The sequence below is a fragment of the Oxyura jamaicensis genome, chromosome 3 (genome assembly GCF_011077185.1).
Source record: "Oxyura jamaicensis isolate SHBP4307 breed ruddy duck chromosome 3, BPBGC_Ojam_1.0, whole genome shotgun sequence".
NCBI lineage: Eukaryota > Metazoa > Chordata > Aves > Anseriformes > Anatidae > Oxyura > Oxyura jamaicensis.
In genome coordinates, this window is record NC_048895.1 from 102,950,685 (window position 1) to 103,019,260 (window position 68,576).

The following is a 68,576-nucleotide window of genomic DNA, read 5'->3' on the forward strand; positions in this document are numbered from 1 at the left end:
TTTTTTTTTTTCGGGGGGGGGCGGGGGGGGGGGGGGGTGGGTGGTGGTGGTGTTTGATTTCAGTAAAGCTTATCTTTTGTCTTGCAAGATAAGCCTCCCATTCCTTGGATCACTTTAGGATATCTTTCCTGCTTTTTTCCAATTTACGAATGAGTTTATTCAAATAAAAAGAACCTGGAGTTCCAACAACAGTGTTTTTTAGCTGGCTTGTTATCCTAGGGAAACGAAGGCTTATGTGGTCATGTTGTGTGTGCTGATCTGTCATCAAAACATCTTTCCCTCTGTCCATCAGCCTCAGGAAAGTATGAAAGCTTGTCATTCTCACTTGCATTTGATGGAGTTTAGAAATCTCGAAGTTGTTCCTGTTGGGCTTCTGAAAGGGTAGGCAGGGAGAAGAGGGAGACCCCATAAAATGCGCTCACTAAGAGGAAGAAACACTTTGATGTGATTTTTTTTCTGAAACCATGAATTATATTTTTTCTGAGTATTTCACTAGTAGTGGAAAAAGGTGGTGTGTCTTTTATTATTATTTTATTTCCAGTTGAAATCTACGCTATGAAAAGCATAACCTTAAATCCATATGTGCACGAAGCCAGGCTTCCTTAATTCTGGCACACAAGAAACTACTCAATAAATCTTATCCAGTCCGAGTGATAGCATCTGGCCAGGTAAATACAGTGAAAGGCATCCTGGCATATGTGTTCTGTAAGAGCAATAGTATTGGCAGTATGAAATGGATTTTACTGGCTTTACCTGGGAAATGCTTTTGGAAGTCCCTCCCACTGTTATCATTAGGTATGAAGAACACGGCATTGCAAATCGTCTTTCAAAACCTTTTTCTAAAGCATATGGCAGAGTTGAATTTTAAATGCAACGGAGGAGAGAACAGAGTGCTAAGCTTTCTCAGTATTCCTTGTAGATTTTTTTTTTTTTAAAAAAAAAAAGGTACAAATAGCCCTATTTTATTCCTTTGTAAATCACCTCTGAAGGGTACCCCAACACTTAATACTTTTGCCTTTTTTTTCCTTGTTTCTATTTGTACAGAGATGGTTGTGAACTTGCAGAATCAGTTCGGCAAGCTGTCTGGTTCAGTGCGACCTGCTGAAAGGCCAAATCCTTCAAGTTTTCAGTTAAGTTGGTCTGAGGAAAACACAGATGGAACTTGTTTTCATGGGCATAGCCTGAAGGGAATTTTGCAAGAAAAGAACGGTTTACTTACAGCCATCAACCCTGACTATTGGCTGTGCACAATTAGACTATGTCGCGAAAAGTAAGTATTCAAATTTTCCTTAAATACCTTTTGGAAAAATCTCCTGAAAGTAAAGTACCGTGTGTATGTACATGTATCTGTATTTTTTCTTTCCAAATGTCAAATATGGGGTGTGTATACAACTATGTCTTCACAGATATTTAAAATCATTTGTAGAAAGGGGTGTGTACGGAAGGGTTAGTCTTGGACTGGGAGCAGACATTGTAATATGAAGAGTGATCAAAGAGCTTTTGAGAAGAGAGGAGATGAGACAAAATCAACAAGTAGAGTCACATGGCAAGAGCAGCAGCTAGATAGAAATATTCACTACACTTCCGTCTTTGTAGTATTTTAGAAACTATTGCACCATCACTCTTAAGAGAATGGGAAAGCTTCCGTTCCTCTCTCACCTGAGCCCCAGAAAGCATGGAAAATGTTGTTTCTAAATCACTGCCTTGCCTTTTTTTTTTTTGGTAGACTTAATCAAAGTTTAATGTTAGAATTCGCACTCAGAGTTCAAATAAGTAGCTAGTTAATGCCTTCAAAATATATCTAAACATAAAATGACTGGGAATGAAAAGGACTCAGTCACTACTTCCTCTAAGGTGTTTTTGCAAGCAGATTGGAAAAGTAAAGTAAGAAATCTGGGAAAAGGAAACATCTTGTGCTTATTATTAAAAATGTTTAATGTTTGTCTTTCCTGACTTAACAAATTAAAGGGAATTGTTTTATTTAATTGTTCAACTAAAGGTATATCAGAACAATGATGCTATTTGTTAGTAGAGTCATTTACTTTAAAGGACCTAAAGAGCAAAGGAGAATTATAGCCCAGCTTAGGCAGCCTTGTGCAAGGTGATATAAATGTTTCAGTGTCTGCCTGGTTTGTGTCACACTTCTCACTCATCCTTTAATACCTTCCATTTGTGTCAAATTCTGCAAAGACTGGGAGGGGGGTTCTACTTGGTGGGTACGGGCACAGAGTCACGGCCAGGGCAGGCCAGGTATAGAAAGAAAAAGACCTGCCAAGGGAGTGCAAGAGTTTATAGCATTACTCCAAGGAGTAGGAAATATCTAAAATAGTGTTTCTCGTGAGCTCCCTTGATGACGTAGATACAAGGCTTATGGTTTGTGTGCCAGTTTTTTGGTTCTGCCCTTGGTCGTACCATGAAATCCTAATCCAGAAGACATTGTGGATATTGTGGATATCACTAGGGAAGAAGAAAAAAGAACTTCGCAGATGGATTCTCCTGAATTTCTCATGTGTGCAATGTGGGGCTTTGGTTTTTTGGAAAGGAGATCGGGTACATTAATGTGAAATGAGTTTTCATTTGTGTGTTGTTCAATGTGTGTTGGACGACATCTTAAATCTTTATCTGATATACACTTCCAAATGTCACGCTAAAGAGAGCAATGGGCCCTACAACATCTTAGCGATACATTCCTGATTTTTAAAATGTTAAATATTCCCCTTGAAAATAACTGGCTTTTACCTGTATGCCGTCTTTTCTTTTAGCGGATTTATTTGCTTATCTTTATTTTCCTTTTCACATTGCCTTTCACATATCCACTGTGACAGAAATGGGTTGGAATAATGTAAACACAGTGTTATATTACAAGAGCTTTGGTTGTATGGATTCATTCTTTTGTATGAATAAGAAGCTTTTTTTTTGGCCTTTTTTTTTTTTTTTTAAGGGAGGAGAGGTAATAATCCTTTTTACCACAAATTTGCGTAAATCTTATATACACACGGAATGAGTGGATATTTCGGTGTGTGTTTGCGTGAATAATCTTTTCATGCAAAGTCTGTTTTTAAGCCTGCATTTTCATATGTAATGTATTAAAATGTTAATGGCAAACAGTCATAGCCTTCATAAAGCAAGATTTGAATTTAAATTCTTACCGGTTAAATTTCCCATTATATCATTTGCAATGCAAGTAGTTAATTATACACCTGACACTTCGTTAACTTTGGAAAATAACATCTACTCCCTCAGATATGGTATCCTATGCAAGTGTGTGTATGTATAAGATAATGAAAAACAAAGATACGAATTCTCTAAAAATCAGCGTGGTCTAACTGGGACTACTGGAATGCTTTAGTTGTAGGACTAAAGTGCGATTCGAGCATGGGCAAAGCTGAGCGTAGTAAACTGATTGGTAAAATGTTCTGTTCATTTTCTGATATGTTAGAGCTTTAATTTTTAAGCGGAATTCTAAATTAATTGGATATATGACTATTTTGAGATGGTGTATGATCAAGTATTACATGTGAGAAGTGCTGAGAAAAATAGATGGGCTTTTCCCGTATTACATATAAATTTAAAGTCCCTTGGAAATTTTTTAGCTCTTTAGAGATGCTCTTAGTGTAAATAGCACAGAAAGAGCACAAAATGGAGCAAAAGTGTGTGTGTGCATGTCTGTTGTGTTTAGAGACTCTTGTGAAAAGCATAACTCCAGTTAGCAGAACAGGTGCTTTACAGTATTGATGGATTCTCAGGCACGTTTTGCCTAAGAATATACAGCATCATTCCCCTTCACCCCCACTAGATACTGAGCTCTGACAACTAAATTGCCCTAAGAGTTGTAAGTGCCGAAACTCGGGGTTGAGATGAAGGTGACACAAAATGTTTAAATTTATATTAGCCAAAAAATGCAGATTTGGTTCAACCAACAACACTTATAAGTGAAGCTTGAACTTAACAAAGCTTTGGGTGGGGTTGTGGAGTCAGCTCGCTCCTTCTGACACTGCTGAAAGGAGAAGTTTAAAACCAGTTTTTGTAAGAGGTCGCTGGCAGCTTTTGGGCAGCATGAGGACAGAAGCTGTCGGGCAGACCATGGGACCCGCAGTGTGAGAGACTTAGTTTCAGATTTCCAATCTGCCAAGCTTCAGGAGGGTTTAAACAAAGACTTTGCTCCCCAAAGTGTGACTTTCATTGTACACCAGGACAGATCTATCTGTTCCTCTAGTTTGAGGTAAAATGTAAATATTTCTTGGGCCAGAGGGAGTGAGCAAATGACTCTATAGTCTAGTAATTAGCACACTTGCCCATAAAAATTGGGACAGACAGGTTCCAGTCCTTGTTCTGGTGAATATTTAAGACCGCTGCTCTGAATCAGACAGAGGGGAAATTTAAACTGGGCTTCTCCACATCCCAGGGCAACACGTAGTAAACCAGAGGCTGCATAGGATTTATACAGTGAATTGCACCTGAATCCTCGTGTGAATGTAAATTGTTGGTTTTTTTTTTAATTGAAGCAGCTGGATTTTATGCTACTTTAAACTCTCTGTTCTTAATAAAAGCAAATCTGGGCTTAACAGGTTATTTTTCCAGCCTGAATTGCTGAGCCAAGCAATAGTGCTGCACTTGAGCTACGTACGCTGCGCGCCCTCCGTCATCTTTGCTTGGGTGTGTTTGGTGCTTCTTACTGGCGAGTCCAGTCTGCTGTTTTCATTACACACTTCAGCAGTGAAACTCCTCATTTCCCTTAAAATTGTTGCCACAACGGCTGCAAAATAATTAAGCAGAAGGCTGCTATAGCACTAATTACTTTTTGTCAACACGGCCAACAGATGCTCCAGTGCTTCCTATATTACTCCAGTGACGTGAGCTTCACTTTCCTCTCATGTTTTTAGGCAGGTATTCCATGTTTAGCACACAAAGGCAGCGGACAAGAACGGGGTAGGTTACCATGGCATGGCACAGTGGCAGCAAGAGGAGGGGGGACCTTAGGGAGATCGGTGCAAATAGGAAGAGAAAAAAAGAGCCTGGGGTTTCTGCACTGGATGGTCTTGGCAGTTTTAAAACTAGGTAAGGTAGCCCAGTTCACACTTGGCTACGTGTGCTGAATGCTGGTAAAAAGAGCACTGGTTCAATGTCGTGCTGAAAGGCAAAAAACACATTTCTCATCTGGTGCAGGATGATCCTAACTCATAGGGCAAGAAGCTGTGTGTGGTTTTAGTTCTTAATACATCTGTACCATCTCTGACATGTCTCGGGCCAGTCCTCTAAATTTCTTCTGGACAGAACTGACATTGTAGACAGGAATTGTGACTTGGGCAGTTGATGAGATGTTGGAGTTTTCCTTTAAGTAGAATTTGACATACTTCCTTTCTTTCTTTTCAGATTGTGTGGTCATCTGGCTCACTACAAAGAAGTGGACTTTCCCCAGAGTTACCATTTTGTGCTAAGGCTATTCTCCTTTCTTCTGAGGATACAGCCCTCTTATATCCATGAAGAGGTGTGTGTGATAGAACACAAACTTTTTAATAAAAATCTCTCTAAAAAAACAAAATACAACACCAGCCTAAGGAAGTAAAGAGACCTAAATATAATAGTATTAAAGCTGTGTGAATCGGTTCGATCCCGAACCGGGGTATCACATCTACTCTGCCAGTGTTCCTGTTTCCTGCATAGAAACCTTCTGTTAAGGTCGTAGTGCTGAGCTCTGCCACTGCACTGCAGCTGTAGTGTCACTTCATCCGTAATTTAAGGCAGTCACTGGTTTCCAACTGGGAGAGTTACCAAGGAAGCTGTTTACCAAGATTTATTTCCTCGCTTTGCAACAGAGCCGACAGGAAGCTATGAAATTGCCATTTTTTCCACATGATTTTACATACTTCAAGCGTACTGGACAGCACGTTGGCATCTAATTGCATTGTAAGATTTTTGCAATTAAAATGCTGCTTTTTTTTTTTACCGACTTGTATGAGAGCAAATATATTTCTAGAAAGTAATGTTTACTTTGTTTTGAAATAGTGTGTTAACAAATAAAAGGAGCAGGTGGTTGATGTTTTCACTGCAGTGAGTTGTTTAGTCTTTGTTCATAAATGGTCTGTTCTGAAGCGGTTCTGGCACTGCTTTCAACATTTCTTTGCATCCTGAGTATCTCCCAATCTCTTGTGCCTGAGCCTCTCATTCAAGCTAATGCCTTTTGGGTCCGTGTTCCACTCCAGGCTTCACAGCTTTTGCAGCTGCCTTTATGCCTGGAACTCCCCATCCTTTTTCTTGTACAGCAGTAGCTGCCAGGTCCTCCCATCATTCTTCTTTTGCAATGCTACTCTCTTTTGAGCTGCACTTCATTTCTTCTGATCACTTCATAATGCAGCAGCTTGCGCCTCAGCCATGCTACCCGTTTCTCATGCTCAATCTTATTTATGCACTGTGTTTTCCAACTATCCCAGACAATGTGTAAATGAAGTTGGGTGCTACGACTACATTAAAGACACCATAACATATACATATGTTGAGCAGAGATATGTTGAGTAGGTGCACAGCTGAATAATGCTGCCTTCAGTTGAATGAAATAAAATTCCCTAACTCCATCTGTCAGCACGAAGTACAGAAGTTGCCAAATACACTTGATCAATCACAAAATCACCGGCTGTTCCCAAGCGGTGTTGTGGACAAGAAAAATGCTGTCTGCAGACTTTTTTTATTTTATTTTATTTTAGTAATAGCTTCCTTCCTGAGCAAGGCTTGGGCTTAAGTGAGATGTAATCTGAGAAGGTAATCAGCTCAGTGAGTGGCCTGAGTATGATGGAAGGGTTTCAAATTTGTTGCTGTTCAATCTGTGAAACTGTTGTCTAAAAATCGGGAGCAGGTGAATGAATGAATGATAGGAGAGGAGACGTGCTGCCCTACCCACCTGAAGCAAAGTGATAAAGCAGTATTTCAAGCACGGGTAGAGCAGACAGGAATGTGTGGAAGGGAGGGCGGGCAGGCTATTAAAAGTAAGTTGTAAGAGTTATTTGGAAATGCTGGCAAGCCACGAAAACTTCACTGGCTCAGTGGAGTAGAACATGGTGTCCTGATTTGAGATGACAGAAAAGATACCATTTAGGTGAAAGTTTTTACTTTTTTAGACATTTTAAGCAGTTCTTGTAGAACAGGGATTTAGAGCAGTGGTCCCATAAAGTGACTGTGACGTGCAGATGAGGAAGTATGCTTTTAGCAACACAAAGCTAAACAGTCTTTGGTGGGGGAAAGAGTACAGACTGAGTTGTTATTTGTTGTTTGTGTTAAGTATTTCCTAAGTGTTACGGCTTAGTGTGCATTGCCATGTTGTGCTAGCTACCTCAAGACTTTGGATGTCTCTTGAACTGGTAACTACATTATAGAGTCAGAACGTACCAATTTGAATCAGATCTCATGTTTGTATTTTAAAATTAGCTGTTATTTATTATGCCTAACCTCACCTGAGTGAATTACTGAAGTTTGTAAATATTTAGAAAAAAATATCCTTTGTTCTTGTTCTGGGTAAGTGTTTGTGTCAGTTCAAAACCAACGGAAATGTGGAAGCATTAACACCGTGTATTAACAGTGTTTCCTCAAACTCCTGAAAGTATCCCATTCGTTTTGCTATAGTATTTGCTAAAGTTCTGAATTAACTATCTGAAAGACACTTTATAGACACAAAGACTTAATTTAATTCAGAAGTCTTCATGTGAAAGACTTGTGCACTTCTTAATTATAGGTACAGCTTTCTTTTAAAACTACTGTAGTAGTAAAATCTCAGCTTCATAAATTAAAAATACCGTACTCATTGTTACATTGTTACAAATGTAACAAAGCTCCCTTAGATGTTAGAATAAATTAAAGTTGTACTTTAATAAACTGGAATAAAGCTTGCAATTAATCATCAACAGCCATGTGCCTTCTGGACACATAGGTGAAGAGGCAGATTTAAAAGAAAGGGGTGTGCCTCTGAAATGCTTAATGGTAGTTCAATCCAGTTTAATCAATCGGCACTTACGCTCGAGTAGTGATGTTTAAGAAGCTGACGAGCCACGAGAGTGCCTTATCTTCAGTGGAGTGTAGCCGAGCTCTCCGGGGACAGCTGCTTGGAGTCCAGTTAATATGAGCCCGAGGTGGAGCTGTGCTGGCGGAGCTGACGGCTGCTGGCAGATGGCTGAAGGGCAGGGTGTCTGCCGCCGCCCAGCAGTCCCCACCACCTCTTCTATCTGCTTTTATGTTGCTGCAGCTCCTTTCGGTGACTGCTGAAAGCAGCCAAGGAAAGCCCAGCTTTCTGATACGGGCCTGTTTGTACTTCTTCCAGGGGAAATTCAAGTCTCCAAGCTAGGTTAAAACCAAATGTTTTTTGTTTTTTTTTAGATTGAAATTTTAAAACATACATTGAGAAGATCTAGAATAGTTGAGTAATTGCTAACTTCGGCAATAGCGTATCAGTTGTTCTGAGACCTTGATGTGCCTTCTAAAGGGAATTTGTTTTTCACAGTTTGCGTATTATACTTTAACATACTGGTTTTTCTATCAAGAGTACAAATGTAAACTATGAATTTTCTTCATTAATGCAACCTTTCTATTGATTCCTAGGAGAAATATGACAGGCATCTTAATTTTCTTTGAAAGTTAGCCTCCAACAGAATTGGAATTTTACTCTTTTCACTGCCTCAGTCCGTTTGTATTCTCAACTTATGTATATCAACTTATTCTGCCACATACCTGTTTTCTTTTCAATTTTATCATTTTCCAGACCTGAAGGAGAGATGTTTGACTTTCTCCTTAACCCCTTACGCTGTGCAAGGGCCCCGAGCCTGATTTAACAAGAGAAATGAGAATCAGCAAGGTTATATGCCTGTAAGCAATGCTAGTTCAGTATATTGTCAATAGTGTGTTGTACGGGCTTCACAGGAATTACATCTTTCCTAGCGTATTATTTACATGTCCCCTGGAACAATGGTGTTAAGGAGGTTTGGAAGGCTTCGTGCAGCATTGCAGGCAACGCAGTAAAAACTCACTGCTCGTAACTTCCTGGGAAGCTCAGAAGTCTCTTCTCCTGACTGCTTAATGCTGGCTTTTCTCCCTTTGTGGATGACCAAGATTTGCTGATGGTCCTGAAAACTCATTTTAGGGTGCTTATGGAAAGTTGTCAAGAGGATGTTTCTTCAGGGCCAGCTGGGAGCAAAAGGGCTGGGATCCACAGGCCTTCTGGGAACGTCGTAAAGATGTGAAGTCCCTGGATAGCTGTCTGCACCGTGGCTAATCCGTCCCTTCCCTGTGTCAGGCTGACTAAGTCTTATGCTGCTTCAGAAGCACAGAAGAGTCAGGGTAGCTTTGTTCAAGGAGTCTCATATTTTGATGCAAAGTGAAATGGGTTTCCCAGTACATGTGGTCATATGTTTCCTAGCTGAGCATGATAGCACGCGGGTTGGCCAAAGCAGAGTGGGTGCTTTGTCCACACTAAAATCACAGTGCTTGCTTTCCAGCATTTCCTCCGCAGTCATTGGTCTCATTGCTCTGTGCGTGTGAAGCTCCTTTGCTCCTGGCCAGATGACACGAGGGGGAGCACGAAGGGAATGCCAAGATGTGGGAACTGGCAGAGATGAAAGCTTTCCTCAGTGCCGCATGCGCTGAACGAGAGACTGTGTAAGGACTGGCAGAACACGGGATGACGAATGCTGGTGTCCTCACGTGAGGTTGTAGCTGCCCTTGTACAACTGCTCGTGGCGGCGTTTTGAGAGCCAGAACGCTCCTCCCCGCTTGCCGGCATCTACAGCCTGCCTCTGGCAGTAAACCAGGCAGTTTTAAAAGAAAATACAAGCCAACTCCTCTGATGATCTCACGTGGCTGCTCTGTACTGGAGAAGTACTTTGTATCTGATCCAAGACCTCCTTGTTGTCCTAGCAGTGGCTTTGCTCATCCAAAACTATATCCCAGTGCCACAGCAGCCAGGGCTGGCATGTGAGGCTGCCGAGGTGGTGAGTTCCTGGTGAAGAGGGAACTCCGCAAAGCCTGCGCTCGGGCTGGTTCCTGCGCTTCTCAGCAGGACTTGGAGCATGGTCCCGGGAGGCAGCGCTGGCGACCAGCCCTCTCCCAGCTGTGGGCAGCCTGCTCTGTTAGGCTGCGAGGGACGCTCATCAGCGCAGTGAGGTGTGCTACTTCAGCACAAGACTGTGACAAAACATCTTGTTGACTGAAGGGAGGCTCATCTCTGAGCTCCGCGGTGTTCCTAGCTCCTGGCTGGGCAGCTGAGTGCTGGCTGCGCTGTGGAGCAAAGCGGATTAGGCAGAGAACAGTATGCAGGCACAGAGCTGCACACGCTGTTCTCTTGCTACATCGCTCTCACCCCGTGTAGTAGGGTGTATGTACAAAGGAGTTAAATCCAAAGGAAGTGCTTTATAGGGATGAGGAACGTTCAGTGAGATGGGCTAGGCAAAGGTTTTATTGTCGCTATAAAATTCTAACTTTCAGGTTGACTTCTTTTTGTATGTAGGCTTCTGCAAATTTGGTTCATTTGTGTGGTAGGCATGTTAGAGTGGAGCTGCATCTCCTGGCCCTGAACAGTCTGCTTTCTGCGAACAGCTGCTATGTTATCTTTAAGGCTAAATACAGAATTAAAGGGGAAATCTGTTTTTTAAGGAATGCTGGCGAGATTGCATACAGGGATATGACTGAAAAGCCAACTTTTGCTTTCACTTTCCTCTTCTGTATTTCACGCTTTGAGCTTTCATTTATTTGACTTCTTTTTCCCCAGCTTTTTCCACCTTCCTTTTCCACGGCCACTTGTCTGCCTCTTCCTTTCCTTTGCGTCTGCTTTACCTCACTTCCCAGTGAGCTCACAAACTTTCTGCCTGGGCTTTTCTCTTTCTTTTCATCCCTTTGACTCCTCTGGGTTAATTTTGCAGAGTCGGTGGTTAGCTGTGGGCTTACATTTCCAGCTGTATCGTCAGTGACCACGTGGCCTAATGCAGAGAAGAAGAGCTTGCCGGGTGGGCTATGCAGTGAAGTACAGAAGATTGAGTGCTTACAGGCAGCTCTGCAGCTTGGCTCCAACATCTCAGGGGTTCAGATGAAGTAGAATGCATCTTGTCTTGACTGCCTGCTGTGTTTTGCGAAATCAAAAATACTGTTACAAATTTGATGCAACTTGTTTGTTACACAGGTGTGAATGGCCGGTGCACCAAGATGATAATTATCACGTACGAACTTACAGAGCCTTATTTGTTAGGTAAGTCATAACAGTGGGAGATCCTCGTCCAGAACAATTCCTGATTTCTCTCGAGAGTGATGTCAAAAGACAATAGGAAAACGGATGAGCACGCTGAGAGAGCGCTCAGCCAGACGGTTGCAAATGGTGCGTGGGTTCTGTGGGGTTCTTTAGGTGTTTTGAGTGGGAATTCACTTAATAGGAAATGAATGCACGAGGGAGGGAAGGAGAGCACTGAAGGCAGGACTGAGGAAGAGGAAAAGGTAAAGGGGAGGGCATAAGAGGTGGAGGAGGGCAGTGACACGGAGGTGAAAGGGCTGAGTGAGGGAAGCAGTTGGAGCGAACGCCAGTCAGCACAGGGCAAGGGAAGTCCTGCCAGAGCGCTGCCACATCAGGCTGGGATGGCTCCGTGCCCAAACCAAAGCCCTCCTCAATCCCTTTGTTCTTCTTGCCTGATTTTATCCAGTGATGATGCAATCGGGTTAGTGACATCACAGAAATACACCTACCAGTGGTGTTACAGAGTCTAGATTGTGACCGGCAGATTAGTCAGTGGTGTCACAATCCGGTGTTTGTATCATTGTCTCCTGAATGTGGAAGTGATTGCCATGCCGATAACTAAATTTTCATCCGTGAATCAGGCTGTTAAGAAAAGCAGACTCTTTTGCAGAGGCACCAGCTTTGATTTGTTTGGAATAAAGCCTCAGCAAAATTTAGCTAAGTGGAAATGCCAAGCACGGCATATTACTAAGATTTCAGCAATTGGGGTGCAATGTAAGCAGGTGACTGAACTTCAAGGCACACTGCATCTGGGTCACTGAGAGCTACAGGGTAGGACCGTATTTTAGTGTCAATGAAAAGTGTGCACGTGTGCCAAAAAGTGGTGATCGCGCGGGCACATCCCCGAGCTCTAAGAACAGAGAGCGTTATGGACAAACAACAGCTGAGAAAGTTAGCAGCCCTTTCCAATACTTCTAATTCTGAGCTGGTTGTGTAATTTGTGTTGGAAACAAAGCAAGTTTTACTTGTTTGGAAAAATGTGATTTCCTGACATCTTAATTGATGATAGCACTTTTTCATAAGTGCAGGCGGGTAAGAAATTACATCTTCTGTGTAATCGAGAACTAGATTTTAAAATGGGTTAAAAATACAGGATAGCTTTTATTGCATGTAATAAAGAACAATTCAAGTCAGTTCATTTCGCTTTGTAGAGCGAGATCCTACGCAGATAGCAATATTTATCTTTTGCCAACCTGGTGGCAATGTTTGCAGACCCAAACAAAGCATTTTGTTTCTAGAACGCTAGTTGTAATCCAGTCGGAGGATATTAAGCAACTTCCAGAATTAGACCTTTAGTGAAAGTTTGTTCCCTTTAGTTTCGTATTTCCCTCGGTTGGCTGCTTGAATTGTCCTTCTGTAATTTTGCATTGGAGTATGTCCTGTACAAACAGGGAAGAGATTTTGACCTAGAAGAGAGACCTCTTATTAGTATGCACGCTTTTAAATTACAGCAGTTATCTGAAGCATCTTGACATGTGATAGATAGCGTGGCTGCTGCATGGGGTTTGATTCAGCTTGTTACTTCAACAGGCAGCCTCCCACCCTTATTTCTCAAGGAGAAACTCAAGATTTGCCGAGTTATGCTGGTGTGTCCCCGCTGGACGTACCCATGTACTCGTACCCGCTGTCACCCCGAGGCTTCAGCGGCATTAACTCCGTCCTCCGCCGCCCCTTCCCTCTTTCCCTTCGCCCAGCTCGAGGGCTGCGGCATCCTGGGGGTCCCCCGTAGCGGGGCAGTGGCGATTTTATCCCGTCTTTAAGGACTTGTCCTGAAAAAGGGGTTTTAGTGCGGAAAGTCACCGGGGCGCGGGGCGGGAGGGAGGAGGGAAACCGCTGCTGGCGCCCGAGGGGGGCGGTGGGGCTGAGCCGCCGGGGGCAGCGCGGGGAAAGGCGCTTTTTAGCTCAGGAACGGTTTCTTTTTTAGTTATTTACCTCAGGAACGGCCCTTTAAAACTCAGGAACGGCTTATTTATTTATTTTCCTCAGGAACGGACTCTTTACTTCAGGAACGGCCTTTTTTATTATTATTTTTACCTCAGGAACGGCTTTTTATTTATTTATTTACCTCGGGAAAGGCCCTTTAAACCTCAGGAACGGCTTATTTATCTGTTTTCCTCAGGAACGAACTTTTTAACCTCAGGAACTGCCTTTTTATTTATTTATTTTCCTCGGGAACAGACTTTTTACCTCTCGAACGGCCCTTTTATTTATTTATTTTTACCTGAGGAACAGCCTTTTTAAGCTCAAGAACGGCTTTTTATTTATTTATTTATTTACCTCAGGAACGGACTTTTTTAACCTCAGGAACGGCTTATTTATTTATTTATTTTCCTCGGGAACTGACTTTTAACCTCAGGAACGGCATTTTTTACCTCAGGAACGACTTTCTATTTATTTATTTTCCTCGAGAACTGACTTTTTACTTCAGGAACGGCCTTTTTTTACCTCAGGAACAGACATTTTTTCTTTTTCTTTTTTTTTTTTTTTTTAACCTCAGGAACTTTTTTTCTTTTTAAACCTCAGGAGCAGCCCTGTCAGCGCGAAGACGGCCACCCCGCGCCGTTTCACCCATCCCTCCCCGTCCTCTCAGCACCGAGCCCCTCTCGGCTACCCCAGCGCCGCCGCCGCCGCCCGTCCCCTCCGCACCATCTCCGCGGTCCCGCCCCCTCCCTCCCCGCCGCCCAATGGGCGGCCGCCGGCTCCTCCCCGCCGTCCCCGGCGCCCAATGGGAGGCGCCGCGCGGCTCCCGTCCACCTGCGGCCGGCGGCGCCACCTGAGCGGGCGAGAAAAGCCGACAAAACCCGTCGGTGCGGCGGGCTGCGCGCTGCTCCCTCCGCTCGCCCCCGCGCCCTCCCGTCCCGTCCCGCTCCGACCCGACCCGTCCCGACCCGCCGGGCCAGTTCTGCCGCCCGCTGCCTCCTCCAGACATGACCCAGGACTACGACAAGTGAGTGCTGGAAGTCCCTGTGGGGCGGGGAGTGGGGTGGGGTGGGGTGGGGGGGGGAGAAGCCCCTCAGGGGGCGCCCCCCCTCCATCTTAGGGCAGCGACCTGAGGCGGGGCGGCGCGAAATGGCGGAAGGGAGCCCCCGGGTGCGGGCTGTGTGTGTGAGGGGATGAGGGGAGGGGGGGACACCCCTGCGGCCGTCCCGCCCCGCCTGCCCAAGCCGCCGCCCCCCTCCTCCTTAAATGCCGGGCGGCGGCCGGCGGGGCCGCGCTGCCGGGAGCGGGCTCCGCCGCGTGTGGTGTGTGCTCCCCTCTCACACAGCCCCCAATGCCCGGCTGGGGGCTGTGAGCGGGCCCCATGGACTTCTACGAGGCGCACCCCGGCGGGAAGGTGGATTTCGGCAGGTAACGGGGCGGCCCCGTGCTTCATCCCCTCGGTTTCCCTAGGGTCGGGGGGATTTGGGGCACCTCGGGTGCTGTAAAGGTCCCCTTCGCTGTCAGGGAGCGAGGAGAAGCTTTGAGCTTAGCTCCCCTTTCCTTAACACCCTCTCGTTTTCCTCCGAGCAGCCGCGGCTGTGTGCAGGGGCTGCCTGACGGCCAGCTCCGCAGCGATTTCCCCTGCACCGTGCCCGTGGGGCAGCGTGTGCTGCTCCTCGCTGTGGCCCCGCCGAGGAAATGGCAGAGAAACGGGCAGCTTTGGCGTCGTGCGGGGTTTCTTCGTGGCTGTCTTAGCTGCCGGTGCCCCTGCTTCTCCTCCCGTGGGAGCGCAGCCGTGCAGGAGGGGAGCAGCTCGGTGGGCTGGCGGTCCTGCGGCTCCTGGCATAGCAAGGATGGGTAAAAAGCATCGCCCAGCGGTTATTTCACCTTTTTCTCGCAAGAGACTTGACTTGAGGATTTGCCCACTTGCTGTGGATATTCCAGGCTCCTTTAATCACGCTGTATAAGAACAGGAGGATCCTTACGCATCCCTTAAGAGAATTCAGCTTTGTCTTTCGCTGTGCTGTCTTTGCTATTGTATCGGGGGTGTCCATCTTCTACCAATCTGTAATTTGGCATACGCGTCCCAGTCCATACATAAATCCCTACAAAGACCTAGAAAAGAGTTTGGTGAAGAGCTCGTCTTTTTTGTTGTTTGCTTTTTCCCCCAGCTGTACAATGCTGTTTTATAGGTACAAAGTGCTCTTATAAATCCTGGAAACTCCCACTTAAAGTGCCTGAAACTCAGCCGAGCTGTCCCACTGAAGCTGTGGGACTGCTTGTGTAACCGATAAAGGATCGAACGCATCATTTACAAAGTGCTTTGCAATCTTTTTGGTGGTGATAAATGCAGGATAGTGCTAAGCTGATTAGAGCGTTTCACAACTTTGTATTTCACAACTTTTTGTATTTGTAGTGTACTTCAATCTCTGAATGCATCTGGGTAAATAACAGATGAAAAGAATCCTTATCTTCCGGGGAAGGGGTATAATGGTGGTGAGGATGCGTTTTGGTGTTTGTTTTTTTTGTTTGCCTTTTTTTTTTAAACAAACTGTTATCGATCTATTAAAGATGCCCGGTCTTGGATTATTTGAGGAAATACAAATATCCCCTGTTCCACCCAATCCAGCAAACTAATGTGGCACTTGCCCTGGAAGAAAAACTGAGCTTGTCTTAAAAGTCAGATCTTAAAAATGTTTTCTTGAACTGACTCTAAAGATGAAGCATGTGTTTTACCAACAGGACCCAAATTTGTCAAGATGCCTAAGCTGGTAGGGCAGCATGCTCTGCAGTTGTCCTGCTTTCAGTTACGTGCTGAAGGTCCAAGTCTTGGACCTTTCTCCTTTGCAGCAAGAGCAGAATGTTCAGAGTAGTTTCTCAACGTCCTACATCATCAAGGAAATAACCAAGGTTTTGTCTCTTTCCCAGTTACAACTTGTCTTTGACTCAAGCGAGGCTCGCGTCTCTTCAGCAGTAACTAGACAGCAAGTCTTTTGGCTTCCGTTGTCAGAAAAATTCACTTCTGTGTTGATTTTGAGGAGACTGTCCAGTTTTTCCTGTGTAGTCTGTAACTAATCATCAGTTCTAGGTGGTATTTTAATGTGGACTCGGAGAGGGCAGACACCTTCTGAAGGCTCTGGGAGAAAGATGTTTTGTTAGTTCACACTTTCGAGTTCCGCATGGAAACTAGAGCAGGTTACGGCTCGCTACCATTACGTAGGATGTGCTGGAGGTTTTGTAGGTGGTAGGCCAGTAAGCACGTATAACTTCTGGGCTGGATTCAGAGCGTTAGCAGGTCTGTTGTGCTCTGAAACGGCTCTGTGATTGTATATGGGCTGGGGTAATCCAGCTGAGTTTGTTCACATTAATCCTGATTTACACTGAGCACGGGTGAGATCAGAATTAGGTTTCTGGGCTTTTTGTGTTGACTAATCCTTGCAGTGCACTGAATCAGAATTTGAACCCTGTGAAACTGGGGCAGCTAACTTTAAAGAACTTCAGGAATGTTTTTCATGACTTCTAACAGGTGTTGTTTCTTTTTCTTTTTTTCTTTCTTTTTTTTTTTTTTATGATTCAAGTAAAAGACCCGTGCTGGTTCTTCAGAATGACTCTCTCTACTCCCAGAGACGTCCGTACACCAGCGAAGATGAAGCCTGGAAATCCTTTCTTGAAAATCCCCTTACAGCAGCTACCAAAGCTATGATGAGCATCAACGGCGATGAAGACAGCGCAGCTGCCCTCGGACTGCTGTACGATTACTACAAGGTAGATTGCCGTGGGTGTGCTTTTGGCAGCCACTGGAGCTTTTATTCCACCGGTGGAAAAAGCATCATTTGCTTGATGACAAAGAGTCATTGCATGGATTTTGCTGAAGCCATGAATATATCAGGAGGACTTAAAATTAGATGGCTTTAAATTTTTTTTTTTTAAAAAAAAGAAATTTCAAGAGAAATGAGTTTATTTTAGCTCAGTAAAATAAGATCGTCTGGATCTTGTTATAATGGTCAAAAGCTTCAGTAGCACTTTGACTCTAGGTTCTGCAGGAGGCAGAGTATTAAGTAGTCTTGATGGATGAAACTTTGGAGCATGTCCATGTCTGAATGTAAATATGCATTTCCTTTTGCTCATGTGATCCCTGTTCTGGTGGGGCCGCTGGCTTTTGCGCTGCCGTGAAGCTACGGAGACAGAATTTTTGGTTGTGGGTGGGAGAAGGTCAGTCAGAATGAGTTGCTGCCTGCATCCTTCAGTGAGCTGTTAGTCTGTTTATGCTTTTAGAGCTGTGGTTGTGTCCCCTTAGCATTCAAGGTCTTCTCAGAGACATTTACCTTGCTAGATACCCACGGGTGAGTTGAACCCAAGCAGATAACCTTCTGATCTGCATGGAGAACATTTCATTGAGCTTTCTTTAAATATGGGAAGCCCAAGCCAGGGTGGCTTTCTTCACCCCAGTGCTGAAGACAGTGGAGGCCCACAGACACTTGCAGGCAGGGAGGTGTCGTGCTTCTGTTCGAGTGCCCTGGCTCCCCAGGCGGAGCTGCCTGGTTTGTCTTTGCTGAGCAGGCAGGGAGGCCAGAGGGCTGACTTGGCTCTGGGGCCTGACGTTTTGGTTAATGTCTTTCAACAGCAGTGAGTGCAATTGCTAGCCTCAGTATGTTCCTCAAACCCTAGCAGAGGTTGCATTGGGCATACAAAATCTTTGCCTGTCTTTTTTTGATTTGAACACGTTTTATGTATCAAAATATTCTTGTAATGCTTTATATGGAGCTTAGCGCTCCACACATGCAACAAAATGCCCCAAACTCACTGGTGTGAGTGTTACTCGTCTAGTTTGGTGAGAGCATTGCCTTTCTGCTTTGCAACTGTACTTGCTGTGCTTTTGGGTAGGGGAGGGAGAAAAATACCTTCTCCAGAACAATTTTAATCCACAGAATCAATTTTGATTTTAAATGTGTAGATTACAAAGAGAACGGCCATGTCGATCCTTCATGCTTGGCAAAGCAGAAGGGATTTGCTGTATGTTAACGTCTAATTCGGGGCTTCCTCATGTTTGGTATCAGTAGGTGTGTAGAAAATTCGGTGGAAAAACAGGTATTCAGCACACTTGTGTGAGGCAGGACGGTTAGGGCTGAAAGATTTATTGGAGGCTGCGATGAAGTAATGTCAGAGGGACAGCGTCTAGGCATTCGCAATACGCCCCCTCTCCCTCTGCAATATTAAAAGAAGCGATGAGATCACCTTTGAATGTTTTATATTAAAAAAAAAAACACTTGAAGACTCTTCTGTTTGATTAATGGGCTACCCTGATCCTTCGACTGTTGCTTGCAGGGCCTTTCAGAAGTTCAATTTTTGGTCAAAACTTGGATTCTGCAGCTGTGTTGGGCTTTGGGCCACAGGCAGTTTGGAAGCACCTTGTTCTTCGGTGAATAGTTGTGGTCAAGCTCTTAGTGGTCTCCATATAGAGGTTTTCAGAGTTCTGAAATCCAGTTCTGGGGTTGTTGGAGTTCTCGTGTTACGTGGAACAGACAGGCTTTAGTCAGGGGCTATTAAGAGAAATATGCTTTTCATGCAGCTACGTCGGCAGCATCAGAGCTAATTAGCAGCAGAGCGGTGATTCTTCACCTTGCACCTGAGCTGGCAAACGCGGGCAGTGTCTGAGTGTGCTCGTGGAGGAAAGGGAAGTGCTGGGAGTTGACTCCTCCTTGTGCAGGAAAACGTTTGCTTTAATCCTTCAGGTGGCACGCTGGGTCCAAGTGCCGGGGCACCGTTTGAGCCTGGTGCCCCCAGTCCTCTGGTCTTTGAGGAGAAAGTAAAGCCTTGAGTGGCTTTGGAGAACGTTGAGGCTGTCCCTCAGGTCCAGCTGAGGTGCTCCTGCGAGGGCTGCTTTTTCCTTCTGGCTTTAGCATGGTTTGACACTGGCAGGAGTGCAGGGCTTACGGGTGTCCAGGTTGGTGGCAACAGGATCCTCCGAGCAGCACGTGGGACATGTCTGGCGTCCCAGAGCTGCACGGATGTTAGCAGCAGTCAGGCTGTAATGCTAATAATGACTGGTATCGGAGAGCGATGCTTTCTTAATTTGACCAAAGAGGGGGAAGAGCTGTAATGGCTGTGTTGGAAGGACCAATTTTTTGTGTGTGTATGGGAGGAGGAATGCAATTACAGCGTGTGTTGTGTTTCCCAGGTGCCAAGGGAGAGGAGATCTTCAACAGCTAAGCCAGAGGTAGAACATCCTGACCAAGATCATAGCAAAAGGTATTAGTTTTTATTATTGCGTTTGCTTGTCTTCCTTCACTCTTAGACCACCAAAGCTGCTGAAAGTGAACTTGCCCCAGGAACAGGACAGGGACTGGACTGTGATGTGGAGAGTTGAGGCCCATACTGCTTCTTATTGCCATCCGTTCTGCTTTCTGTCTGCTTGTGTCATACAGTCAGCTTGGCAGAAGCTGCTTCCTTCAATGTTAAGTGAAGGCTTCCCTTCCCAAGGCTTGCAGAGGTCTTTTTTCTTTTCTTTTTTGCATGCAGTTATCTCAGTTCTTCACTGCCGATTTTTGGTCTCAGGCACCAGCAGCATTGTCCCCTCACACGTGGGCTGAGAGGGAGGGACTTCAGAGTGTTTGTGAGTTAGTTTTTCTTACTGTTTGTGGCCTTCTTTTGTATCCTCTAGAACTTCTTTTGTTCTTCTTCCGCTTCCTGCCCTCCCTCTCTTGTGCCCCCTCCCCGAAGCAGACAAAGATACCGATTAAATAAATATTAAGAGTGTGAGGTTCATTCAAGACAGGCTTCCACTCCCGCCATCCTCTTCCTTTGGCCTGATTAGAAGATTAAAATGTCTTAAGGACCTGAGGTGAGGTTTTGTGGTCTGCTCGAATGACTTCTGGTTGAGAAGAGCAGCCTGGCTCCCAGCCACATGTTCCCACTGCTCCCCTGGCACCAGCTGTGGTCTTCCGCTGACCCAAAACCTAGCAGGACAAAAAGTGATTAGTTTTCTGCCAGCGGAACAAGCTGAACTGGCTCACCAAGGGGATAGTGGTGCAGAGCAGAGGGCAGGACCACGTTGTTGGGAGGGAGAAAGGGAGGGAGGGAAGGCTGGCTCTTAGTGGCTGCTAGCTGTGAGGTCAGCTCGGCCGCAGGTGTCAGTGTCATCCTGACAGAAATGAGTATGGCGGGGTGGAGAGTGTGCAGCTATGCAAACCACCCTGGGGAGTCTCGGTGGGGATTTTCTTGGGGGATGTGCACAAATGAGGGCGGTAATTTCCCTGGGAGCTCTTCTTGGGTGGCAAACTTGCAGGGCAGAGGAACGGCGACCTTGTTCTCGGCCCCCCTCCAACCACCAAACAGCAGTTTCATGCAGCCTGGCGTGAGCCTGCACGTGGTGAGAGGAGCGTCACAGCGCTTGGTTTTGGATCGCTGTTTTCCAGGCAGTGAGAATCGGGGCTGTGAACCCTCACCCTTTGCTCCAGGGTAACTCATCTCCAAGGTGGAGTTATTAGCACTGGGTGAGTGGTTTTTCTTTTTTCTTCTCAGCTTTTCAGGTTAGGGTAGAGGTGTTCCTCACAGACAGAGTTGGTATCAGCTGTCATTGTTCTAAAGGCTGAAAAGCAGTTCTTGTTTAATGAGAAAATTAAAAGTGTACTTACTTTTTTCCTTGCCGTTTGAAGGAACAGCATCCCGAATGTGACGGAACAGTCACTTATTTCTGCTGGAGAAAACAGAGTCCAGGTCCTGAAGAATGTGCCTTTCAATATCGTCCTTCCGCACACGCCCCAGATGGGCATGGACAAGAGGGGCCACCTCACGACCCCTGACACGACCGTCACCGTCTCCATCGCGACGATGCCCACCCACTCCATCAAAACGGAGACACAGCCCCACAGCTTCGCAGTGGGCATCCCTCCGAGCGTCTACCACCCCGAGCCCCCCGAGCGGGTGGTGGTGTTTGACAGGAACCTCAATCCCGACCAGTTCAACTCCAACACCCAGCCTCAGAACTCCCAGAGGCGGACGCCGGACTCGACCTTCTCCGAGACCTTCAAGGAAGGCGTGCAAGAGGTACAAAAAAAGGCACTCTGTGAGTGTGTCTTTAATGGTATCGACTGAAAACAACAGTAACCAGTCACTCATCAAGGAACGGTGTAGCTGCTCCCTTTCTTTGAGATTTGGGGAAGCTTTAAAATGTTGCCATAAGTTGACTCAGAAGGCTTGTGAGATGTTGTGCTTAGTTGACACCCAAAAGTTTTGGATTAAAAACCTGCTCCAGTGTCCTGTGTGTACAGACCAAAAATCAACTTTATCTGATGGCCAATTTGCCTGCCAGAAGTTCTGTGGTAACACGTATCTGTTTAATCTTGACTTTTCTTGTTGCTGCTGTGTTAATTGTTGTGTTTTGTTTTTTGTGTCTGCACCAGGTTTTCTTTCCTGCTGAATTGAACCTCCGGATGACCAACATGAACTCAGAAGATTATGTTTTTGACAGTATTTCTGGGTAATGCTTTAACACTCCCCTTGGCCTTTACTCTCTTCTCTTAGATTTGGGTTTTATGTGAGTAAGCAGTGCAGCTCGCTCCCTTCTGCAGCGAGTCTGTCAGGCTCTGGGGGCTGTGGATGTCAAAAGCACCAACAGTACCTGCTCATTGGAATTGAATAGTTGAAAACTATTCAATTCTTATGTACATCTTCAAGGAAAGCGACCTGTAGGGTTGGAAATATCACCCTGTTTCAGCTGCTGTCCTTGCAGCAACTCCCTGTCCATAAGAAGGTGCGGCGGCTGTCAGCAGTCATCTCTCGGAGCTGGCTTCTGGCCTCTTGTGTCTCTGCTGGAAAGCCACAGCAGAAATGGGAAGCACGAAACTCATATGAACTCCGAGGGAGGGGAATGAGGTAGTTGTGTTGGCTGCAGTTGACCAAGAGGGAAGAGCAGACCGTGGCCACTGAATAACTTATTAGCTTGTGAATTTAATTGCTAATAGCTAATGGATAGTTTTCTGTTCCATGAGAGCAGCTTGCTGCTCTGAGACGGAATAGAGAGCTTCCAGACCGGCCTGCTGTTGTGACTTGGAACTTAGCTTGCCACGAACTTCTCTGAAATCTTCGTTCATGAAGGAAATAGTTTAAAAAGGGGCTCGTCCTGTTTTCCAACTTCCTCGCCTGTTGATGGCTTAGTGAGTCAACTAACGACTTTGGAATTTCTCCAAATTAAATGTAAAACATTTAATCAGCTTTCCAGGAAAATGCCTTAGCAATCGCTGTCCTCTTTGCTTCGCAGGAATAATTTTGAGTACACCCTGGAAGCCTCCAAGTCTCTCCGGCAGAAGCCAGGGGACAGCACGATGACTTACCTAAACAAAGGCCAATTCTACCCGATCACGCTGAAAGAAGTGAGCAGCAGCGAAGGAATCCATCACCCCATCAGCAAAGTCCGAGTAAGTGGCAGCTCTTGTGGTTTCTTGGGAAAGAGGGTGTGTGTTGGTAGTCTTAAACTCTCCCAAAGCACGCTAATCCCAACCGGAGCACTGGCACGCCGGGCAGCTTACCGCTCTGTTACGTCAGCGCTCATTCCTCTGCCGTCCACCTCCTTCCCGACCAACCCCTCCTGGCGCAGCCTGCTAAGAAGCAGTGTCAGCACTTGTGTGAAGGTGATGCAACACCTGCAACGAGGTTCTTGGACTCCAGTTAGGAGGGCAGCTCTGCTCAGCTCTTTGTGACCCAGAAAGTGCTGCTGTGTGCCCTCCTGCTGGGCAGCACGTGGGCCAGCTGTGCTTCTGCTTTGCAAAGTGCAACACGGAAAACCTGACACCAAGGAGAACTTCCAAGACAAATGTACTCTGCGGCCTTTTCTTTCACATGTTTGCATTTTATTTTCTTTTAATCTTCTGCCCTCCCCCTCTCCTTTCAGAGTGTCATCATGGTGGTGTTTGCTGAAGACAAAACAAGAGAAGATCAGCTCAGGCACTGGAAATACTGGCACTCGAGACAGCACACAGCCAAACAAAGATGCATTGACATAGGTAAAGGAACACTCTTCATGCTGATGTCAAACTCCAGCCTAATTCCTTGGCATGGTTTGGCTTTCTGCTAAAGCTTTGTTATTTTAAGCAACCTTTGGATTACGCTTTCAACTCTCCGCAGCTTTGCTGAAAGACTGGAGAGAGCTGCTGATTGTTTTGAGCTAATGTTGTATTTTTTAGGACTCCTTAGAGGGGCTGGATTTTGGAGGGCTTTATTTCTTTCAGGAGAAGACTGAGTTTAGAGCCCTGCACTGGGAGATTTAATGACTGTCTCCAAATTACAGTTGCTTTGGCATATCTTGGTGGCTGTAGCTAAATTGCAGCCCACGGTCTCCGTGGCTGTCTTAAATACCGCGTGTCTTCAAAGGCTAAGATCCTTGTAGAAATATCTCGACGCTCATGATCCTCCTTTCCCCAGCTTTGCTCACAACTGGCTCTTGGTGCACGTCAAAAAAGAAAACACTGCAAATTTCCACTCGCCTCTAGACAAGGCAGTGGCTGGCTGGCGTCCAGCCTTCTGTGGCTGAAGGCTGGGCTGTACTCCTCGTCTTCCTTCTGCGAATAAAAGCAGGGATTAATCACTTGGCACTTAGAGCAGACGCACATGCAAATCTTTGTTATTGAAGGAGTTTTATAGGGAGCTTATTCCTCTGCCATCCGGAGCAGAGCTTCCCGTGCGCTGCAGGTTATGGCACGGGGCATGCAGTATCTGTGGTGTCTGCTTTTCCCCTAGGAGTTTCTAGTCGGGATTCTCTGTGAGCCCCGTGTTTTGCTCCTCCCTCCTGTTTTTTGATTTGTCTGTGTGTTTGGTATGAGAGCTATTTGCAGACTTTTTAATGATCCATTTTTAAATACAGTTCAGCTTCCTTTGCCCCCAAGGGGTTGCTGAGGAGTTGCAGTTTCTAGCTGCTCTGTGTGATTAAGAGCTCTGGACGGTATCGCCTCTCCCTCTCCCTCACGCCTCTCCTTTCTAACAGCTGACTACAAGGAGAGCTTCAACACCATCAGTAACATCGAGGAGATCGCGTACAACGCCATTTCCTTCACCTGGGACATCAACGAGGAGGCAAAGGTGTGTGACCACGCTCAGATTTCCTGTCCTTTCGGGAGATTCGCTGGGCGGGGGGGAAGGGAAGGGTGTGTGGCCTACCCCGTGATTAGCATGTAACGAGTTTGTTTACACGCTAATGTGAGGCAAAACCTCCTGGCTGTTTCTTAAGAGGGTTTGGATGTGCAACCGTGGGGAGCTTTGCAACTGCTTTTAGGTTCTTGGCAGAATCATCTCCCTGAGAGATGAGCACTGGCAGAAGGAAGCGCCGAATGCTTCCAGAGCAGACGCGGTGGTGCTGGAGGTGGTGCTGAGCGCAGCGGGGCTTGGCAGTTAGCACAGCCCCTTGGAGGAGCTGGGGGGCATTTTCTGAGGAGTTAAGGTTGGGATGATGGGCTTGTCTTCAGCAGATGAGGGAGTAGCTGCTGTTTTTGACATACCCAAGCATGTGTTGCTGAAACCAAGGATGCCAACGCACGGTGACCTATTTGGAGCTCCAGCAGCCTCCCAGTGAACTCCGTTTTGATCTTGCTGCAGAACTTTGGGCGCTGCAGTAGGTGTGTAGGTACGGGCGGCTTTCCTGGCCGCTGGTTAGCTGTAGCTGTGTGAAACCATTCCAGCTCTCAAAAAGGATCTGTGCATCTTCCAGCTGCCAGAGAGGACGGAGTCCTCGCAGTTCCACAGGCTCTTCCCAGCACTTTGTTGCTGGAGTTGAAGTGTGGAAGTCGTCTTTGGAGAGTTTCTGTACCACCTCGGCAAAAACAAGAGGCCCAGGAGATGTCATCGCAAGTTTTGCTCTGTGCTACACCCGAGTTTTAGATAAAAAGACGCAGGGAGAAGTCTGGGGTGTTGCTGCTGGCTTTCAGCTCGGTGGGAGAAGTGTGGGGTGCTCAGCAGGCAGTAGTGAGGAGCTGTGTGTGCTGCTGGCTAGAGGAAGCTGCCTTGCAGCGTGCCTGGTGTTACTTGGGTATGGAATTGGGCACCAGGCTTCCTGGTGGCTCTCCTGAAGAAAACCCACCCTCTGACAGCCCAGCCATTGTTCTCCCGATTTCACCTCTCAGGACAGCCTCAGCAAGCAAAGAGGCAACGAGCAGATCAAGATAGGTGCTAAAAATTCACCATGTCCTCTACAGACAAAGAAATACGCTGTGCAACACCTCCCCTGTGCCATCCTTGGCACGTCCAGGCAGAGATGCTGGTTTTAGTGGGGCCAGCAGCGTTCCTCTAGGTGAACCAACAGGGGAACCAAACCGTTCAGACAGGTTCCTCAGCAGGGAGCTGATGGACTTCATCTGCGTGAACCTGGTGTAGGTGGTCATCGCCCAGGTGCTCGACAGACCCCGGAACGTTCAGGTCTTGCAGGTCCGTAGGGAAATTGCCCCTAGCAGTTTGAAAATGTCTCAGACACCCCCTGGGGTTGTATTTCAGCTCACGGGGTGAGGTGGTGTGGGGAGATGTGACCCAGACTGGTTTTGTAACTGCATAAGGCAAATTGGCCTCCAGACTTTCGCTCCCAGTGTGCGAGATCCATGTGCTTTGAGCCCTGCTTTGTGTGAATCTGGTGAAGGGGCTGGGATTCTGGGAGCCAAGGTTTGTACTCATCATATCAGGATCAGAGAAGACCAAAATACCGTGGATTTAGAATGTTCCAGGAACTCTCCTTTGTAACAAACGCTCTGTGTTTTAAACGTCTGTTTAGCTTTATTTTTTTTCCCCGAGTGGATGCATTCTGTCAGTGGTTGGATTTCTCATCAGTAGAGCTGCTGCTCTTTCTCAACTCCTGTGATCTTATCAGGAGATGCCTGAGCCAACTTCAACAATTTTTATTGCATGGTTCGCTTACCTTGTGTGCACGCACTCCCTCCTTCTCCCCCCTCATCACTTTTTTTCCCCACCCAAAGAATATTCTTGAAGAATATGAAGAGAAGGGAGTGAGGAGAGCTGTGTTCCTGTGGAAGACCTGTAGCATCAGAAATAACTAGTGTCTGATGTGTAATAAGAGCAGTGTTGCATGGGTGGTGTATTTAACCAGCCAGCAAGCCTTGCTTATTAGAAACTTGTCCTGGGGTTGCTGCTTCTCCCCTTTTCCTGGTGCTCTTGGTTCCAGGTTGCTGTGGGAAGGACTTGGTGCTGTGCAGCGCAGTACGGTGGTGTGAGGCTCTGCGCCTGCGGTTTGTGCTGTAATTGCTCAGTCAGGCAGCCAGGGCTCGGGGTGTGGGTCAGAACTACTAGGGGAGAAATGCCATCTCGTCACACCGAGTTGCTCCTTGCTGCCCTGGGACCAGAATTTTACAAGAAATTGCCTTGCCTCATGTTAGCCCTTGCTGTGGGGATGTACAGGAATATCAGAGCTGCTTTGTCCACGTATGAGCGTGTCACCTCGCTCCCTGAGAGTGCTTTGGTCTGGAGGCACAGGGGAAGGGGTAAATTACAGTGAAGAAAAACTGTTTTCACAAGAGCTGGGCATGACTCCTGGATGCAGGACGTAGCAGGCAGGTCTGCTCGGGGCGACTGCTGGTGTCCTGCAGCCGGCTGGGTGTGTGCCGTGGAGTACACCAGGAGCACTTCATGTGTGACAGGCTTTTCCCACTCTGGGATCAGTGCCTGTGGGCTTTGGAGCAAATGTTTTGTGCTTCTTTCTGGCAGCTCCTCTCTGCCCTCTTCTGTTCCTCTGAGAATGCACAGGAGTCGCTGGGAACGGCCAGCCTGGGGAAGAGCGCTGTGCTAGGAACTCATGGGTCTTCCCGAGCGTGTCCAAGCTGGAAAAGGGCTCAGGGCCTAAAGTGAGGGGAAGGGAGCTGAGGGTGGCGAAGAAAAACAGCTTTTGAGTGGGAAAGAGAGGCTGCCTGTAAGCGGTGCTTCCAAGATTGGAAGGGAGAGTGAAGATAGGGTAGAAAGATGGAGGGGAGATGCTGTGGAGAAAGGGGAAGATGGTGAACTGGGAACACAGCTGACGAGGAGGTGAATTGTTGAGCTGGGGATTTAGGAAAGTCAGCACGGCTACTTGGGAGCAGCCCCAGCTGGGTGGAAGCGTGGTCTGATGAGTCTGACAGATGGGGAGCTGATACACTCACTCGCACGCAACAGGTAACGCTGGAGTCACCCTGAGGCTTGTGGAGACTTCAAACAGTTTCCCACCCTATCCCGGGCTTCTGCTGCGTTGGGCAGACGGTTGAGGTAGAATTGTTTTTTTTGGTAACAGCTTTTGGATGTCTGAACACAAGCTTGTCATCTTTCGCTTCTGTGAAATCATTAGGACTGGGATAGAGCTTGCTGTGGAGGTGCCTGCCCCTCCTCGTCGACCAAGCAGGCTTGACCATCTTTAAAGTCTGTTGCTGAAGTGGGGAAGAGGAGTTCCTGTCCTTGTAGTGCTTGCTGGGTGGATTGCCTCCACCTGGCAATCAGGAGAGGCATCTGTAGGCTCAGGGGATGAGTTTTTGAGGCTGGGAGCCGTCTCCTCTCATGTCTGTACAGCATGCCCGGTTCTCCTTCCCCTGGCTGGTGTCCGTTACAGGTCTTCTGATGGAAATTGTCGTTATGCGCATGGTTAAGCACGCGTTTCTTACCAGTCTTTCCTGCCACTCCGTTCTTACTGCTGGCTGTCGTCCTGTTACCTCTGCTGCTACCCGTTAGGCTGTGTGAAGCAAATTCTCTCTCCCGTACCTTTGGCCTGGGGACATGGCCTGCTCTCGGGTCAGTGACAGTTGAACAATCTGGCCGGATCGGTTTCCCCAGGGGTAACTGGCTTTGCTGGATCCGGCTTTGCTCAAGTCCTGTCTGAGCTCCTGCCCGGTGGAGCAGGAGGGCCGGGGCTGGGGCTCTGCCCGGGGTGAGCCGGCGTGCTCTGAGCCGGCCGGGGGGGGGGCTTCGGAACAGCTCACGTGCCCAACCTGCTCAGCTGCAGCTTGAAGGAGAGACAGGATTTGGCAGAATACAGTAAAACACACCCGTGTCTTCTCAGTGGTTGTGTCTTTGATGGATTTTGTGGCTGCAAGAACTCAAGGTGGTGTTTGGAGCACCCTTTTGAGCTGTAAGCAGACACTGTGTGAAAAGACCCTTTCCCCTAAAAGGTGGTACATAGTAAGGGTCTAACCACAGCCTTGGAGGTGGATAATACTGTGCTAGAGCTTCTTGCTTCTTTCTACTGAAGAGGAGGTGCTGTGATGTCTCTCAAGTGGCACTCTGAATAACAGAGTTTAAACAATGCTTTTTTTTGTCCCAAGATGAGTGGGACAATCCTGCATTAACGTAATCTGAGGCTAATTTGGATTAGCCTTTAGAAATATTAAATTGCACGGTGAGGGTGGTCTTCTGGCAGGTCCTTGTGCTTCCTGCCTGCAGTCCCTGGGCAGGACTTTTCTTCTGGAGAGGGCAGACTTCTTGCTCTACCTTGAAGTAAGGCTGGGGTGTACGCTGCTGATTTATTTAAGAGTTTCTTCTAGCACAGCCTTCTCTTGGTGTTCGCTGTAGGAAGAGCTCAGCTTCTGTGATTGATGAATATTGCCCGTATTTATATGGATGCCAGTGTAATGAAGCAGCAGTCATATGCCTCATTAAAGAAGGTGTTGCCACCTTGAGCTGCATTGAGGCCGTACAGGTTTGGTTAGTTGGAAATGAAACTATGAAATGTGATGAGTCAAACATACTTCAAGGAGAGAGATTGGTGTGGAGCCAATGCTACAGACCACAAGTACTTTGAGGCACAAGTACATGCAGCGTTGGAGCAGGGATGTAGGAAAAGCACAGCAAGCATCACCTGCCTCTCAACACGGACCTCTCCTACTCTGGCCTGGGTTCTCTAAAACCAAGTGTCTGTTGCCCTTGGTTCTAAATGTTGCACACCAGGAGGAGTTTCTCAGTTAAGATCTTCCCTCAGGACTCGGTGTCTTGAACTCCACCGTCTTTCTGGTCTTCCAGCTGGCTCTGAAGCTCGCAGCATGTTTCATAAAGCCAAAACCAAACCCTTCCCCCAGTGAGCTTTCCTAGGGAGAAAGCTGGGTGCTGGTATTTTTTTTACTTCCATTCCTTTCATACCTTATGGCAAAACTTCCTCTCCAGCCATTTCTGTGCCTTTGTAGACTTCATTCTTTCAGATTTTTTTACCGTATTGCCAATTTTTCTCCCCTCAACCTGCTGCTTTTGTTTTCTTCCGAGCCACCCCGACGGGAGCTGACACCTGGGCTGCATCTTTATCTTATCGGAGCGTGGGGCGGGGAGGAAGCGCTGGCAGGAATGGGAACCTCTCTCCCCGCTTTTCCCACGTGCTGTGAGCAGAGACCTTCATGTATTTCCTTGCCCCAGAACACGTTGGAATAACAGTCGGCGTTCCTCTTTGAGCAGGAATATGCATTTTCCTTTCATTACCATGCCTTTTCGTTCTGTTGGTGGGATGAACTTGCTCTGAGGACGTTCTTTTATCTGCGACTGGGCGATGGTTCCCACTCCGCCTTCCCTGGCGCTTGGTGCCAGGCACCCAAATGGAGCTTCGGAGGCTCCAATGCAAACGAATTCCTCGGGCTGCGAGCAGGATGGTGCTGAGCGGGGCTGGAGCGGATGCGGCCGTGTCGCGGGCCTGCCAGACGAGCCTTATTTGGAGTGTCCGATCCCAAAGGCGGGAGGCGGCTGGGGAGCCCACAGGTGCACGAGTTGCCCAATTTTTTTTTATCTCCCTTTTCCTGGCTCGCCTCCTGCTGATGCAAAACCTGCGGCGCACACGTGGGAGGTGAAGAAACGAATGTGAGAGCAGGAAGATTAGCGACCTCTCAGGTGATCCCTCCTAAGCTGGTTTGGTTTTTTCCTTCTTTTAAAGACAGAGCAGTCTTCTCAGCACTGCTTTCTTAGGACGTGCCTCGGTGGATGTGTGCAGGCAGAGCTGTGCTTGCCCTGCCTGCACTGCGAGCTGCCTGGCCGCGACCCAGCACCCATCCTGGAAGCCTCACTTCGTTAGCACACCACGCTGCTCTCAGAAGGCCTCGGAGCCACGCTGGTGTATAAATCATAAGGCTTTGGGGCCAGAGGATTTGCATCCAGCCAGCTCTCAGCACCGATTGAGCATGTTAAGGTCTATTTTGTGTACATCCCATCTTGTATACGTCCACATGGACGTATCCTTAGAAAAGACCCTTTATTTTTCTCTTCTGTGTCCCTATTAGTCAAAGCCTTTAGAGAAACCACACGCTTTCTGCCATCAGCACTTCGATAGCAGCCTTGGAGTTCCTGGGCAGTTTCTCTTTCACGGGTGGCTGATAACTGAGTTGTCAGGGGTGCTCCTTGGGACTGCTTTTACCCAGTCAGCCTCAAAGGTTCCTCTTCTGGCTAGCTCGGTCGAGGGGTTCTGTGAAAAGTGAAAATAACACGGAGATAAAAGGTGGCTGCACATCAACTGCTGCCTTCCCCGGCCAGAGACCACAGGAAGGAGCACGCAGCCCCGAGTCAAAGCAGCGCGTGGCGCGGCACGGATCCCATGGGTCCTGTTGGGCAAGCTCTGTGTCAGCCCACGGGATGGGTCTGTGAGTAGGGTGCGTGGGGAGCTGTCCGCAGGTGAGGCTGTGCCTCTGTGGGGTGGAAATGGTCCCAGGTTATGCTGGGATCCCTTTGCCTACCCTGTGCAGGGCAGAATGCTGAAACTGGTGAGCCATGGTCAGGGAAAATGGCATTGGGTTGCGTTCCCTAACAAGGAGCTCGTTGCAGTTTAGCCAGTGTCTGGTGGGAGGCGATGGGACCAGAACAATCCCAAGCCCGGCTTGTTCAGAAGGACGTCCAGGAATCGCACGCTGGGGAGATGTTACCTACTTCAGGTCTCCCCTGTGTGTCTGTGTGCTGGGCCAGCACTCCCAGGCTGCTCATTGCCACCCAAGCTGCTTGCCATCACCTGTGGCAACCCCAGACGTGCCTACCTCCTCTTCCACTCCGCAGTGAGTAAGGAGAGGCTGTCCAAGGTGACATCTCATCTGAAGCTTCTGCATGTGTAGCCTTTGGACTAAGCAAAATTGTAAGCTCCTTGTGTGACAAAGGAGCGCGGCGTCCAAGATAAACTGGGGAGAAGAGATCTGGGTACGCAAGCCTTCATTTCAGAAAGGCAGCTTTCATCTCGCTGACAGTGAGGTTCCTGCAGCGCTTTGATTGCCCTTTAATTACGCCTCTTTTTCCTGGTTTGTTTGAAAGGCAGATCTTGTTAGAAAAAGGTGCTGTGTGGAAAGAACTTGGCTGTCTCCGCTGCCCTTCCTTGAGGGCATGCAGCAGAGCAGCCGGATTAATTTTTCCTGCGTTATTAAAACTGAAGATTGTTTCTCGTGGATCCCAACGTGGGCACAGCGCCTTTCTTACGAGTCGCGAGCAGGCGGACGCTTAGAGCAGCCCGGGAAGTCACAAGGTCGGTCTTCTTCCCACGCTGCCTCCCATCATGATCTCAGATCTCTGCTTTAAAGCCTCGGTTTGTCCTTTCTGTGAGGCCGAGCTGCTCCTCTGCTCCCAGGACGGCAGGACACAAGATGTGGTGGCAGGGAACTGGTGGGTGTAGGGCTCCTGTAGCGCGTTGGGGTGAAAAACCAACAAAAAAGGAAGAAAAAGTAAAGTCTGGCTTTGGCTGGAAAGAAAAGCCTGGAAATATGATTCAATATACGCTCAGGGCTTAACTGCCAAGCAAGCAAAATAGCTCGGGAGCAGGTTTCTAATCCTTTTCAAAATCTGTTTTAAAGAAAATCTACGTAACTTTTGAGGCTTTGACTCATGGTTGTAAGCGCTTGGGCTTGACAGCGCTCTATTTTTAAGTGCCGTCTTTGTGTTGAATCCTGGGAGGTGAGATGAAAATGTTTTTTTTTTTTAAAGTAACAACAAATCTTAATATAGCTGAGAATGCGGAACTGCCCTTAGAAAAATAGGTTGGACACATGAAAAGGAATCTTGCTCAGCAGGCTGAAGACGCAGAGCAACTTCTGCGGTTACGTTTTTCTTTCTTCTGGCAATTTTGGGGTGGGGATGTTGCTGGCGCAGTCACTCAGCCTTACGTTTCTTCTCAAACGCGAGTCAAATCTTCCTGAACAAGAGCTCCTGGCTGAAACTGCTTGAGCCCCAGCTGCAGAAGCTGTTCTCTGAAAGTCCGTTTTTGTGGAACTTGAGGGGACTTGAAGCTCAAAAGTAGGACTTGGAGCTACAGGGTGGGTAGGGAGAAGGAGGAGGTGATCCTTTCCAAAGGGCTTTGTAGGAACAGGAGAGGCCAGGCTCTGAGGGAGGCGCGAGGAGGTGGTGGTTGTCATCTGCCCGGCGTCCCGAAGACTTAAATGGCATTAAAATGAAGTCAGCCATTCAAAGCCCAAACTAACCAAATGAGGAGAATTTCAAGTGGGAGGATAATCTTTGTCATCTGACGGGCGGTCCCGAATTCCCATGGGACACCCATGCCCTCCTGCTGTAGCAGCACGCACCCGTCGTGTCGAGACCAAGGCTCCAAGAGCCCCGTGTGCTTTGCCTGGCTGGTAAGCCCGGCCCCCGGGGAGCCTCTCGGGCAGCAGCCTGGAGGGAGAGCCCAAAACTCGGACCCGAATTCCCCAGAAGGGACACGGTGCCTCTTCTGGAGAGCTCACCCTGCTGGGGTACGGTGCTGCCAAACTCGCATGGGATTTCACAGGAGCTGTGAGGCTGTGGCAGACCTTCAGTGGCTGCTGGTGCGTGTTTCCTCACACAACACCCTCCTCTTCTCATACAGACATGAGAGCTGCGTGTGAATATTCATCAGGGGTAAATAAACTTAAAATTAAAAATGTAAAAACATGCAAACACCGGAGCCAAGGCTCTCTTAAAACAACCCCCCTGCCCAGGGAACCCGATTATTCAGGCTGTGCTCGCAGCTGATTACACGGCTCGGAAAGGGGTGGGAGCAGCTCTGCAAACACCTCCAAGCTTTCCCCGGGGGCGTGCCAGCGCCGCAGGCAGAACAAGCTTTGGGAGTTGAAGGCAGCAAAAAGGGGAGGCGGGTGGATGAAAGTCGGGGTAGCGATCTGTCGGGTCGGTCTCTGGAAGATGAAGAAGAGTTTATTGTAAGGTAATTTTCCCAGCTGTGGCTTGTGACATAGTGCTCCGAAAAAGCTGAGGCGTTGCCTTAAAACCAGCAAGGGGCTTAGGGTGCTGGCACGCGAGCTGGGAGGTGAGTGGGCAGAACCAGTGCTGAGCCAACACTCACCGTGCTGTCAGCACCCCTTCTTTGCCCCATTCCCTGCTTCAGGCCGCAGGCAGCTGTCCCTAGGCTGCCAGAGACAGACTGCCGGTGTTCATTACGTGTTGTTTCACGTGTTTTAGTCTCTCTGTGCACAAGTAGGACTCCACAGGGTGTATGTCAGTGGGATGGGGGCTTGCACATGGGGCTGGCCAGGCTGGTGGTGCTCATGAAGCTGAAGGGAGCACAAGAAGCTGCGTGCCAACCTGGAGCATTCCGGTGAGTTACTGCAGGAGGAGTAAGTTGTAGAATCGCAGCGTCACTACACCAGGCTGCTCAAAGCCCCATCCAGCCTGGCCTCGAACACCTCCAGGGATGGGGCATCCACGGCGATCCCAATGGAACCTTTATGCTTTTCCGAGCTGCGTTTGAGGCTTCGCAGTACTGAGACGGCTCCGGAAGGTGGCACTAGCTGCCTGCAGAGCCTGTCAGCCCGGTGCCTGATGTTAGAGGCAAGAGAAGTCAGCAATTAGGCGGTGGGACCGTGCTCCTGCAGCCTCTGGCAACGTGCTTCTGGCTCCCACAGCTTTGATGCCTTATTTATTTATTTTAAGCTTTTTATTTCAGAGGTGGGTTGCCAGCCTTAGTTCACGAGGCAGGGAGGAGAGGAGCCACTGCAGGTCTGGGTAGCCGATAAATCCCTGGTAATTAATTGTTGCAGCTTCTTTTGAGACATGCCAGTAATGAGGATTGTGTCTGCAGAAGGGCCTGGCGCACAACACATGTTCTGGACGCGGACACAGAGCTCTGCTCTGTTTGTTCACAGCCACATGAGAATATTTCTTCCTTCTGGTCAGCAGCGCCGTGCTCCTTCACTGGTGTAGGGTTTTTTTGAGACAATTAAGAAAATAAAATTAGATCCACTGAAAATCACTCTTAATTCATTTTTCCCCTAATTCAATTTTTTATTAAAATAATGAAAATATTACCCTTTCCCTTTGGTTCTGAGCTTTAACAGGATGCTGCAGGGCGTTCTGAGCTTTAACAGGATGCTGAGTAGTCCCTTGCTCAGTGGCCAACCAGAAATTTCCATGGCACTTCTGATGGACGCTACTTTCCTCTGCTGCAGGTCTTCATTTCAGTGAACTGCCTCAGCACGGATTTCTCCTCTCAGAAGGGGGTGAAAGGCCTGCCCCTGAATCTTCAGATTGACACCTACAGCTACAATAACAGGAGTAACAAGCCCGTGCACAGAGCCTACTGCCAGATTAAAGTCTTCTGTGACAAGGTAAGGCTGGGTCAACGTGCCGATGATGCTTTGGGGAAGGCTGTTCCACAGCTGAGGGGGCTTCTTTCTCAGCCTGCCGCTTGGTATTTTGGCTCACTGAGGGCTCCTGTGCGTACGCAGCCTTTGCAAGGGAAAATATTTCAACCCCTTCCACTTGGCTCGTGGATGTTATGATGACCTCAGATCAACTTGCTGCTCTCAAAATGCCGGAGCACTCCTGAGCACCGTGTTGGTGCTGACTTTGGAGAAAGGTCAGCCCGTGGCAGAAGATAAATGTGGTGGCCCAGACACTGAGAGAGCCCCAAGGACTTCACTAGGAGAAGGACAAGTTGGCGCAAATGAGCGGGTGGAGGCTTTTATTTTTGCCCAACTTGCGTCGTGACAGCCTTTTAAGTGTCTATGTGTGTTCTTATTGTACTCATCCAAAAAAAAGGAGAGATACCTGTCCTGTGTGCAGCAAATGTTGCTGTTTTTGTTGTGCTCCTGTGAGTATAACGAGTCTGTTCGCAGGCTGGAGGGGTGCCATGGTTTGTCTGCTCTGCCCGTGCATTTAGCACCTAGAGAATTCACACCTTTCTGCAGTCACGGATCACCTGCAGCTGCGAAGGGAGCACAGCGGAAGCTGAGCCGTAAAAACCTCACTGGGTTTGTGGAGAAGGGATATTTGCCCGTCTCTGTAACCTGCTCCCATCTGAACCATCTTCTGAGGGACCAGAGCAAGCAATGTGTGGTGCTGCTCACAGAGCCACCAAGAGCGCTCTCATGGGGCTGAGCGCTGCCCAGAGCTCCCAGCCCCTCTGTTGATGGCTATGAGCCATGCTGACTGTTTTGCTGGCTCCTTACTTGACTGGAGCCTCTCATTCTTTGCATCCGTGTCATCTCTGGATGGGCGTTCTGTGACCCTGGGACACTGCTGCAAAGATCGGCGTCCCTGCAGCCTCCCAGAATGTATGGAGTCTGCCTCTGCTGTAGCATCCCATCGATCTACTCTGCCACGTTTTATTGTCCGTTTTTGTTTTAAATAGGCCTCTTCTTCTTGCATGGCTGCGAGAAGCTGCCTGTAGTCCTTGGTATAAAGCCGTGTAGTTGTCTGCAGGTGCATCCTGAGAAGTCTCCTTGGGGTGATTTCTGCAATTAATTTACCAGGGATTTAAATTATTGCTGCAACCCCTCTGCAGATGTCCTTCTGTGATAGCGTTTCCCTCATCCTGTAGGACTGGCTGTATCTTAAAGACTTGTCAGGGAGCCTCGGAAGCTTTGGTCTCGTGGATTTTCTCCAGGCCTAAGCCTTGGAGGCATCTTTTTCCTGTCCTTTTTTATTTTTTCCCCTTTTCCTCCTTTAAAATGAGACTGAGACAAATTCGTTGCAGTAAGCTGTTTGATTATCTGGGCGTCTTGTGTGTTATCAGCCCTTATTTTATTATGTTATGTAGGTATGTATTTGCTATACCACCGAGTGCAGGCTTGCTGCAGGACGTGGGGGTTCTTTCACTCTGAAGTTGCCCGGCCCATCAGTGACACTGCTAAAATTACTGACGTGCCACCGCTAACGAGACAAGTTGGTTAATAAAAGGGCAGACTTAGTGAGTGCGTAGCTTAAAGGAAACTCTTTAGGTCCATGCTATAAATTCCAGCCCATCTAGTTATCCTGCCACGCCGCTGCATCCTTTATTTTCACTTTGGATTTTGACCTTTCCTCCTGCTTGATTCCTCCAGATGCTTTGCAAATTGGAGCTGAATTAATGGGGGGAAGGAGGGGGAGAGAAGGCACCGACTCCTAAACCCCAGCCCTGTCCATCCCCTCCAGCCACCTGTAAGAGCCCTGGCATTTCAGAAAGAGCTCCTGTTTTCCAGCAGCAGTTGTGCTTTCAATCTTAAGCAATCAGCTTACCGGGGATGTTTGTAGGACCACCGTTACTATAGCATCCACACAGCACGGCCCTTAATATGTTTGTTCTCCTGCTGCTGCTTGCAGGCGAGTGCTGTTACCCCTGCTTTTGTCATGGGGAGCCAAGTCTGAACTGGGGAAAAACCAGCACAAAATGGTCGTGCTGTGGCCACCCAACCCGGACAGCTCTGTGGAGCCCCTCTGTTCGAGTTAAAGCCTGCCTAAACTAAGTGATTTTGAACCCCAGCACTGGCACAGCAGTCCTCTGCTCTCTTTTTTTATTATTTTTTGGTACAAATCAGCGGATATCCCATGGAAGGAAGGACCAACAGTTCAGTTAGTGTTGTGTGAGGCTGTCTCTTCCCCCAACTCAGTAAATCCATCCTCGAGTAGCTACACTGTGCAGACCTCTTCTTGTCTGACCTATTTAGCAAGCCTGACAGCGAGGAGACGAGGCTCTGAGGATCTGTGGTGAGTGCCCCTTTTCCAGCGCCTCCTGCACGCTGTGGAGCATGGCTCAGGCCTCCAGCTGGCTCCCTGGAGCGCCGTGCTGTTCTGTCAGACTTGTTTGGCTGTCCCCAGTGCCCTCAAGTCTTCAAGCCCCTTTGCCCTACTTTCCACGAACAGGGGAAGCGGCTCCTAGTGACATTTCCCTGCCAGCCAAGCCCCCCGGCCGCGCTGGCAGATGCAGAGACACGTCAGGCATGCCAACAGGGAGCCCGGCTTGATTTACGCAGCACACAGAGCCCTGCTGACAGCCCGCCTGGTGCTGTTGGAGCGGCCAGCAGGAGAAAGGCAGTGACACGGAGCACCCGGCGAGCTCCTCTGGCTCCCAGAGACTTCTGTGCATTTTGACCACGTTGCAGCTGGGCTTGGCCTCCTCTCCTGCGTATCTGGGGCTCACCAGTGAGCACTGTTCCATGGCAGGAGGGAGGAATGAATGGCTGCCCTCTCCAAAACGCAGCTTCCCTTTTACAGCCCAAGGATCCCTTACACAACTAGAGATTTAGCAGGAGAAAAGCAACAACCAACAAACCCTGCAGCCTTTAACGCGTTGGAGGAGCATGAAATCTTAGATTTTGGGCTGTAGGCTGTTCTCTAGGTGATGAAGCTGGGAAAAACTCTCTTTTAGGAGCTTATTTGTCCCACAGCTGTGGAATGCTGGGTTCCTGTCTCTTCTTCCCCGTGTCTCTTTTTCTTCTTTCCTCCGAAAGTATCTTACCCTGAATCAGAAAGGGCTGTTATCAAAGCAGCTGAGATGCTGCAGGTTGCAGAGACCCAGGGAAAAGCAGGTTACTTGAAAACAGAGCTCTGAGACTGTACAGAAAGGGAGGAGAGTGGAGGTTTCCTCAAAATGCCTACAGATCCTGGTGATGGTTCTCTCTGTTCCTCACATTGAAGACAGCGCTGTTCTGTAGCATAAAGTTTGAGTGGCAGAACTTCAGTAATTCCATACAAAAGGTAGAAAGCACAGGGCTGGAGCCAAAAGTGATCTTCCTGCTGCCATCTTCTGCGATGAAGCTGAGATGTTGCAAGCATCTTGGTAAGGGAAGCCGCTGAGGGAGGCAGTGCAGCTGTGCTGAAGTTCAGGTGGGATGCCTTCACCATACTGCTGGAGCCTTTCTGAGCTTTAGGGGGACAAACCCACCGCTGGCCTTCCTTGGCTTTATTTAGGAACTTCCTTTTTTTTTTTTTTTTTTTTTTTCCCCACAGCAGCTGCCTGAAGTGTCCCTGCTGCTAGCCAGGGGAAGAGGTGCCCTTCCCATGCTCGGCGCTAGGCAGTTTCCCACCCCCTTTACCACGTGTTGTCTGACATCTCCGCTGCTGTAGCTCATCTGTTCTTCCTTCCAGTGCTGCGCGAGGACGTGGGCGTGTTACTGGCAGCTTTGCAGGAGTGGGGATGGGAAGTAACGGCTTCCTGGAGCTCCCCTGTGGCCAGATAACTGTTCCCTGCTGCTGCTTGGGCCGCAGTGCCAGGGCTGCGTGGGCAGGAACCTGGGGGCTGTGGCTGCTGCTGTAGCCTGGCACTGACACGAGGAGAAGAAATAACGCCTGCTTTAAAGCGATGGGTGCCTGCAGATTTAGGTGGGTGGAGGCTCGTACGAAGGCTGCTGGCTGCACGTGCGACATGCAGAAAACTATCTGGCGCTTGGTGATCCCGTGTGGCTTCCTTTTCGTGGATCAGCATTTAGTGATTACTTACTGAACTCTTACATTGAGAAAATGTGAACGTTGTTCTTGTTTCAAAACCTCCAGCTTTATTTCATGTCATATTTCTTACGGTTGTTTGTGCTGTGGGTATCTTTTGTCATCATATCCCAATCTGACTTGGAAGACAAGCCAGCAGTTCCGTCTGGGATATGGTGGCTGGACTCCTTTAGGTGACAGGACTCGAAGGTAAACACTGGGCAGATCTCAACGTTGGTGTGTCCTGGCACACTGAAGCTGACCTCCGCAAACACAGCTCGTAAAGAATCGGTGTTCCTGCCTCTGCTGCTGAAAACCCAAACTAAAAAGACCTTCCCTCTCTCCCCCTTCCCTTATTCTCTTGTCTGGCAGGGAGCAGAAAGGAAGATCAGGGATGAAGAGCGAAAGCAAAGCAAAAGAAAAGGCAAGTGCACTGACCCCAGCTCTCAGTTGAATGCCTGTAAGTAGAAATTACTCCATGAGTATTTTAACTAGTAGATCTCATTTTGGCTACCCGTAACTAGTATTCTCCTAAGTCCATTTTTATTATCCCCTGTGGAATTGGTTTTATTTTAAGCTGTTGTTTTTGGACTCACTCATTGTTTCACAACTTACCAGCTCACTAAGGACTTCACTTTTCCACACGTGTGAATGAAGCGAAGGCCTCAGCCCTCTGTGTGTGCAAAGGCTGTGGAGCTGCCTCCTGCTAAGCATCTTTTAACTGCTGCAGATGAGGTTCTTCTGTTTTGACTGCAGCAGATCCCGTGTTTTGACTAGTTACTCACTAACAGAGCTGCTTAGAGGAACATCTGCCTGCGCTCACCTCTGCGTGGGGCAGGTGTGTGCTCCGTGCTCATCAGAGCCGGGCTATTAACAGCCCGACTGGTTTGGCAAGCACGCGCCTCTCAGCTTGCTGGGCAGGATTTTCCTGACGCAGCAGGTACAGGCAGCTGGAGCAGCTTCAGAAGAAGCTAATGCTGTGAGGGAACCCGTTTGCTCAAGGGCGGTTGGAAAAAGGGATGGGTTTTTGCTTTTCCCAGTGAGTAAAAGGTAGGTTTAGCACAGTTTCACAAATGCAGTACCCCAGCGGCTCCCAGAAGATTTTTTTTCTTTGCGTAACGGCTGCAGGGTGCCAGCAGTTTCCATACTGACTTCCAGGGTCTTGTGATTTTATAGAAAGTGCTTTCTAGGATGAATTTCCTAGGCTTGGGCTTAGCCTGAAGTGACCTTTATTTTCCTGGAAAGTACAGTCCATTGCTGTTTAGTTCTTGTGTGGGGAGTTTTTAATTGCCTTAAACCATTAAGTTGTCGTACCCCCCTCCAGGATCACTAATACCGTGTGCCTGTGGATTCAATAACGGCAGAAATAATTTTCACCAAAAGTCACCAGCTATTTTTTACAGGAATTGAGCAATCCTGGAAAAAAAAATCAGTTGCAAGTTAATTCTTTGTCTTCCTTCTGACTTCCTGGTGTGGGAAATTCAGCAACCTTTTGGGGGAATGCTTGGGCAGAAGAGGGGAGCTTGAACCATGTTTTGCCCTCTGGTTCACTTGGTACGTGGAAGACCTGGGTTTCTCTGTTGGGGTGAGCGGTCAGACCGCTCCCCAGCCTGTTTTTAATACTTGAGTGAAGTCAAGCAGCTCGCTCAGATGGAGCAAACTCTTGTTCCTCTGCAAAGCAAGCTGTTTCTCTGGGGGCCGGGCCCTCACCCAGGACAACCCAGGGTCAAACGTCTCTACTATAGGAGTTTCTCCCTTTGGCCCTGCCTGCAGGGTCATCGTGCCCAACAGCCCCTGTGTGTTTTAAATGATTCAGGAAAGCTGCAGCCTCACTGCCATGTACGCTGTCCTCCAATCCACTCCCTGCTCTCTCTCCAGTCTCCGATGTCAAAGTGCCCATGCTCCCCTCGCACAAGCGCACGGACATCACCATCTTCAAGCCCTTCATGGACCTAGACACGCAGCCAGTCCTTTTCATTCCCGACGTTCACTTTGCGAACCTGCAGCGCGGTGCTCATGTAAGTACAGCCCGCGGGGGTGAGGAGGGCTGGGGGGTGTAAAAAATCTAGGATGCCGTGTGTAAATAAATCCCAAATACCAGACTGTCTGCGCTGAGGCTGTAAATGAGCACAGGGCGAGCCTTCAATGCGCGAGGGACGTTGCTCCTAGACGTGTTGGCTGGAGTTAACCGGGGATGTTGTCTAAATTAATTATTTTCAAATGAACTCCTGTTGGTAAGAACATGAAGTGATTATTTTTTTTCCAAAGCATCTCCAGCTGCGAGTTCACTGAAGGAACTGCAGGCTGTTTTTCTCTTGTAAAGTCTGTGGGATTTCTGGTGTGCTGCTGTAGACCTCAGGCTTCTCTCTCTTCAGCCTGCTGCAGAGTGAAAAGCCGTTTTGTGGAGCTGGCAAAGTGTCTCGGCTTTGTGATCTGCTGCCAGAGCACCCTGCCTCTGCATTCCTGGAAAGTCCCAGCTGACAGGAAGCTGGAAGGGAAAAAAAAAAGTGAAATTTCAAAACCTTCAACTTCACTGTGTCGAGAGTTCTGGCATGTTCTGACAGAATATTAACCTCACTTTTTTAGGGCATTGCCTGAGCTCCTAATAGGGATTGGGAGAACAAACTTGTATCCGTAAGTTTGTGGGAAAGCACGTGTTAAAAATCAAAGGCTCTACTGCTGAGCGCTGATGGAAGACACTGCACTAGGCAGAAAACTGATTGGCTCTTGTATGTTCCCATCTTCAGTATGTGAGATCCTTCAATTTCTTTTATGAAATGAGGTGAGGAAGGTGCTTAGTGGCTTCTGGAAGATTGAGCCTGTTTTTTGATACAGGGTTGAAAGATAAAGAAGAAATGAATTGCAGTTCTGGATAAAGTGTTTGATAACCCTAAGCAGAAATATGATCTGTTTATTAAAATGAAGGCAATGTTCATTGCTTGGACCAAACGTCTCACTTCTGGCAGGGTTGTTGGGGTGGGCTCCCTACTTGACAGCTTCTTTCTCCCCTGTGTCCTGTACTTTATGACCCACCTGCCTGTCCCTTGCAATTCCTCCTGTGGGTTCAGGGGTTCTCCCTCCTTGAACAAAAAGTCATTGCTGGTGGACCTTTGGGTGGGTGGCAGCCGGATCATCCAATGTTTTTCTGCTTAAGTCAAGAAAATCTTCTGTTTGTTCTTAAAGGTCCTTCCTGTTGCTTCTGAAGAACTGGACGGTGAAAGGTAAGAGTGCTGCTACTTCAGCCTCACCGAGCTCTGTCCCTGTAACTGTGCTGTGCCTAACTTTCTGCCCTCTCAATGACAGCTCTAACCTGAAGCGAGGAGCCTATATTGGCGAAGAGGACTTCATTGCCAGTCCTAATAAGATGGCCAGAATAGAAGAACCAAAAAGAGGTACTGCTTTCTCCTTCAAAGACTGAATCATTGCAGTACTTCTCTATCTGGATAGAGAGATGGATGCGAGGTTAAGGAGTTGGGTTTAATTTATTTCGGAATATGCTTTAGCCAGAGGTTCTGCCTCTGGATAATAACTGAATGTACATGTGTCAGGATGTAGTTCTGCTCCACAAATCCTTTTATGTGTCAGATTTTCTGGGTTTTTCTACCAGCTTAGACATGGACTGCCTGTTAACTTGTTATAAGGAAAGAGATATGGAGGAGTTGAAGAGTTTACTGGTCTCCTTGGTGAATTAGAGGAGAGAATTGATCAGATAATCCAGTACAAAATACTCTGGGGATCCTCTGTAAGACTTGGAGTGTTCAGTGCCAAGGACTGGTTCTGGGTGTAAAATTGTCACACCTTTCATGGGGCTGGAAAACAGGCTGTTCACCACCAAGAACCAAACCGAGAGAGTATTCTGCTTATTTAAAGCTGTTGTCAACTTCTGCACTTTGCTGTGGGATTGGACATTGCTGTGGGGGCGTGGAGGAAGATGAGATCCCTTTTGAATGAGATCCCTTTTGGACATGGTGTAGAGGGTTACAGCTGTGTGCGGAAAGACAATGACAAAGTTAAAAGGATTAAAAGGCGAGGATTAAAATTCTGATGTGGCAAAGGTTAAAGCTCCCAGGTTTGATGTGAATGGGGCTACTTCTGTAGTCTGTGTAAACTCATAAGGAACAGTGGATTTTACAAAAGGGAATGAGGCCTCTTTGTTTCTCTTGTTGCTGTATGCCATAAAACAGGACCCGTGGGGTTATCTGTCCTTTGGCTCCTGTAACATCCTACCTGTGCTCTTACTGAGTGTGTGCTGCCTTTAAATCTACAGTCCTTTTCTTGAACCTTCCTCTAGCAGAGGAAGTCCAAGGTGTTGTGCTGTCCCGAGCTCACCTTGTTCAACGTAGGCCAGTAATGGTGCTGTGTTGCAGGCGTGTAGCTAATGAAGCCTTGTATCCAATCCAGGCTGGAATACCCAGTCATTAGAAGATGGATTAAAGCTGGCAAAGATGTCCAAGTCCTGGCTTTTTAGCTGTTAAAGCCTACTCCTCAGCCTTACTGCAGTTTTTAACGAGGCTGATGTTATGTACGCTGACTCTGCTAGCTTGAGAACGCTAGGGGTGCTTGCTAATTGGGTTTCTGCTTCTCTGGTTCCCCTCCTAGCAGGAAACTGAACCCACAGTGAGCTGAGGTGGTACGGGTGTTGCTGACACATGGCAAGGGGAAGGAAGACAGATGAGACAGCACAGGAGGAGTGGGGGAGCATACATATAAATTAGTTAAAAAGAAAGAAGTGGCCAGGCTTCATCTACTGTGACAGCATCTATCAAATTCGTGTATTGTGCAAGATGCTGTGACTTCATGCAATCTTCAGTGTATGGTGAATGTACGTGTCTGCATCTCTTCAGGGCATCCTTATTATACGTTACTCCGTACTTAGCCACAGCCATGTACAGGTCTTTGCTGAGCAGCAGTTACACCGTTAATTCCTCTCTGATTTGTTTTTCAGTGTTGCTGTATGTCCGAAAAGAGTCAGAAGAAGTCTTTGATGCACTTATGTTAAAGACCCCATCTCTGAAAGGCCTAATGGAAGCTGTAAGTAATAAGGATGTTTCCTAATCCTTGCCCCCCAGTTTGAGGGGGAAAAAAAATGAGTGCAGTTCCTGGCTGTCCAGTTGTTATGTACTGAATGATCATAGGAGCTAGAATGCTGATCCCAGTTTGTGTCCTCATATTGCTGCTGCTTTTGAATAAAGAACAGAAGGCTGATGCACTTTCAGTAAAGGGAAAACGAGCATAAGTAACACTTCAATTCATTGTTGAAGGGGCTTTTGGAAGCTTCCCTTTTTAGTGACTTATTCCACACACATTGGGCCTGAGTGTAAGAAAATTCCTGAAAATTCAGGCTTGGCTTTTTTGAATTAGTCCTGAAATGACGGATGCTGATGCTGATGGAAAGATAGAAACTTCTGGGCATGCTTGTTGCACAGGTTGTGTTTGGCCACATGGCAGAAGCAGCTTTGTAGGTCTTTTTGTAGGTCTTTTGCTAGTTGAGTCAAAAAATGGTCAGTGGGCTCCCACTTGGAATGTCCTTTACATCAGAGAGAATATTTCCATTAGGAGGTGATTTCTGGAATGGGTTCAATGGCTTGGGTTTGTATCAGCCTTGGAAGCCTTGTTTGGGGGCCACCCTTCCCCCTTCACAACCTGCTAGTGAAGAGCTCTGAGTCCCAGCTTCTGAGTGTGCTTGAACAGTTTATGTATCTGTGCACACAAGCATGAAATTTATTCCCTGGTGCATGACTTCCAAAATAGCCTTCCACCACCCCTGCTGCTGCAGTGCTGCAAAGGAAATTCAGAGTTTAACCCTGGAGAATGGCATGATGCTTGCCACAGGCTCAACACCAACATTTCTGCCTGTCTTTCTGTGACTAGTGCCTTGTTGAGGCGCAGAGGACAGATGTTTTGTGGCTGCACAGCCAGGTTAGCTTTGGGGCTCAGGGATGGGTCCGTAGCCTGAGTCTCTCCTGCCTGTGGGGCTTTGGGTTGTGAAGTTCTTGGGTTGTTCTCCCCTGCGAACCTGGGTATGGAATTAGAGGTGGAAGAGGAATTTGATTGCTGGGAGTAGCTCCAGCAGCTGTGGGCTGTTGGTGTGCTGGGACACCCAAGCTTTGCCAGCATGGGCGGGCTGCAGGTGGGGGCCAACAGGTAGAGGGAGTGCAGGCTGGGAACTCCTCCCTTACCCCATTATCCTGCACTGAAGCTGCACCTTTATTGTTTCACTTGGACTCCTTAAAGGAATCAAAGCTCACAAATGCAGGCTGGAGAACCCACCCTGTGCTTTTGTATCCTGTCCATACTGGTTTGGTGCTTGCTGTCAGTGCAACAGAGTAATTCGCCCCGGTAAATCACACTTAGGATACCGGCCTTGTGACTTTATGGCAGTCTGTATGATGAAATGCCATGCTTACAGGCTGTGGTTCCACGTGGAGAACCCTCTGATGGGTAAGGGGGACACTTATGATCAGCTTGTGTCTTTAACAGCAGAGTTCTTTGCTCTTTTGCTATTTTTCCTCTCTGTCAGCCACTGCGATGACTAGTTTTCACCTGATCCCTCTGACTCTGACTTTAAAAATGGTTACAATACGCTGAAGGCAGCCCAGAGAGGATGCCAAGTGTTTGTTTCCTGTTTCTTTCTCTGGGTGGACTTTCTGTTGGGTGGGTGGGGGATTGCCTGATGAGAAGTCAGTGAACAGGCTTAGAGCATTTACATTTTTGCACTGAAGTTGGCAAACTGCAGAGGAGGGGTTCTCATCTCTAGGCTTATCCTTGTACTCCAGATTTCATATTGCCCTGAAAGGGCAGAGCAGCTGTTCTGATGTGCGGATCTTTTATTGTTCCTTTCTGCACTAGCAGTCTCCTTGCTTTACAAATGTAATCTTCCTTTTGTTCTAGATATCTGACAAGTACGACGTACCTTTTGATAAAATAGGAAAGATCTTCAAAAAATGTAAAAAAGGGTGAGTATGTATCCGTGCTGCAACTCTGAGAGTATGAACACCTTTTTCCAAACCTGTAGGCAAATCTGCTTTAAATACCTCTATGCACTGCACATATACAAATCCCATATCAGAGAATCATTAAGGTTGGAGAAGCCCTCCAAACTCATCTGGTCCAACCATCCCCCTATCACCACTGTAACCCACTGAACCATGTCCCCAAGCACCACGTCCAGCCTTTCCTTGAACACCCCAAAGGACGGTGACTCCACCACCTCCCTGGGCAACCCGTCCCAGTGCCTGACTGCTCTTTCTGAGAAGAAATGTCTCCTCATTTCCAACCTGAACCTCCCCTGGCACAACCTGAGGCCATTCCCTCTAGTCCTATCACTGGTTACCTGCAAGAAGAGGCCGACCCCCAGCTCCCCACAGCTTCCTTTCAGGTAGCTGCAGAGAGCAATAAGGTCTCCCCTGAGCCTCCTCTTCCCCAGACCAAACACCCCCAGTTCCCTCACCCGCTCCTCACAGGACTTGTGTTCCAGGCCCTTCACCAGCTTCGTAGCCCTGCTCTGGATGCGCTCCATGGCCTTGATGTCCTTCTGGTAGCGAGGGGCCCGAAGCGGAACACAGTGTGCGTGTGCACCACGTACTACTCCTACTCCAGCGCACCTCATTAAGCGGAAGACTGGAAGGGTCCCACAGAAATAAGCACTCTGACTTTTCCTATAAAACCAAGTCATTGGACTTCTCTGATCTAATTGCTGTTTGAATCAGAGTTGATCATGTCAGAGGAAGAAGAGTTCAGTTTGTTTAAAGGCTCCCTGTGACAAAGAACTTACTTCAACCCATGTGAAATTGTCGCAGTGGCTAACTGCTCAGGGTGTCTACATTTGGCTACAGTTACTAAACCCGCTTGTCTTTTTGTGCGCTACATTGAAGAGAACTGGCAAAATACCTGTTCCCCACAAAGGCCACACTCCTTTTATTTTGCAACATAGTTAAGCTCATGAACACGCCTTTATTTTTCCTTTTAATCTGTCAGTAATTTTCTTGGTTCTTTAAAGTCACTTCAGTTCCTCAGCTTGTACCCCCAAATCCCTCTGGTCTGAAAAATAAGTCCTTTTATCACCTTTAGAATGTGGTTTCAAGAGCTGTGCTTTCATAGCAGGGTTACTGCCCCAGAATAACTGCAAAAGCTATGAACCGATGGCAGCTAAAGTGCTGGTAAGGACAGTTTTGTGAAGTGTGTGTATTTGTGTCCACACATACGCAGTTATTGACTGTCCTGACAAACAAAAATGCCCAGGCATCAGCACTTCCTCCGTTGTGAGCTCTGCAGGGTTTTGTGCTGAGTCTTTATAACTGTCAGAGCAGTGCAGAGCCCCAAGGCTGCTCAAGTGTCTGCAGCATCAAAGGGGATTTCTGCCAGCTGAGATCTCTTCCCTCCGTGGTTCACGAGCTAGAGTTACCCCTTGCTTTCAGATCACTGAAGCGCGGCTGCAGCCCTTGCTGACAGCTTTGGGTAAGAACAGCAAGATCCCCTGTAGGAAGCACTGAGGGAGGCACGGATGGGCAGGAATCTCAGGTTACCGCGGGGCAGTCCCAGCTCTGAGATCTGTGTGCCTTTGCTGCCTTTGGCATGTAGAACTCTAATATTTCCCTGCCTTATTTTATTTTTCCAGAATTCTGGTCAACATGGATGACAACATTGTGAAACACTATTCTAATGAAGATACCTTCCAGCTGCAGATCGAAGAAGTCGGGGGATCTTACAAGCTCACTCTCACTGAGATCTAAGATCACTGATCCTCTGTGGATTTAAACTAAGGTCTCGAGTGAACATTTTCCCATAATTTGGTGTGTTGGGTAAAACACTAATCGCCTTCTCCAGGAACAAGCCAGGTGTTGGCTGGCTCTGGGGATCAGAGTAGTGGTTTTGCTTAATACCTTTTGTTTCTGTTCTTTCCAGAGAACGTGGTAGCGCTCATGGCCTTATTTGCACTTGAAATGAGCGAGCAAAGACCAGCAATTAAATAGAGAGCATGTATAAAACACTAGTAACTACGGGAGGGGAAAACCCTTGGAAGGTGGCCTTTTAGAGTGGTGGTATCTTATTTATCTCTTCAGTACCCACGTGTGAGCCTGTTCTCAGCTAATAGCGTTGTCTGGGACTGTTTTCTGTTAGGTAGAGCTGCGGAGCCACTACTTGACACTAGGAGGAATTGCGGCAGGTCGGAGAAAAGTCTTTGTGATGTTTACTCGCTAACAGGGCAGGTTGTTGAGATCACTTGTGTCATTGGGGGGGGGGAGGGGGGGGAACGTAAAAACTGCCTTGCTCATGAAGAACTCGCCTTAGTAACTGTGTGAACTCTCATCAGATGAAGCTATATTGTATATAAGTGCAATATATTTTTGAAGGTTTGTAAATGTGTACATACGAGTGATATACATAATATATATAAAATATGGTGTTCGTGTACATACCGTGAATGTATGCAATGAAGCCCATCGAAAAGGACGCCGTGTGCAGAGGGAACAGATATTTAATGTAGCTATTTAAAAATGGACAAGCCCTTAACACGCGCCGAAGGTGAGCACACGTTTGGACGTTGGCAGAACGCCCCGAGACCACCTCCTTCAGCACACGTCTTCCTACATGGAGGGAAAGGTACCGGCTCTCTCCTAAACCCCGAAGCCTCCTGGAGGGTGTGTTTTGGTCTGGAGCAGCGTGTTTAAGGCTCCCCCAGATCTTCTCCAAGCCTGGTGGTGAATGTTTACCCCAACAGCAGCTCAGGCTGGATGAACCCAGGGGGGAGAGGCGGTTTGCAAGGATGTCAAGAGCTGGAAGCCGCCTCCCGCTGCAGCAGGCGGGGTGGTGTCGGGGAGCTGCGGGCTGAGCATTCCTGGTGTGCATCAAAAGAGGGGGAAACCAAGTGAGGGCAGCTGGTAGCAGGGAGTGCCAGAAACCTCCCCAAAGTGCCGCTGTGCAGTGATTGTGCTTATGAAGGAAGCAAGTGAGAGACGCACAGGGGAACGGCAGCACTGGGCACTAGGGCAAAAACCTGCGTTATAGGGGGGCATGTGAGCAGGGAAGGGTGCGTGCTGGGTCCCTCTGTTTTTGTTAGTGATCTGGATTCATGATTGGTTTGTCGTGTTTTCAGGCAGAGCAGAGCTGGGAAGAGCTGCACGCACTTCGCCTAGGACGTGGAGGTTGCTCTGGCGAGGATATCTGGCTGGGACATAGGGCTCTACCCCGCGGTACCCATGCTGCTTGATTGACACTTGGTTAGGATTTGCAGCTTGGGGCGAGGAGGCCAAATGCCACGCCGAGTTTTATAAACAGGAGTAGAGCCCACAGGAAACAGGAGACCCGCCTTTTGCTCTACTTGGCACAGAGAAAGCCCCCGCTGGAGCCTTGTGCCCTGTTTTGAGCCTGGCCCTCCTCGAAGAGCGCCGTCCCACTGGCGGGGCTCGGGGCTCGAGCCCCACGAGGAAGGACCTGGGCATGGAGCTCGAGGTGAGCTTCCCCTGGGAGGGCTGAGGAGCCAAGTCCTAAACGTGTCAAACCGTTCTGCCAGTCCGGTGCGAACAGAGCGCCAGGTAGTGGGCTTAAATTGCAGAAATTCAGGTTACACATTCAGAAGGTTGTTTGTTTTTGTTTTTTTTTTTTCCTAATGACAGGAACAGGTCGCCCTGGGAGGCTGCGCAGTTTGGCAGCGGGGGTCTGCAGAGCTAGGCCAGGGCTCATTGGTCATGGCCTGGTGCAGAGCCCAGGTGGCCACCTGAAATCCCTCCCCACCATATTTTTTTTTTATTATTATTTTATGACTTAGTGAGACATGAGTATTTTGGGGGTTGTGTTTGGAATCCTGAGCCAGGTCCTACTGCGAGCGCCATGTGCTCTCCTCCTCCCGCGGTGCCAGGGAGCCAGCGCCATGGGGCGACGGCCACCATGCCCAGCACGAGGATGGGACGGAGCCCAGGGGTCTGTGAGCTGCAGGGGAGCGGCACGGCACCGTGACACCGCAGACAAACACCGTGACACCGCAGACAACCCCTGCAGGAATCCCCGCAGAGCACTCGGACTTGCACTGGACCTGCCCTTCGGGCTCCCGTTCACCTTCCGGGGAATGGAGTTACTGTGGCAAGGGAACTTTTTTTAACCTGGTATATAGATACAGAATATATATTTACACGTTTTTATCGAAAATGGAAGTTTTATGGCAGCACCTCAGGCTAGGGGCAGGGCAGTAGCTGTAGGCTGTGTAGAGGTAGGGCGGTAGTTCTTTGCTGATACCCCACGCCTGTGAACCCGAGCTTGATGCTTGTTTTCTACTGGGACAGGGGTCTTAGCAGTAGCAGCGCTGTTGTGTATGCGTTACGGCTCGCGTTTTGTGGTTCCTCCTGCTCTTTTGTAACTCAAAGTGTATTTTACACCGAGCTATTAAATTTTATATGGTCATTTCTAACGGGGAGCCCTTCATTCAGGGGGGCTGGGAGGAGGCTGCCTGCCATGGGGTGCCCGGGGGGCTGTGCAGAGCTCGGTACGGCTGTGGGAGCGGCACCCCAGGCCCTTCCCCTTCCGCCCAGCGGCTTTTTGGGGTGCCCCACCCCCGCTGTCCCCAAAACGCCCCCAATTTAGGGCGCCCCCAGCCCCCCTGCCCACGTGCGGCCTGGCACGCGGCGGGAGCGGGAGGCCGCCAGGCCACGCCCCCTCCTCTGGACACGCCCCATTGCGGCTCGGCCACGCCCCCGACCTTTCCCCCAGTTTCCAGCGCCTCGCCCCGCCCCCTCCCCTCCTCGCCTCCTCCCCCCTCCCTCCCACGCGGCGCCCCCCCCGCCGGCAGCCCCGCGGCACGCCGCGATCACGCCGCCCGCCTCCGCCGATTGGCCGCCCGCGGGCCGCGCCGCGCGCTGATTGGCGGAGGGCAGCTCCCCGGCTGGGCGCCGGCCCCGCGGGCGGGGCGGGGCAGGGGAGGGGACGGGGCGGGGGCGCCGCGCCGCGCCGTGCCGCCAGCCCGCTCACACCGCCGCCGCCCGCGGTGCCCGCGCCATGCACGGCTCGCCCTGCCCGGGGATGGGCGATGCGGCCGCGGTGAGCGCCGGCACGGGCCGGGGGGTGCAGAGGGAGGGGAGAGGGAGGGCGATCCGCTCCATCCCGGGGGGCAGCGTGGGGCCGCGGCGGGCACGTGCTCGGCGGTGAGGGGACCGTTAGGCGGGGGCGGGGACCTGGGGGGGTATCGGGGCGTGAGGGGGTATCGGGATCTGAGCGGCTGGGGTCGGGACCCTGAGGGGATATCGCGACTCTGAGGGGCTGGGATCGGGACCCTGAGACGATATGGGGGCCCTGAGAGGATATCGGACCCTGAGGGGATATGGGGACCTGAGGGGCTGGGGTCGGGACCCTGAGGGAATACCGGGACTCAGAGGGGCTGGGGTCGTTATCCTGAGGGGGTTTCGGGACGTGAGGGGCTGGGGTCGGGACCTGAGAGGATATCGCGACCCTGAGAGGCTGGGGTCGTTATCCTGAGGGGATATCGGGGACCCTGAGGGGGTGTCGGGACCCGGAGGGGGCTGAGGGGTGGTTGTCGGGGCCGTTGCGCTGAGGGGCGGTGGGCGGCTGGGAGGCAGAGGGGCGGTTAGGGCCGGTACCTGAGGGGAGACGGGGACCCTTAGGGGTCCGGGGGCGGCCAGGGCCGGTACCCTGAGGGGCGAGGAGCCTGTGGGACCCCGGGGGTGCCCCCGGCCCCTCCCGGTGCCGCCGCCTCGCCCCCGCGCGGAAGCGTCGGCGCCGCGGGGAGCAGCCCCCGCTTCCTGCGGGGGGCCCGGCGCTGCGGCCGCGGCGGGGTGAGGCGAGGACAGGCGGCCAGGCGTGGTGCTCAGCCGCTGCCCTGGCAGCGGGCAGGGCCTGGCCTCGGGAAGCCCTTTTCTTTTTTTCTTTTTTTCTTTTTTTTTTCTTTTTTTTTTTTTTTCTTTTTATTTATTTATTTATTTATTTCTTGAGGCAGGGGAATATTTTGTCGCGTTTCTGCAGGGAAAGCCGTTTTCCTGAAATGTCGGCTAGGAAAAAAAAAATAATAAATGTGCTGGCTTGGTTTTGCCTGCAGCCGAGCTTTGACACGCTCGCAGGATTTCTGGCTCCCCGGTGCCGAGCCTCCCGTGGTGTGGCACCTATCTGACAGGTGATGTGGGCTTGCCCGCTGCATCAGTGCTTGCCCTCCTTCCAGTTCTCGTTATTTTCAGTGGAGATTTTTAATTTATGTTTCTGAGCAGCTAACCCCTTGGCTTCCTAATTTAGGGTGCTTTAACCCCTTCCTGTGCTTAGCCTTCACGCCTCTGCACTGGGTGCCTCATGTTTTAGGTGAAAGCCCTCTGTTCCAGATCCATTCTGTCAGAAACATTTGCCTCTCTGTAGAGGCACCAGTGTCACACACGCATCTGTATCGCTGTGACACCACTGAGCTTGTTACTTGAGTCACTAACAAAGCTCCTGGCCTGCAGTCCCAAAGTGATGTCACCCAAGGAGCAGAGTTCCCTGTGGGATTTGAGGCGGTGATAACAACGTGGAGGTTCTTGTTTGTTAATTAAAAGACTTTTCCTGCAGTACATCATCACTGCATAGCAGCATGGGGCTTGAATTTCACTCTGTACCGCTGAATCTCAGCCTTTGTGAAGTCCCAGAGCTTTATGAAGCTGGGGTGCCCTTTCACAGCAGAGTCACGTGCTGCCCTGTGTGCGTGCACACACGTGTCATCCGTGATGCTCGCGTTTGGAAACAAACCAATGAGATTACGTTTGTCTTCATGGTACTCCGTGCACTTTGGGATGTCGAGCCCCTGTGCAGCAGCACACGTTTTTCAAGTACAACACCAACAAGCCCCACTGTGCTTTGAAGGGTATTTTCCTTCCTTCCCCCCACCCCAGTTTTAGGGTGTCTTTGCAATGCATGGTACCCCGAGCCAGAGATCAGACCTCAGAGCATCTTACTGCCAGCCTGGAAGCTGTGCTCTCAGTGAGGCAGGAACGAGATTAGTGCTAAATACCAGCAGTCTCTGGGGTCTGGGAGACAGCCTCATCTAAACAAGGTTGGAAGTAGAATTCTTCTCTTTTTTGCTTGTGTGCAGGCAAGGGGTGTGTTCATTCAGAGCAGTGTCATCCAGGAAAGTAGCTCTGGAAACCTGAGCTGCATGTTACACATATCAATTCCTTCCATGCAATTCATTTATTTATTTATTTTTAAAGAAGAGTAAGGGGGTGGGGAGGCGAGCTGGCAGGGGGAGGGGAAGAGTTGAGCTGCCTGGTAAAAGTCTTGCCGCAGGCCTGGGATCTGTTTCAGATGACCTTCATGGCGAGCAGACAGCGTGTGGGTGGTGTCAGCTTTGTCTCCGGACGTGTCCTAACAGCCGTTAATCCGATTGCGTTTAGGTTGACATTGTGGACATCTACGAGTCCATCCGAGAACGGCAGCGCCACGACAGCGAGAGGTCTTCCTGCGGCACCTTGGAGCAGAATGACATCGAAGCTGTCGAAGCCCTTGTTTGCATGAGCTCCTGGGGGCAAAGATCGCAGAAGGGTGACCTATTAAAGATAAGACCCCTTACGCCCTTCTCGGACTCTGGCGATTTCACAATGCACGCAGAGGCTACTTCTGAGTTACCAAAGGACTATTTATCCACGCTGGTAAGAGAAATGTGACTGCAGAATAAGTGTGTGATGTCTGGAGGTTACATCCCGGCAATGTTTTAATTTGGCTGGAAAGATGCTCACCTTGCTTACCTGTCCCTGCAGGGAATAGCCACAGCCTGGCCGGTGCTTTGTGTGTGCATGGAATAGTAAGGGGGGGGGGGTCTGGATGAGCCTGGGGCTTTCTGCTGTCTCTGGGTAGGAAATGTAGGGGTGTGGGAAGGCAGTTTGGGTGCTGGCTGGAGGTTTTGCAGGACCCCAGAGCCCTGAGGTGTGCAGGGACCTGAGGAGGCTCCGGCCCAGCCCCTGCTCCAGCAGGGCCACCCAGAGCAGGGTGCCCAGCACCACGTCCAGGCGGCTTCTGAAGGGCTCCAGGGAGGAGACCCCACCGCCTCTCTGGGCAGCCTGGGCCAGGGCCCCGGCATTTGCGTGGTGGAAAAATCACTTCCTGCCTCTTGGAGACTTTTGAGTAAGAAAGGCAGAATGAGCCGCAGTGATTCAGCGCTGACTTATCTGGAAGTGCTTTAGGAAAAAGGCTCCTGACGACATTTGGCTTCGCTCTGATTGCTCTAAGAGAAAGTACAGGTTACCATTATGAAACGGGGATTTTAATTAGCTTTATGCTATGTTTCTACATGTAGCCTGCTGTTTCTCCAGAGCATTGGCCTACTCTGGCTGACTAATGTCAGTTGAATCACTTTTTGTTGTTGTTGCAATTCGTGTTGCAATAAATGTAGATGAAAAAACAAAACAACAACAGCAAAAAAGGCAATCCTCTGTGCCATCGGGGTTTTAGAAGGCTAAGCCCTCTTTCAGTCAGTAGACTTTTAGTGCACAGTTAGGTCAGAAGAAAGGAATAGTAGAGGAAAAAAGGCTGAGGTGGCACAGCAGCTGGCTGCTGGGCTGCTTCTCTCTGACTCCTGGCACTCAGTATTGGAACTCTCTTGAGCAGCACAGGAGCCAGGCGTGGGCTGAGTTTTTGGTATTAAAGGAGGAAGGAGAGGTGGTGGCGGCAAGAGAGCCCAGAGAGAAAGGGGTAGGTGAGGGGGGAGAGCAGTTTGTGTGTGTTTATCATACCGCCCCGCCAGCTGATGGGGGATCACTATTAAAGACAGAGGTCTTGCTGGGAGGTAGCAGTTTAAATGGTACAGTATCGCTGTTGCTGGTCAGTTTGCTGCAAACAGCAAGCACTCGTAGCCTCTTCAGTCTGTACCTGCTGCTGAGGAGGAGAAACGAGGGGGTTTTTGTAAGGCATCCAGCAGACATGGAACATCTTATACAGGTTTACAGTCTGCGTCATTGCATTCCTCTTATTAGTGTGCTTTTAAGCCTGTTCCCAGTGGCCATCAGGTGAAGCAGCGCATGCTTTAATTGGTTTCCTCAGGAAGCAGATTCTGAGATTCTGGGGAGGAGGCTGAATTTTCTTTTTGCAGTAAAAACTGTAGAAAAGTGTGCTATGAAGCTGCAGTGTTGTATAACGCCGCTCTCTTTGTGCAGTGCATGACCCCGCCGCACAGCCCGGACTTTGTTGAGATGTCGGCCGCGATGCTCCTCTCCTCCCAAGTCACTTACTCCAAGCCGAGGACTGTCATGGCAAATACGGCCACCTGCTCACTCACTTCCACCACCGACGCGTCCCCCGTAAGCAAGCCGTCCGTTATAAGCGTGGAGAGTCGAGTGGCCGAGCCCTCTGCGCCGCAGCCGTGCCGGGCCATGGCCACAAGCGTGATCCGCCACACGGGCGATAGCTCTGCTTACCACCACCTTCCTGCCCCGCACGAGAAGACACAGGCGGCGTCGGGCTGCGGTGCTTCCGCCGAGTGGTGCGGAGCAGCTGACCGAAGACATTCCAGACCGCCCCAGGACGCCTGTGCTGCTGCTGATGTCACCAACAAAACCTCTCCGGTGCACCGACCCCATGCACGTGACTGCGGTGATCCCGCGACCAATAAAGGGCAGCTTCCAGCTGGCCCCGCTTCGCCACAGCAACACGTACCAAAGAACTGTGACAGTGACTTGCAAAAAAGAGCTACCCCGGTGACGCCCGCCCCTGTGTCGAGCCCCCAGGTTCTGTGTCAGATTTCTGTCCCCTTGAGTAGGCAAAGCAGCATGATTAACGCCTACGTCAAACCTCCTGCTCCGACGGGCTCGACTCCGATGAAACCCATCCTACCGCAGACAGCCCCGCTTTCCCAGCCCGTGCTCATGGGACCTTCCATGCCTCAGGGGACTGTCATGCTGGTTCTCCCCCAGCCTGCTGTCACGCAGGCACCACAGTGCCCGCAAACAGTCGTGACTGTGGGGAGCACCAAGTTACTGCCCCTTGCTCCAGCCCCCGTGTTCATCGCTTCTGGGCAAAGCTGCACCCCCCAGATGGACTTTTCTAGGCGGAGGAACTACGTTTGCAACTTCCCGGGGTGCAAGAAAACCTATTTCAAGAGCTCCCACCTCAAAGCCCACCTCCGCACCCACACTGGTGCGTAGCGGGGGATAAGCCCTGCCGTCGGGGTGCCGAAATGCACGGCTCCTCTGGGAGGGGTGGGAAAGGGAAGGGGCAGGTGATGGGGAACCTTGTGCTCCTCTTGGAGAAGAAAAGAATGTTCATTCTTCATGGGCGGGCAAAACAAGACAGACTTTGTTCGGAGACCTCAGCTGACCCCGTAGCGTTAGCTGAATTTCACATGCTTTAGTTGGAGCGAAGCGTAGCCCGCTGCATGCGTGTGTTTAGATTGGAGTGGATCTCTGCCATCTGGACGTGGCTGAAGTGAATTGTGCGAGTTTTTGTTTTGAGCGTGGAGGGATCTCCGCACTGTAGTACAGGTGGTTGGTCTTCATTTTTGGAAAGGGAAAGGGAAAGGAAAGAAAGGACATCAAACGCTGCGTGTTTTCCTAGAGCTTTGTCTAGGCTAAAGGGGTGTGCGTTAAGGTTCTGGGCTACTGTGCTGGGAAGCAGAGCTGCTGCAGGAATCTAACTGTTTTCACTTACTTTCAGAACTCCCTTTGTGTAAGTAAATGAAAGTTAATTACAATTAATAAGAGCTAATGGGCTCTGTAACACCTGGTTAGCGTGGAGGCAGTATAAACGTGTTTTACTGATCCTTTTTCTAGCTCAGAGCTTCTGTTACAACTAACCTTTGAGCTCTTGGAAGGGACTATTTTGGGTGTTGAGGGACAGGAATGGCCGGTTATTGGTACAGAACAGCTCATTTAAACATTTGTCTAGTCTTTCCTTGCCTTACTTCCCCCACCCTCTGGTTTATTGGAAGGCAGCTTCCATGGCAAGGCTTCCCAGTAGGTTGCCAGCTTGTCCGTACAGTTCCTCTGGGAAAAGAGCTTAAACTCTGTGTGAAGCCGGTAATCCTTGTAAAGCAGAGCTCAGCTGGTGCAGCCGCTGGTTTGCAGGGAAGTGCTGCAGGCTGGTGAGTTAACCTGGTGCTGCAGGACACCCACGGGCTGGCAGCACGTGTCTTCTGAGCCCGGACCATTGCTGATCCGCAGGGAAGCCCCCTGAGATGAGCACAAATGTGGGCAGTGCAGCATGCTGCACCCTCGCTAACCAGCCCCGCTGCACAGCACCGGTGGGCAGAGCAGCTTCACCTTGCTCCTGCTTTATCCCACTCAGTCAGCTGCCATCGCTCACCCAGTGCAGAACTTCACCCCCTGCAATGAGGACAGAGCTGCTGCGGTGCATCCTTTCCGCTGGACTTCTTGTTCTGCTATAAAAAGATGCCGTAAATGTGGGTCATGTGGTAGATGTTTATCTGGAGGTCTGTGGGGTGCGGGCAGTAGAGCACGTTGTTTAGGACGGTTCCGATGTTAAGCAGGCACCGAGGTGACGTTGAAAGCCTTCCTGGCTGCTTTCATTGCCTGGCAGACAGAAATCCCGTCGGTGTCTGGGCATGCAGGCCTGTAGGATGGCAGGTAGGGCTGGGCTGTTCCTTGGTACGCCTGGCTATGTGGAGCTGGAGCGCTTCAGCAGGGAGGCAGGATTCCAGGTTCCTTCTTGCCCACAGTATTCGCTGTCGTGTAGCGGTCACGGAGCTGCGGCCACGTAGGAGGGACGGGCTCGGAGGGATTTGCTTCTGGTTCAGTTGATAGATAACATTGCTTTGTGAATAACTGTTTTTCTTTAAACTGGGGTTTGGGATAATTAAAAAAAATAGGCTTGATTAAAGATCATTTGAATAGATGTGAGGAAATAAGTAGAAACTAGACCAATGATTTTTTCAATTTAACTGGAATTTAGGTTGCACTCAAGCAAATGCTGACTTCATGCATGAGCAGTTCAGTGAAACAGATCAGATTTTGCGAGGTTAGGCTATAACTTAGAAGTTAGTTCTTTGATGAAATGGAGCTTACTGAAAATAAGTTGTGTTTCTTTTGTGTCCTGCAGGAGAAAAGCCTTTCAGCTGCAACTGGGAAGGCTGTGACAAGAAGTTTGCCCGCTCGGACGAACTGTCCCGCCACCGTCGAACTCACACGGGAGAGAAGAAGTTCGCGTGCCCCGTGTGCGAGCGTCGCTTCATGCGCAGCGACCACTTGACGAAGCACACCCGCCGCCACATGACCACGAAGAAGATCCCCAGCTGGCAGACAGAGGTTGGCAAACTGAACAGAATCGCCACGGTGGAGAAACCGAAAAGCAGCGGCAGCGCTCTCAGTATGCTCATCCCCGTGCCGTCATCTGTCTGCCAGGGGTAGCCTGAGAGAGCGCCGCCTCCACCAGCCTCCTGAAAATCAGGAAGGGCTCTGCTGGCTGCAAGGGAACTGACAGTGCGACCCTCCTCCCCGAGCGTGTCTGTGCACACTTCAGCTTCCTTCTTTTTAGGTCCTCGGTTAATAATGCTATGTGAGAAATCTGGCCTGTCTTTCCTCATCCCTTCCCTATGTGTTGTTTTTTTTTCCATTTTGGGGCAAATGCAATCACCAGCACTTCAGGAAAGCAGAACTCTTTTTGAAATGATTTTGGCAATAGCTTAAAATGTCACTTGTAATGCTTGCTGTTAATATTCTGATGGACAGTGAAACAGGGTGATTTTTAATTTTTATACTAGTGTTTTCTATACCAAATATATTTTGTATTTATTCATTTTGGTCTCGGTATGCAGGCAAATTACTTGACCTGCATTAGTAGGGGTGTGCAGGATGAGACCCAGGGCTTTGGAAACTATTTTTCAGGAAGCCTCAAGAAACGCATTCAGAGCATTTTGTAAACTCATAATGTTTGAAAACTCAGTGTTTGGGATTCTCACACTTGGGGATCCCGCTCCTGCAGCGGGCTGGTGCTGTTACACCCTCCTTGTGCAGTTGGCATTGGAGGTTTGAGAATTTGAGATATAAGTGTGTCATTGTTTCAAAACACAACAGAATGATTGCAGAATAAAAGTCTTGAGGATTTCAGCCTCACCCAAGTTCATACCCTTTGCGAGTGGGAGATGCTGTGACTTTTGGTAAAGCTCGATGTGCTGGGCCTTCCCGAGTCCACGCTCCACCTCAGCAAAGCTGGGAGGAGCCAGACTGTTCTGACGGATCTGCTCCAACGGATGCAGAAGCACGAATACTGTTGAGCAGCCTTGACACTAAAAATGACCCTTTTGGTCCCACTAAACCAGCGTATCAAAATCTACTGAAAAAATGCAAAAAGGGCAAGATAACCTGTGAATAATTTGCTGGGTCTCCAGGGGTGGTTTTTTTTTGAATACAGGAGAAACGAGAAATTAAGTTTGTTATGTATTGTGGATGCTTATGCACCTTATAGGAAACTGTTCCAGGCTTTCATTTACCTGTATCGAAGCACCAGAGGAAATACTAATCGTGTCTCAACTTAAAAAACAGCCACCGTGTCAACCCGATGATGCTCTCTATGTGGCCTTATACTCCCCCCAGTACTTTGTATGAAATCACCCTTTTCTATTAAATGGAATACTCTCCCCGCTGAATGGATTTTCTTTTTCACCGGGTGTAAACGTGACCGAGGACTGAGATCGCTGTTCTTACCCGTAAGCATCCGGCCAGAGCGCGTGGCAGGGGGCTTCCAGCCTGCGCTGGGCGCGCTGCAGCTGTGTGCCTCACCTTGGGAGCGCCCACGCCCTGCTCTCGCCGCGCTGCAGTCCCTCCCGCTGGCGTACGTGCCGGGGAGCGTGTGCACGTGCAGGCCTGCTTTGTGCTCCGCGGGGCTCGGCCGAAAACGCGCTCAGGCGCAGTGAGTGCCTGCAGGGTTACCCTTCGGGGACAATGCCCCGTTTGCCACCTAAGTGTGGTGAAAAAAGAGGGAATTCTGCTCTTTTTTGCTCTGAAGTTCCCTAGAACAAGAGATTTGACTTTTAGATGCTGCTTTAGTGTGCTTATAACGGGGGAGGACTGGCCTGTCTCAGTCTGATAGCCAATTTAGCGCTTCATGTGTGGCTTTTTTCTTTGCTTTTCCCCCCCCAAACCAACCATTTTTGGTGTCCGTCTGAGCAAACTGGCTTGGGAACTCTCTCCAGAATTTGATGAAACGTTGTGTTAGGTTGTTGCATCACGGGGAGGACGTGATGGGCTGATGATACAAAATTTCCTAGTGGGTGTGGGAACACAGACCTGGCTCTTCCCTCCTGCAAGCCACGCTTTCTCCTGCGGACGTGCGTGGATGGGTGGCTGGGCTGTGCTGCTCGGGTCGTTTCTGCTGCTGCTGTGCTGCGAGCAGGACCACAGCGGCTGCTTTGCTGCCTGAACTGTGTCACCCAGTCCCTTCGAGTCTATATTTTAAAGAAGTGGAATTGCCTGTTGTTTTTGTTTGTTTGTTTTTTAATTTCTGTTACATAAAAAGGCGCTAGGTAATATGACTGCTTTTAAAACTTAACATATGAATATCTGTTCCAGAGCTGTGTAAAGACATCTGACTTCGGTTTTATGTTGAGGTCAGTGGAAGGCTTTAGGGCTCGCTGGTTTACTTACCTTCAAACGCAGCATTTTTTTACTTTTTGGTCTGGCCGTGGGCTGACCAGTGCTTGTCCACTTCTGACTTGTGACAACGCTTCTTGTGTATTTGGTAGCATGCGCACATCACCACCAGGGTTTGGGGTTTTTGTGCGAAAACACAAATCTTGAGATTCGTGACTGTGTTCTTGCAGCACGCCTCCAGGAGCTAATCCCAGCAGGTACCGACCTGCTTGCTGCTCCCCGTGCTGCGAGCTCCGCGTGGCACGAGCGGTGCAAATAAAGACGAGGTGCGGGTTTGCTCCGAAGGACAGCAGCGTTACCCCTGCTCCTTCCTGCCCCGTGCCCTGGTGGGGAGGCCGCCCTGGCAGGCTGGCTGTGACCCGCAGGGCTCAGCGGGGAAGGACGCGCCCGCCGAGGATGACAGCAGCAGTAGCAGCAGCGACTTGTTTACATTTGTAAGCACCTCTGGCTGCCTCCTGGGTTACGGCAACGATTATTTCTAGCCCTTATGTTTTGAGATGGCATCAGTGTGGGAATAGGAGGGGGCACGTAAGGGAATGGGAGATGAGAGGAGGCGAGGTGCTGCTGCGTCGTCCCAGCGGCTGGCTGCAAGGTGACCCAGTCCCTGCACTCAGGGAGCGGGGGGCTTGAGGCTTTGCCCGTGGAAGAATGCGTCCGTCATGGGAGTGTCTGGAGGATGAGAGGGGAAGGTGCCGTGGTTGTGCCCCTCTCCCAGCTCCTGGAGCCCAGCCGGCCGGCACATATGTCTTTGTTTGCCTTCCCTCCACGTCTGGCAAGGCAGCGTGCGTCAGGCAGGCTGTGGCCATGAAAAGGCAAACTCACACAGGCAGAAAACAGCAAAATTGTGACTCAAAAAGTGGCAACGTATGGGCTAAGGAAACTGCAAGATGAGGGAGGATGCTGCGAGCCTGTGGCTGTGCCTGGTCACAGCAATCGCATTTCACCCTGTGGGATTGCCTTCTCTGCAGGGTATGTCAGCACCGAGGCATTTTCCTTCCAGATCGGTTTCTTCCTCTGTCAACTGCAGCCTTCCTTCTGTCCTGGAGCGTAGGAGAAGGAAATTGGGTAACGCTGACTTCCTGATGGGTGCAGATGGCCACGAGCGCTGCTTAGGCACGCAGACAGCTTCGGCAAGCATCCCCAGGGCAATGGGCTACCCGGTGTGCTGCCTCCCAGTAAAAAGGTTCCTAAATCCTCCATCGGGGTCCCTGAGGTCCTCTTTGGGAAGGAGCGACCGTCCTGTCACAGCCTGGAGCTCTGCCTGGTCTGGTGGCTGCTCGTGGAGGTGGCTCCTCTTCTGCTGCAGCGCTGGCAGGCTGAAAAGACATCCACCTAAACCAGGTGGAAAGGATATCTTGAAGGCTTTCTCTGCCGTGCAGCTGTAAGCTGGTTGCACGGGCAGGCAAGAAACACTGAATTCATGGGAGTCGCCAAGCTCAGTAGTAACTGCTGAGTAATTGCTCACAAACTAATGAGTAACTTCTCATCGATAGCTGAAAGCAGGGCCCTCCTTGGTCCTCCCAGCAGCCGCGGGGTTGCCTCCTTTAAACAATACTAACAGGAGCGATGTGCAGACAGCTGGCCAGCAAGGCTCTCCTGCGTGTAGGCTGGCAGAAAAACCCGTACGGAGCGGAGCGTTTGTCTTTGTTAGGTGAGTGATGCAGTGATTAATCTCTTAACACACATGCCTACTGCTGTTTTACCAGGGGGGTTTGCTCAAAACCCGTGCTCAGCTGCCATCTCGCACGCTGTATGAGGCAGGAGGACACCTTTATCTGGGGTGCAGGAACTCAATCTGCCAAGTTGTTCAAGTACAGGCTTTCCGTCAGGACTGACTGGGATGGTTTTAGGGGTTTTACCTGGACTGGTCACCAAACGCAGCCTTGGAGGGAGGTCCTGGCCAACAGAAGGAAATCCAAGCTGGATGGAAACCTAAAACCCTACAGCGATAAAAGCCGGGCAGGGCATGGAGTGCTGCGGCTGCCTGCAGTGCCAGAGTCAGGAGGAGTCCTGTGTTTTCCCCGTTCTCTGCACGAGCGTTTTCTGCTCGCCCCAGTAGGTCCCTGAGAGCTGCCGAAAACCAACACAAGCGATGGGAGATCTGGCCACAGACTCTTGCTGCGCTGCAGAGAAACAGGAGCCTCCCTGCCACAGCTCAGTAGAGCTAAAAATGAGCATTTCTACTTCTGAATGCTACCATTCCAAATGGGATATTTTTTTTTTCCAGGAGGGCAGAGATCCCACCTCCCACCCCTCTCTCCCAGCTACACGAGGATGCCTGCCCTCCGCAGGGCCTCCGGCCTCGCCACCACCCTCCTGCCCGCTCTCAGCTCGTGGGACCACTCACTGCATGAACGGGGAGACGTTTTCTAAACAGCTTATTTGCCTTTATTGAGAGTTATGTAGAATACAGAGCCCTTTCTTTCTCTTACACAGATTTCAGGAAGGACAAAGAAGTCAAAATACAGCTGCATCCTGCTGTTTCCCCTTGCACATTCTTTGTGAAGATTTCATCTGGCATCTTTTACAATTCAGCTGAAGACAGAAATAAGGTATTTTTCTACTTCCGAAAATAAGCAGCTACTCATAACATACTAAGATGCAGGTAAAACACAGGCAGAAACCCTAAAATATCAGGCTTCCCTGTCAGGGAGCGCTGAAAACATGATTTTCTGTGGCGATCCAGGCTTTCTTATTCAGCTAATGATAAAGTGTAGTGATTTTTCTTCTAGACTAGCTATGGAGGAAAGAAATGCACGGGAAGGCCAGGAGCGGTGACTGAGAATGGATGGCAAAGAGCTGCTGTGCAAGCCCCTCTCTAAGTAGATGGCCGTGGCCACGGCGAGGTGGCCCTGGGGATGTGCCTCCTGCTTTCAATGGGGGTAAAAGCCCTTGTGCTGCGGGTACAGCACCTGCACTGCCAGGACACCCAAAAAATAAGGTCTTCCTTCCAAGCACCATGTCTCAGCGCTCAGCAGAACTCTAATATGCCTTCATTTGGAAATATGGCTCAGAAAGGAGCTTTGAAATGTTGATTTGCCAGGTGGGCTTTCTTCAGGTCATCCTCCAGTCGTGCTGCCTCTCGCCCATCCTCTCCCTCCTCCTCCTCCTCCTCCTCCTGCCCATGCGAGGGGTGGCCGTGGCCTGTTGGCAGCAGCTTTCTGCTTCCCGCTGGGGGCTCAGCGGCCGTACTCCCGCTCGATGCTGGCCATCAGCTCCTCCTCCGCGCAGTCGTACGACACGGCTGGCCGCCCCGCCGGCTGCTTGCTGCTGCTTCCCGGGCACCTGCTGGTTAAGGGCAGGAGTTATTGTGGGCAGGAGGGGGAATCCAGCTCCAAAGACACAAAAAGAAACTAGTTTCATCTTTTTGTGAATAGAAAAGTCGCAATACAAGTGGCTCGCTGAGACATAGATACTCTAATGCATCAAATTTCCACCACTGGCTGACGTTTGCTATTACTTGGCACCTATTTTAGTCGGTGAGTTCATGAAAGTAAAGTCCTTGCAATGCTGTGGCTCACACTCCCGTAACCCCATAACCCTCCGGTGCGTTACAGCCGAGGCCCAGCTAAAGCTCTCCATAACCTTTACACCAGTTACGCGCCTCCAGGCTTTGTGCAGAGAGGTGTTCTTACTATTTTCTGTTTATTTATTTCAGGATTTGCATGCCCTCTGGCTTCTGCCCCTTTCGATAGGGCTGGACAGTGCCAGTAGGAACGGCTTGCGTTTCCACTGGTTTGGTATTTTGTACCTCTGCTTTAGAGATATGTAAGATAAAATGCAGTAAGATAAAATGTAGCCCAAACAAGGGCTCTCTGGGGCTTGAACAAACGCCTCTAGGTTTGGTATCTGCGTGTGGGCTCTGCTGGGCCCACGATTCACTCGAAGGAACTTGGGTATTAACACGTCTTCACAGACCTGCAGCTCAGGGGGTTCACTCTGTGTCCGCCATGAACAAGTAAGCAAGAAATAAATGGTTTTGTAGGGCAGTTGGTAGGCTGCCAAAGTGAGGTTTTCATATCCGCTGGCATGGCTCTGGCTCTATCATCGTTAGCATCTATGGCTTACCATTCATCCAAGGATGAGATCTGAGATCCATCTCATCCGTGGCCTTGTAGCTTGGATGAATTTGGCGCTAGCATCCCTTGGGGAAAAAAACTGAGAACCCTGGTTATTAGATGAGAGCTGCCCCAAAGCAGGTAAGTGTGGAATGAGAATTGAAGGAAAATGCCCTGAGTTGAAGGAAAATGCCCTGAAATGCTTTTTCAAGGAAACTTTATCATAAATGGGAACTGCTTTCAGAAACCCTCAGCCATCTTTGGCAGCCAGGAATGGTTCTCCTTGGGCACAGGGGTGGCTGGAATGTTTCTGAAGCAGGCAATTGCCTGTTGGAGCAAAGTGCACGGAGGTAGCTGCACCTTTATGTCTGCTTAAGACAGAAGGCCCAGCTGGCCTGACCTCGCAGTGCTCGTGCCGTGCCCCGTGCATGTCAGGAACAGTTCGATGTTTTCCCGGGAGCCACCTGGCCCCCAGCTGGCGTGGCGGCCGCATCATGTGGGCCTGGGGCTATGGACATTGCACCCTGCCCTCGGCTGCAGCTTCTCCTGGCAGCAGTAGGGTTTAGCCAGCAGGCTCTGCTGTTCCTTCCTTTTCTTCATTTCTCTTCTCCTGAAGACCTGTGAGCTATCTGGTTTCTGCTGCAGCAGCAAATCAGGGAGGAAAGCTGGAAGCCAGTGTCCACGAGCCAGGATTATGCACCAGCAGCTGCAAAGCAAATTCTTTTGAATTTGAAAGAATCGGGAAAAGGAAATGTAGAAATCTGACTTAAACACACAACTGGCACGTGATTTATTGATTTAAACCCTGTGCTGGGACAGTCCTCCAACTAATTCCATGTTACACACTGAATCGGAGGCAGCGCTCTTGGCAGCTTGCTCGCAGACCCACAGAAGAGCCATTGTTTCTCCTAACGACTGCACGATTCCTCACTGTTAATTATTCTCCATGCTCTGGCCTGGCTGGCGACCCCCGAGCACGAGAGAAAGTCTCCAGGTAAAATTCAAGCTTGGTGAAATACAGACGTGTTTTTAAGAAGACAAGAAGCCCACTGCCACGCAGGCCCCAGAACCGAGCGGGATAAAGCGGGCAGCGTTTACTGCACGAGCAAGGCCCTGCCCAAGTTCCTTCTCTCTGCGATTGTGACAAATCTATCTGTCGTTTAATTTGGAAAAACGGCATTAAGTCCAAAAAAGAGTGACTCCATCTGCATAAAAAGAGAAACTTCTCTGCCCCGAGGACAGCAGGCCTCTGCCTTGGAGGTTGTCAGGGCCAGGCCGCACGGAGCCTGAGCGTGGCTCCAAGCCAGAGGCTGGGCCAGGGACTTCACGAGGCCCTCCCAGCCCGATCCTTCATCTCAAGGGCTTGTTAAACAACGACAAAGTCTGGATTTGGTTTCAGAAGCCCCAGCACGCCCTGCGTCTCCAAAAGTGTCTTCAGAGAGGGCTAAGGCAGCTGACAGGGCCCCTGCGCGCTGATGGGCACATCCCGGTTATCGTGCACGGAAGAAAAGCAGCCGGTGCGGCTCCTTGGCCAAACATTTCTCCCGGTCCTGGCATTCATATGGGGCACAGACACCTGAGCACGGCTGGGACAGGACCTGGTGGGCCACAGACCTGCGGGGGGGAGGCCTTGGTGGTCTCACTACAGAGAAGCCAGGCCTGGAGCAGGAGGGATGCAGCGACGTCGAGGTGCTGCCTGTTGATCCAGCCGAGGGCTGTTAGACTTCCCGGCTCAGAAAACAGCAGGTCAGGACGTCGAGGGAAAATTATTCAAGATCTGGCTGTTCTGGGGCAGGGAGAGACCTGAAAAGGAGCAGTGCTGGGAGGAGAAGAGCCTGGTAGGACAGCGAAGGAAACAAGGCCAAGGCAATCCATCAAGATGTCTGTACAGGATATCTGAGCACTGAAAAGTCATTAACAGCTTGGAGGGAGTTAAAAAAGCGGCAATAAGAATTATTTAAGAGGCTACAGCAAAGCAACTAAGGCAAGAGGAAAACAAGACGTGCTCCCGTTCAGCTAACGGCCTCTCTGTGTTCGAGGATGATTAAGGGGAGAAGCATTTAATTTTTTAAATGGATAGACAATGAGCTACGCACCGAGCAGGAGGAAGTGCAAAGGACAAGACTGGACAAAAACTGAGCAAAAACTGCCTTTTGAGCAAGACGTTGGGCACGGTGAGCCAGCCTGCCCAAGGTGGGGATGGTGGAAAGCCCAGAGTCACAGCGTGGCCGTGGCTGAAGGGACCTGCGGGGGCCAGCCGGTCAAGTTAATCAAGTCCACCTCAGTTATGTGCCTGGAAATGAGGTGGGATGAATCCAGGCCACTGGTTTTTATCGTTCTGCTGAGGATGGGCAAGTCCAGGATTAATCATTACAATGCTTTCTGCAAGACCTCGCAGCTGGTAAATGGGTCAAAGCCACCTTTGGGTAACTCTGCTTGTGACACAGGGCTTGGGAGCAATTAGAAACTCGTTACAATGTTCCTGGGCCGTGTCATCCGACCTGTGCACTGCCAGATGCCAGAGAGCGGTTCACAAAACAATTGCTTGGTGGAAAATAAAAAGGTAACACGATGCAGTGAAGAATACATACACGTTGCCAAGCACCTGGAGGTGACTGGAGATTTATTAGGGCCTGCTCTAGACGTTTAATGGGGTCCCAAGTGAGTTTTTGCAGTCCGTGCCCACCTCCAGCACCCACCACGGGTGCGTGCTCTCCCGGCAGATAGCACGTGGTCCCTGCTAGCCCCAGCCACACCGTGGTTCTGCGAAGTCTCCTTATCTCATTTTTTTCCCTGCTCAACATTTATTTCTTTAATTGGTTTTATGGGAATTCCTCCAGCCAAGCAGTCTATCAGGATGTTTGCTGCTGTACATGGGTGTTGGAATAACTCTACCACAGCCCTGCGTAATATTCAGGACCAGACACCTACACACACTTTAACCACCGCTTCTGTGGCCTGAGCTGCTTTGATTGCATCCATGTGAAGATTTGCTGGGTGCTGAACCACCTCCAAAAAGCGTTTGCACTGCCCCATCCCCGAGGGTTGCTCCTGCCCCTCACTGTTGGCAGCGTCTCATGGGTTTCCCCTTGTGATTCCCAGGGAGGAAAGGAGGATGTTATCCATCCTACGCGTGCTGGATGACCTTTTTATGAGGTCCTTCAAGATGCCTTTGTGACATGCTGACATCCTACATTCTGTACCACTCAGGACCAGGAGTGAATTGCTATACCGTGCTTAAGGTGGAGCTGAGATCTTTTCAGGCAGCTTGGCTCCAGGGTTATTTAACTCATAAACAGGTATGGAAGAGATATCTAGGGCTATGAACAGTTTGGGAAAATTCTCACAAAACCCTCAGGTGGGACAGTTTGGAGATGGATGGTGGGGAGAGCTGTGGGCACCTTGAGCTGCCCCATACAGGGAAAGGAAGGGAGGGGAAGGGAGGGGAAGGGAATGGAAAACTCACTCATTGCTGATGTTGTTGTTCTCTGGGTCAGGCGGGCTTCCAGGTAACACAGCCTTGAAAAGAACAAACATCAGGTATTTCAGTGGCATCACTCAGAAGCTGTGCTCATCTCTAGGGGGCTGTGTTTACACCCCAAACAACCTCTGTGAAGATGATAGAGGTGCAAGAGCATCCCTTCAGTACCTACAGTCCTGCTGGCTCTGCTTCAGCTTTCTGGGCACCCGGCTGGCTGCCGAAGCCACCACGTGTTAAGTGATGGCACCTCCTGATCCCCATGGATGTGCACTGCCCCACTGACTGGTGGCCAGCAGCATGAAAATACCTGACAATGAAGAAAGCTACGGCAACGTGGAGCCACTTCTTCCCACCTGACAAAGCACTTTCCCTGCTATAAAGCACTTCTCACCACACTGCTTGCTGAAACGACCTCATCTGCAGGGGAAATACCCAAATTCCTAATACTGGAACCCCAAAGGTTCCTGACGGGTCACTGGATGGGCCACCAAAGCCAAACCTGGGCTTTTAATTTATTCAATTTATTTTTTTAATTATTATTATTTTTTTAAATAATATTTTAATTTTTAATTTAAACTGGGCAGATGGTCAGACCCCACATCCCTCTGAGCCCCTAGCCCAACCAGTGGTAAAGTGAAACCCCTGCAGCCAGCCCCAGCACTGCCAGAAGAATAAAATTCCTATCTTTTTCCACTTTTCTGCACTGTCTCATGGGATACGATGGGGAGAGGGACAGC

The 68,576-nt window shown here is 49.5% G+C and overlaps 3 protein-coding genes and 1 long non-coding RNA gene across 9 annotated transcripts in view; 3 read left to right on the forward strand and 1 right to left on the reverse strand.

The window, feature by feature from the left end:
* TAF1B (TATA-box binding protein associated factor, RNA polymerase I subunit B) overlaps positions 1–6,051 on the forward strand; it is a 50,811-nt gene extending 44,760 nt beyond the window's left edge. Inside the window, exons 14-15 of the mRNA XM_035322414.1 lie at positions 1,045–1,270; positions 5,374–6,051. Coding sequence (XP_035178305.1) covers positions 1,045–1,270; positions 5,374–5,566 — 419 coding nt within the window. The 3' untranslated portion in view covers positions 5,567–6,051. The remainder of the gene's footprint in view (positions 1–1,044; positions 1,271–5,373) is intronic.
* Positions 6,052–13,983: 7,932 nt separating this feature from the next.
* Positions 13,984–47,955, forward strand: GRHL1 (grainyhead like transcription factor 1). 6 transcript variants are annotated; one of them, XM_035322988.1, is made up of 17 exons: positions 13,984–14,108; positions 14,139–14,204; positions 16,756–16,942; positions 19,356–19,426; positions 20,833–21,223; positions 21,580–21,656; positions 22,437–22,593; positions 23,067–23,178; positions 24,156–24,250; positions 34,507–34,665; positions 39,113–39,164; positions 40,619–40,758; positions 41,924–41,961; positions 42,044–42,132; positions 43,686–43,771; positions 45,632–45,696; positions 47,358–47,472. In XM_035322988.1, exons 2-17 carry the CDS (start codon positions 14,185–14,187, stop codon positions 47,470–47,472), a joined length of 1,854 nt encoding a protein of 617 aa, XP_035178879.1. In that variant the 5' UTR covers positions 13,984–14,108; positions 14,139–14,184. The 6 variants fall into 6 exon arrangements, with proteins under 6 accessions (XP_035178879.1, XP_035178877.1, XP_035178880.1 ...); XM_035322986.1 differs by having other exon boundaries at positions 13,991–14,108; positions 39,113–39,200; XM_035322989.1 differs by lacking the exon at positions 13,984–14,108 and adding an exon at positions 16,028–16,087 and having other exon boundaries at positions 39,113–39,200.
* A 2,694-nt stretch (positions 47,956–50,649) lies between these two features.
* On the forward strand, positions 50,650–59,297 carry KLF11 (Kruppel like factor 11). The gene is made up of 4 exons (XM_035322186.1): positions 50,650–50,770; positions 53,101–53,355; positions 54,856–55,834; positions 57,752–59,297. The coding sequence occupies exons 1-4, from the start codon at positions 50,729–50,731 to the stop codon at positions 58,057–58,059; spliced, it is 1,584 nt and encodes a 527-aa protein (XP_035178077.1). The 5' UTR covers positions 50,650–50,728; the 3' UTR covers positions 58,060–59,297.
* A 3,368-nt stretch (positions 59,298–62,665) lies between these two features.
* The window catches only part of LOC118164572, a 9,568-nt gene continuing 3,657 nt past the window's right edge, over positions 62,666–68,576 (reverse strand). The window contains exons 2-3 of the long non-coding RNA XR_004749548.1: positions 67,825–67,877; positions 62,666–63,588 (exon numbers count right to left, since the gene is read on the reverse strand). This is a non-coding gene — a long non-coding RNA (uncharacterized LOC118164572). The remainder of the gene's footprint in view (positions 63,589–67,824; positions 67,878–68,576) is intronic.

Excerpts from the sequence above, each read along its gene's own strand:
- KLF11 (XM_035322186.1), top strand. The coding sequence starts at position 50,729 with ATGCACGGCTCGCCCTGCCCGGGGATGGGCGATGCGGCCGCG. Across the intron at positions 50,771-53,100 it reads GGATGGGCGATGCGGCCGCG|GTTGACATTGTGGACATCTA; the intron begins GTGAGCGCCGGC and ends GATTGCGTTTAG. Across the intron at positions 53,356-54,855 it reads AGGACTATTTATCCACGCTG|TGCATGACCCCGCCGCACAG; the intron begins GTAAGAGAAATG and ends CTCTTTGTGCAG.
- GRHL1 (XM_035322985.1), top strand. The coding sequence starts at position 14,559 with ATGGACTTCTACGAGGCGCACCCCGGCGGGAAGGTGGATTTCGGCAG. Across the intron at positions 40,759-41,923 it reads ACCTGCAGCGCGGTGCTCAT|GTCCTTCCTGTTGCTTCTGA; the intron begins GTAAGTACAGCC and ends TTGTTCTTAAAG. Across the intron at positions 42,133-43,685 it reads AATAGAAGAACCAAAAAGAG|TGTTGCTGTATGTCCGAAAA; the intron begins GTACTGCTTTCT and ends TTTGTTTTTCAG.